General features: G+C 42.0%; 2 protein-coding genes across 4 annotated transcripts in view; both read right to left on the bottom strand.

Annotated features, from left to right (window-relative positions):
* Window positions 1-564, bottom strand: part of sdcbp2 (syndecan binding protein (syntenin) 2) — a 20,684-nt gene extending 20,120 nt beyond the window's left edge. For all 3 annotated transcript variants that reach the window (XM_061736870.1, XM_061736872.1, XM_061736871.1), the window contains exon 1: window positions 414-564. The gene's annotated coding sequence lies outside the window, so the exon portion shown is untranslated. The remainder of the gene's footprint in view (window positions 1-413) is intronic.
* A 5,580-nt stretch (window positions 565-6,144) lies between these two features.
* On the bottom strand, window positions 6,145-29,916 carry nsfl1c (NSFL1 (p97) cofactor (p47)). The gene is made up of 9 exons (XM_061735098.1): window positions 29,786-29,916; window positions 28,524-28,624; window positions 27,168-27,245; window positions 16,493-16,658; window positions 16,328-16,423; window positions 14,052-14,161; window positions 12,614-12,751; window positions 8,979-9,146; window positions 6,145-6,803 (listed from the first exon to the last, which is right to left on the bottom strand). The coding sequence occupies exons 1-9, from the start codon at window positions 29,885-29,887 to the stop codon at window positions 6,641-6,643; spliced, it is 1,122 nt and encodes a 373-aa protein (XP_061591082.1). The 5' UTR covers window positions 29,888-29,916; the 3' UTR covers window positions 6,145-6,640.
* Window positions 29,917-62,717: the final 32,801 nt, after the last annotated feature.

Here is a 62,717-nt window from a genome sequence, read left to right as displayed (position 1 = left end):
AAGAATCTGAAAGAATCTGACCCACATCCTCCCTGTATCCTCCCCGCTGCGCAGCTGGCCCGGCCTACAGGGACTCCTTCACCAAACACCCTGAACCAGCCCCGGGTTCCGGTCGGGACGGGTTTATTATTAAATAATGGTGTAAATGAGGAAGTAAAGCTCTGATGTTGATAATGGTGCCGATGCGGAAACACCCGGTCCAGTTACGGCTCCTCACGACCAACACGACCCTCGGCTTTTACACAAACCCGACCTTTAAGAGCAGATAACGGGGTTTTGATTCTAAAGACGGACCGAGGCGTGAGAACCGAGCCGCTCTTTGTTTCTCCTTTATCCGCTCCCCGGGTCCGGACCGAGCCCAGGGGCTGGTCCTGGTCCTGGTCCCGGGTCTGGCAGGGGAACCACGGCCTCACCTGAACGGTTGATGGGGTTTTATCCTGGAAAAGCCTGTTTTTCTGCCTGGAAAAGCCCGTTTTTCTCTGTTTTTCTGCGCGGATTCAGCTGGATCTCCGTCTCAACCCGGAGGGACTTCTGGACGCTGACGTCACCGCGGCTTCCTGGCCACGCCCCCCGCGTCTTCGGCGCTGACGCAACAAGCCACGCCCCCCGGCGGTCACGAGGGCTGTTGAGTAATAACATTCAGTTAATATATTATATATTTATATTAAAAATGCACACATATATGCCTTAGGTTCTTACCAACATGGTATTAACCATTAATATATATGCAGACAAAAAAAATAAATTAAATTAAAAAAAAGAGTAACATTAAGTCAAACTTCAGTTTAGTTAAGTTAAAAAAAAATAAATAAAAAAAAAGATATATATATATATATATATATATATATATATATATATATATATATATATATATATATATATATATATATATATATATATAAATAAAATAAATAAATATGATATATTGAAATATATATGATATATATTAAAAATGCATATATGCCTTAGGTTCTTACCAACATGGACAAAAAAAATAAAAAATAAATTAAATTAAAAAAAAGAGTAACATTAAGTTAAACTTTAGTTTAGTTAAGTTAAAAAAAAAAAAATATATATATATATATATATATATATATATATATATAAATAATATATATATATATATATATATATATATATATATATATATATATATATATATATATATATATATATATATATATATATATATATATATATATAAATACAATAAATAAATATGATATATTAAAATATATATGATATATATTACAAATGCATATATGCCTTAAGTTTTTACCAACTTGGTATTAACAATTAATATATGCAGACAAAAAATAAATTAAATTAAATCAAATAAGAAAAGAGTAACATTAAGTTAACGTTTAGTTTAGTTCAGTGAAAAAAAAATATATATATTAATAAAATAAATATATATGATATATTAAAATATATATGATATATAAGATATATTATATAATAAAAATGCATGTATGCCTTAAGTTTTTACCAACTTGGTATTAACCATTACTATATATGCAGACAAAAAAAAAGTTTAGTTAAGTTAAGTTTGTTTGTTTTCATACATTTGTGTCACAGTTACGTTTTTTTGGGGTTTTTTGTTATTACATTTTTTAGTTGCAAATAGACAGACAGCTAATACCATACCTGTCAAGTTTTGGATTTAAAAATATAGGACATTTTCTCAGCCCAACCGAGGTCAAGTATCTTACATTTTAAAACCGATTTACAACAAATCTAAAATATCTAATTATGTGCTGATAGTTCTACCTTTGTGTACACTGAAATGCTGTGGACATTTCTGTGTATGTAATTCCTATAATAGAGCCTAAATGAAAACACAAAATGGGATTAAAGCACATTTATTTATTTTAAATATTTTCAGTTTTGAAGATTGTCTTCAAGTGAAACATTTACATCTTCTTTTAATTAGTCATGTTCCCTCATGAGTCTCTCTGGCATTCATGAGGGATGACACAGACGCATGTTTCTGTAGATGTTTCTGTGTCTCCAGCTGTTACATCTTTAGAACGGGTAAACGCCCAACCCTGCTCCTCTTTAGGGAAGTCACTTCAGGAAAGAGGGATAAAAATACAGTACTTTCCCGACCAAAACGGGAGACTTGACAGGTACGTCTTCTACATGTTGCTCTGTCTGCAATTTGTAAACATGTCTCATCATCTACGCATAGAAGAAAGAAAAGGGAAAAAAATTAAAAAGACAGAAAAAGCAAAAGAAAAGGGAAAGAAGGGAGAAGGAAAAAATAAATAAATAAAAGTAACCTAGAATTTAAATAACAGGGCATCCTTGCAAAAGCACTTACATCATCCCGGCACCCCCATACAGGTATATATATATATATATATATATATATATATATATATATATATATATATATATATATATATATATATAATATTAAATTTTTTTTTGTCTGCATATATATTAATGGTTAATACCATGTTGGTAAAAACTTAAGGCATATATGCATTTTTAATATATATCATATATATTTTAATATATCATGTTTATTTATTTTAATTATATATATATATATATATATATATATATATATATATATATATATATATATTCCCAGAATATTCTAATTTTTTTAGATAGGATAGCTTAAGCTGTAAACCATGATCAGCAATATTAAAATAATAAAAGGCTTGCAATATTTCAGTTGATTTGTAATGAATCCAGAATGTTTTTGTACCTAAAATATTCCCTCAAGTCCCTCAAGTGATAATATTAGTAAACTCAATAAATATATTTTGCTGCATACATGTAAAGCACTAACTTATAATTGTGTAGTTATTAAAACAAGAACAGAAAACTGAACCAGTTGAGTCCAGACCTCAGGGGGGGATTCATCGCTTTAACGCTTTAGAAGTTGCCAGAAAGTTTGACCAAATTTCCCAATAACTTTTGAACTTTTCTTGATCTGACTTAAGAATAAATGTTTCTCTGTGATGTAAATATCCTTCCTAATTTTAATCCACCCCTCAACTGTAGGAGAGTCTTTAACCGACCGTTTCAGTTACGATTTTTTAAACAGTTAAGTCACGTCCATCGTGACTCTGAGGAAGATTTTTTACGCTAAACTGTTTTTCTGGGTCAGATGAAGTTTCTGCCCTCAGGACGGATCGCTGACGTCACTGGATTTATGACACACACTTCACTTCTTCTTTTTTTCTCTCTTTCATAAACCACATTTTTATTGTTGTGTTATGGTGTAAAGTCCTGAGTAATGAGACTTCAACCCTCGGGCGGTTCTTACGTTTTAGGAAGAAAAACAGATTTGTAATCTGAGTGAAATGTGTGGCAAGCCTGAGGGGAAAAAACAAAAACAAACATAGAAATAAAAAAGCACTAAGATACACACGTCAACTCATACACACGCATGAAAATGTTTTTAAAAACTTGCAAATATATTAAAAAATGTTTCTGAATTTGACTTCTTGAATTTTCTCAAGATTAAAAAACACAAATGTGAAAAACTTCAAATTTGTTAGGGAGAAAAATCTTTTTTTTTTTTTTCAATTTCTGAGTTTTGGAGTTGCAAAAGTGCAAGTGTAAAAAACTCAGAAATTCTGACTTTGTAATCTTAGAAATTTGTTTTTAACCCTCCAGAAAATTCTGTATAAATTTACACATTTTCGAGACAAAAGTCTGATTCTCTGAACTCTCGAAGTTGTTATAAACATTTCAGATATTCTGAGAATACAAACTTTCTGAAATCCAGACTTCAGAAACTTGCAAATGTACTTTTATAAACTCTCAGTCAGTTGTGGAAGCAAATCTCAGAATTTCTGACTTTTTAACTCATAAATCTGAGTAAAAAAGGAATTCTGACTATAAACTTGCAAAGTGGTGAAAAAAAAAAGTTGAATTATCTCTTTATTTGTAAAATTAAAATCCTGAAAGTTCTGATTTGGACTCGGCGGGCGCGCATCAACGTCACGTGATTACAGCAAGACTTCCGCTTCAGACCTTCAAAATAAAAGCAGAACCGGACTTCCGCTTCAGACCTTCAAAATAAAAGCAAAACCGTTTCTGGGCTCCGGGTCGACTTTCGTATTTCAGCTGTGTTTCTGAATAAAGTTTGTTAGAACCAATCAAGTAATTATTTATTTTTCAAATTAATATTCTTAATTTATTTATTTACTTTAATTCTATTATACACACACACACACACACACACACACACACACAGACACACACACACACACACACACACCTAGATACATACCATTGTGACTCGATGTCGTCTTTTGTTGTTGTTTGTACTGTATGTTAATAAAAATAAAAGTCCTCCATCACCTGGTTGCCATGGCTACGGTTGATTGACAGGTGGGCGTGTCCCCGCCGGTCTGACGTCACCAGCAGGTTCTGAGCGGGTCGAATCCGATTTTAGGAATAAATCACTATTTCTGAAACATCGGATTGACAAAGGAATAATCTACTTTAAGATTTAGAAAATTATGGCAGTGAAATTTTTAGTTATGAAGAAATTCTTACATCTAAAATCTGCCGTTACATTTACAGAACTGTCTCAGAAAATTAGAATATTGTGATAAAGTCCTTTATTTTCTGTAATGCAAAAATGTCATCCATTCTGGATTCATTACAAATCAACTGAAATATTTCAAGCCTTTTATTATTTTAATATTGCTGATCATGGTTTATAGTTTAAGAAAACTCAAATATCCTATGTCAAAAAATTCGAATATTCTGGGAATCTTAATCTTAAACTGTAAGCCATAATCAGCAATATTAAAATAATAAAAGGCTTGCAATATTTCAGTTGATTTGTAATGAATCCAGAATGTATGACATTTTAGTTTTTGTAATTGCATTACAGAAAATCACAATATTCTAATTTTCTGAGACAGTCCTGTAAGTGTTCCTAGATTCTTTGGAAACATCATACTCCAACACACCAATAAATTATAGATATATTGTCATACTATAATAATAAAGATGGTAAAATGCAACACTAAATTAACTGATTATTGTAATTGATTTCAAGAATTACTTTGAATGTATTAAAACAATTCAGAACAAAAAATGTAAACACACTGCTAACACGATTGAAGGAATATTAGGATAAATGTAATGTTTTACTTAGTTTTATTTAATTTCCTTTAACTTACTGTCATATTTATGTTACTATGCAACATCTACAGACTTAATTCAATGTGTTGTAAAAGTATCAGACTTTGTTTTGTTCAGTTTATGTTCTGACTGGGTTTAAAACAACGTAATAAAAGCCCAACGCTGTTCGACCATAAAATGAATTTATTTCAGCAGAATCCAAACGGGTCACGGTTGGTACCGGAACTCCCACTACAGCCAGCCGGGTCCAACCGGGTCCAACTGGTACCGCCCCCCCAAGTCCCGCCCCCCGGCTGGGAGGGGGCGGGGCCTCAATCTGGAGGGGCGGGGCTTCCAAAGGGGGCGTGTCTTCACTCTGTAACCAAAACCAAAACAAAAGGGCAAAAATACTTCTGTGGGCCGGGTCGGTTCTGGGTCGGCTCTGGAGGTGGACGGGGGGCGAGGTTCTGATCCAAACGGGTCGATGTTCAAATTCTGATGTTTAGATTCTGATGTTCAGATTCTGATGTTCAGATTCAGAATTTAATGTTCAGATTCTGATGTTTAGATTCTGATTTTCAGATTCTGATTTTCAGATTCAGATTTTAATGTTCAGATTCTGATGTTTAGATTTTAATGTTCAGATTCTAATGTTTAGATTCTAATGTTTAGATTCTAATGTTTAGATTATGATGTTTAGAATCTGATGTTCAGATTCTAATGTTCAGATTCAGATTTTAATGTTTAGATTCTAATGTTTAGATTCTAATGTTTAGATTTTAATGTTTAGATTTTAATGTTCAGATTCAGATTTTAATGTTCAGATTCTAATGTTTAGATTCTAATGTTTAGAATCTGATGTTCAGATTCTAATGTTCAGATACTGAATTTAATGTTTAGATTCTAATGTTTAGATTTTAATGTTCAGATTCAGATTCTAATGTTTAGATTCTAATGTTTAGATTTTAATGTTTAGATTTTAATGTTCAGATTCAGATTTTAATGTTCAGATTCAGATTTTAATGTTCAGATTTTAATGTTTAGATTCTGATGTTCAGATTCTAATGTTCAGATTCTAATGTTCAGAGTCTGATGTTCAGATTTTAATGTTTAGATTTTAATGTTCAGATTCTGATTCTGATGTTCAGATTCTGATGTTCAGATTTTAATGTTTAGATTTTAATGTTCAGATTCAGATTCTGATGTTCAGATTTTAATGTTTAGATTCTAATGTTCAGATTCTGGATTCTAAGAACCGGGGGCGGGGCTTATGGTCGGGAGGGGCGGGGCTTTTGGTCATGGAGGGCGGTGCTTATGTTCGGGAGGGGCGGGGCTTGTCAGGGGGCGGGGCTTATGGTCAGGCATTTCATTTTAGAAAACAAACAGAAACAAAAGATGAGAAATCAGAAGTCCGTGTGCAAGTCTGTGGTTCTCCCTCGGGGGCCGGCGGGTTTCCCGGGTTTCCGGGGCGACGGGCCGCGGTCGGGGAGGGAGGGAGGAGCCGGGCGGCGCCGGGCGCGTAGCCGCGGCGGCGCTAGCCTCACTTTAGCCGCTGCACGATGACGGCGTTCAGCAGGTTAGCTTGCGCCAGCGTCTGGCTCTCGTCCTCCAGCTCGCGGTTGGGGAACGTGGTCATCAGAACAAACTCCCGGGCCGCCATGGCGGGCCGGGCCGCCGCCAAGAAACTCCGCAGGTCCGACACCCTGGGGGCGAGAGAGACACGGGGGAGAGAGAGGTTAGCTACATGTTTATACCGCTAACATTTCAGAACAGGGAACCTCCGGGTCCGACCAGAACCTGCTAATCTTATTATTATTTTAGACAGTATTTTATTTAGTTAGCATGTTTGTAATGTGGGTTTTATTTATATATTAATTCATATTAAAGTTACATGTTCTGAATTTTTTAGATTGAATTGATTTATGGATTATGAATATTCTTATGGAATTCAGTTTGTATGAATGTGTCTGTATCTGTGTGTGTATATATATATATATATATATATATAGACACACACACACACACACACACACACACACACACACACACACACACACACACACACACACACACACACACACACACACACACACACACACACACACACACACACACACACACACACACACACACACACACACACACACACACACACACACACACACACACAAAATTTGAATTGACAAAAACAAAATTGTCATACATTCTGGATTCATTACAAATCAACTGGTTGCAAGCCTTTTATTATTTTAATATTGCTGATCATGGCTTACAGCTTAGGAAAACTCAAATATCCTATCTCAAAAAATTAGAATATTCTGGGAATCTTAATCTTAAACTGTAAACCATAATCAGCAATATTAAAATAATAAAAGGCTTGTAATATTTCAGTTGATTTGTAATGAATCCAGGATGTATGACATTTTTGTTTTTTTAATTGCATTACAGAAAATAAAGAACTTTATCACAATATTCTAATTTTCTGAGACAGTCCTGTAATATATATATATATATATATATATATATATATATATATTAGAGGTGGGTGCAATTCATCGATGTGTCGATGCATCGCGATGCGTCACGTGACGATTAAGAATCGATTATTAAATTTTTTTTTTTTTTTATAAAATAATAATAATAATTTTAAGTGATCCTATCCAGTTCCTATCCAGATTCCAGACTGAATAAGCTGCTGAATCATTTCATTTTCAAGAATGCACATTTCTTATTGTTCACTGTAAATCTGGCAGATATGTTTACACTAAGTTCATATCTAGTTTACTTGAATTAATGAACTCATTAAATCCAGGGCTTGACCGTTTTCAGTGTTTTCCACCAATAGAGGGCGCTCTCATGCAAGTGCAGCTTTCCCTGGTCAAAGTTAAGGAAGTCAAAGAGCAAATGTTTACATAGTCAGAAAATACATTATTTTGTGTCTTTGAAAAATACAAATGTTCAAAAAACCTTGTTATTTACTTAATGGTAAATGATAAATGGTAAATGGCTTACACTTATATAGCGCTTTCCAGCTGTACTCCTACAGCCCCAAAGCGCTTTACACTGCAAACATTCACCCACACACGCACACATTCACACACCGGTTGTCGGAGGACACACAACGCCACACAACGGCGCTGGCCTGACAACCGGGAGCAACCGGGGGATTCAGTGTCTTGCCCAAGGACACTTTGGTGGACACAGGCGGAACTAGGGTTCGAACCACTGACCTTCAGGTTCATGGGCGAACGCTCTACCAACTGAGCCACCTTCCCACCTTTAATGAGTGTTGTTAGAGGAACTGAGTTCATTGATTGGCTATTTATTTACAAATGTAGCCACATATGAAGACAAAATCAATCTTGTATGGAAAAAAGCATAAAAAAATCACAATAATCCAAGAATCGTGGCACCAATAATCGAATCGATAATCGTTATAATCGAAGAATCGAAGCTCCAATAATCGAAATCTAATCGAATCGTGAGGTACCCTTGTTTGCACACCCCTAATATATATATATATATATATATATATATATATATATATATAAAAATTGTATTATATATTATATGACAATATAAGGGGGGCTGAACTTGATAAGCTTTGCTTCCTTCAGCTCCTTTTTGAACTTGCACTTCATCGTAATGTGCTATTTAAAAAACAAATATTATTATGTTCACATGTTTGTGACAAATAAAAATAAAATAAAATCAAAGACTTAAGGTTTTAGAGGAAAACTGCTGCAGCGAAGGATTCAGTGTGTTATCATTCCCACATGGACGGGGGCGGAGCCTCCTCTCACCTGTGGGGGCGGAGCCTCCTCTCACCTGTGGGGGCGGAGCCTCCTCTCACCTGTGGGGGCGGAGCTACAGCTCACCTGTGGGTGTGGTTGAACTTATGCACCAGTCTCCCCCCGTCTGCCAGTCTGATCTGGATGTTGGTGGTGGGCTGGTTGGGGTCAAGGCTCACGGCGGCGCTGGCCTGGGCCTCGTTCACCTGCTGGTCCTGCTGGGAGGAGGAGGGGGGGACCAGCTCCGGGGTGGCGCTGGGGGGGAGATGATGATGATGATGATGATAATGACTTGGATTTATATAGCTCCTTCAAGGCACCCAGAGCTTTACAGAGATCATTATTCATTCATACATCCTCACCGTTGGTGGTAGCTACGTTTGTAGCCACAGCTGCTACGTTTGTAGCCACAGCTGCTACGTTTGTAGCCACAGCTGCCCTGCAGACTGACGGAAGCGTGGCTGCCATATTGACCAAACATTCATTCACATTCAAACACATCCACACGGGGCAGGTGGGTAAGGTGTAGGGCTGAAACGATTCCTCTAATAATTTGAGTAATTCAATTACAAAAAATGATGGAGGAATTTTCTCTGCCTCGAGGAATCGTTTAATTTTGCAGCTCAAAGCATCGTATTTCGCCCGGACTACATTTAATGCGGCACAACGCGCTGACGCCGCGCACGTAAAAGGTAGAAGAAAGAGGAGGATATGTTTGGTTTTTGTAACATGCCATGCTCAGACGGGAGACACATGTAGCTCAGTGCTTAACTTTTATTTTTAATCCACGCTATATTCGTCCGTTCTCCTATATGTCCCCCCTCTAAAGGCTGATTTATGGTTACGCGTTACAACAACGCAGAGCCCACGCCGTAGGCTACGCCGTAGACTCTGCGTTGTTGTAACGCAGAACCATAAATCAGCCTTCACCCGGTACATACATACGTTCCTCTAAACATCTGTTCCCGCTACAGTTTTAACTAAAAGAAAATGTACAGCAGGTCTCATCATTTTATTTTGAACACTGCAAAAACTTAACTAGAACTTCAAATTTGCTTGACACAAATGAAAGTTAAAGTTTAACACGTGGGAAAAACAGCTAACCTTTTAAGTGATGTGTGTTATCAGGTGTAACGGCATTTTTAGGTTGGAAATAAGAACATTTCTTGGTAAGATCCTTAGTTTTTTGAGTGAATCAGTGAATTTGGTCGACTGGTGTAAGTTCAGGGTTTTTAAATGCACAGCCTTGAACCTGCTGGATTATATAATTCAGTCTTAGTGATGTCAATTAACATCTAACATCTTATGTATATTTATAATAACTCTTTAACTAAACAAAAATATGTTTTATCCGATTAATCGATGGAATTTTCAGTAAAATACTGGATTACTAAAATATTCGATAGCTGCAGCCCTAGTTAGGCGTCTTGCCCAAGGACACTACGACAGTAAACTGGGACAGAGCGGGTTTCAAACCGCCGACCTTCCCATCATTGGAAGACCCGCTCTACCACCTGAGCTACTGCCACCCGACGGGTGGGGGGGGACTACATCGTAAGGTAATGGAGTCATAAGCTTTGATCATCAGCCACTTTCTGTTGTAGAAGACGTCGGGTTTAACCGCGTCGTTAGCTGCTTGGATCCCGGTACGCGCTGCAGAGTTGTTAATGTTTCACTGATAAATGTCTGCCGGAGTTTTACCAGAATATTTACAGTCACATCCAACACTAACCCTCACGCAGGACGATAATCGTCAGTCCCTTCACGAGTGAAATTTGGATTCTAGTGTGAAGAGTTTCCTCAGAGATCCTACCGCTAAAGCTTTAGCAAACCTTAATAATTCATAATTCATTTTTTATTTTAAGATTTATTCCCTTTTCCTCAGGAAAACTAAGGTTTATAGTTTACAACTTGTATCAACTTTTAGAGAGTGACATGTCTGCTGTTATCTGTGTTGGTTCATGTTGGACATAATTATTACCACAGGAAGCTGAAACTAATAAGCTACACGAGTCTGAGTCGTCTCTAAGAGTCTCTACAGGGTGAAATATTGCACATCAGCCTGAAATAAAACAGTCAATCATGATACTTTCTCATCTCCTATTTTTTTTTCCTAATAATACGATGTCAGTGTCGTACATGAGACAATAATACTGAAGAATTTATGGATTTCACGCTGTGATCGGTGATCGGCAGATACTGATTTTGGTGATCGGACCTCAAAATCCTGATCGGGGCATCTCTACCTTTTAGCTATTTAGTAGTGATGCACCGATTGTTCGGTAACCGAAATTGTTCGGCCGAAAATGGCAAAAAAAACACTTCCGGTGTTCGGTGGAGTAAGTGGGAAAAAACCGAACAATTAATAACTGCGTTGTAAAATAAGGAAATAGACTGGCCGCTCCGTCCCGTAACGTTGCACCACAAACATAAATCGTTGGCCAACCAAAAACTAGTGATGCACTGATTGTTCGGTAACCGAAATTGTTCGGCCGAAAATGGCAAAAAAAACACTTCGGTGGAATAAGTGGGAAAATATTGTAATATAAATAGACTGGCCGCTCCGTAACTGTTGCACCACAAACATAAAGTGTTGGCCAACCAAAAACTAACCCCATAAGAATTTTACCAACATTCACCAGCAAGTGGAACCAAAACAACATAAATCAATCTATTACAGGTGCGTTTAGAACTCAAACGTGGAAGAGCGTGGAGTGAAGTGGTGCAAACATGTCAGCAGTGTGGAAGTATTTTAGAGTGGCAAAGAATAAAACAAGAATGGCTGTTTGACATGAATGTTCTGCTCAAATATCTAGAGGGGAAACATCTGCAAAGTCTTTCAGCTACAAGTTTGATTTATCATTTGAAATGATAAAAAACCCTGAGCGCTTTAATGCATTTTTATTGTTTTAAGGCCTATGTTACAATGTTCAGTAAGTTAAGCCTAACGTAAGCTCAAAGATGGCCAAAAAATTTATTTTACTAATTTATTTATTTTAAGTTATTGTTCTTTGCTGGTATAATGTCTGCTGGAATATTTAAGGAATGCTGGGAAATTAAAAAATGTTCAGTTTTTTATGTTCAACAAATGTTTTCTACCTTGTAATTTTGTAAAAGATACTTTTCTTTTAAAAGCAAGTGTTTATTATTATTTTCGGTTTCGGCCACAAATTTTCATTTCGGTGCATCACTACCAAAAACTAACCCCATAAGAATTGTACCTAATAGACTGGCCGCTCCCGTAATAAATCATTGGCCAACCAAAAAGTAACCACATAAGAATTTTACCAACATTCACCAGGAGGTGGAACCAAAACAACATAATGCTGGAAATTAAAACATGTTCAGTTTTTTATGTTCAATAAATATTTTTTCTACCTTGTAATTTTGTAAAAGATTTTTTTCTTTAAAAAGCATGTCTAAATCAAATGTATTTGATTTATGCAATGGTGAAAAAATTGGCAAAATAAATGAAAAACTACTGAAGAACCATGTTCAGTATTGTTCGGTATTCGGCCAAGTGTTTATTATTTTTTTCGGTTTCGGCCACAAATTTTCATTTCGGTGCATCACTACAATTTATTGAGTTAGTTTGGACTTGTAACATCCAGATTATTATAGATTGGCTTATCTGGGTTGTTTTGATGCCTAGCAAATAAAGATACTCCATAAAACTGCAGTGTAGCATGCAGACATGTCCGTGGGTCATGAAGGTTAATCACCTGCCCAGCTTCTGGCCCTCCCCCCCGAAGGCCTTGAAGGCCACCTTGGGTTTGCTGTAGTCCTCGTCCCGGTGGTCCTCCATGTCCAGGTTGACCTGGCCGCCCCGGGTCCGCTGCCTCAGCTCCAGGGGGATCTCCCTGGGAGAGGGGAGAGGTCAGGGGTCAGGGGTCAGAGGTCAGGGTTCAGAGGTTAGCACTAAAGTCCTGCGTGGGACTGTTTTCTTCATCCCGCTCCCGCTGAATTTCTGACCATCACCGTCCGCAACGTGTGACGCTCCCACAGTGTTTATATCCACTCCTGCAAAACTCACCCTTCACTCACGCATCAGTTATTGTGATTGAGGTTATAGCAACGAGAGTAGGTTGTGAGTGGCTCAAATAACACTCATAAATAACATCAAATAAACTATGTTAATGAATGAAACAAATTACTGTAATTTAACAAATGAATCACTTGTCCATTACATATCTGTGGAGGAAGAGAATGACTACGTTTCCATCAGTCAAAATTCTGGTTATTGCTAATATTCCGATTACTGAAAAATTCAGAATATTCCGTTTACATGGTAATTAATCATTCAGGATATCTGGATCAAACCAGCGACGCACGGAGAACATCATGACGCAATTACCGTCATTTCTGCTTCTTCTTCCTGTATCCAAATTCAAAACAAATGCTGCTTCAACTTTTCTCTCTCCTTCTTGTAAATCTTCTATCCCGGTACTTTCTACCGTCTACAAATGCAGAAATGTTCATATCCTTCATTACATTTATGAAGTGATTAGTCTCCTCCTGGTCTTGGTTTCTCCGTGTTTAGAAGAACTTCCTGGACTCAAAAGACCAGGATTCCTTGTGAACAGAGCATGTGCAGAAAACAGATTCCTGTTCCATCTGATGGGGATATTCTGTTTGGCGTTTACATGACCCAATATTCAGGTTTTAAAGGAGTAACCCAGGGGTCATATTGGGGTTTTTAAAAACCTGAATATGAGCAAATTCGGGTTATTCAAAGGGGTTATTGGTGTTTACATGGCCGTGCAAAACCGGCTTATTGCTGATATTCAGGTTTTTAAAGGGGTTATTGATGCTGGAAACGCAGTCAATGCTGCTGACCGACTGCTGGTTCCAATCCCTCGTCTCTTCAAGATTCTCCACAGACACTAAACAGTTTCTCCAAATATCTGACTTGCTTTGTCTTTGTTTAGTAAAGACCTTGTTTGAGGTTTATTTTCCACCTCATTGATTTCCATCTTGTCGCTAGGCTACATCCTGATCCTGCAGTGGTTTTTTTAGCCGCCCGCAGCAAAATTCAAACCACCCGCTCCCGCAAGATTTGCGTCCCAATTCAGCCCTCTTGTCAGCAGGTTAGAGGTCAGGGGTCAAGGTCAGCAGGTCAGGGGTCAGCAGGTCAGCGCCAGGCGGCGGTGGAACCCTCACCCTCTCCGGATTGCCTCCAGGAAGTTGGCGTTCCCCGGGTCGCTGTAGTTCCTCAGCTCTCCGTTGTCCAGACTGAAGCCCGTCTTCCACAGCTTCAGCACCACGTGGACCTGCAGCTCAAACACCAGCATTATTAGTTACTTTGATTAGTGGGCGACCGATAATGGGCCGTGGCCGATTATCGAATTCGATATTCATAATTTTATTAATAATCGATATCGGCCCCCCAAAAATTAAAAAAAAAAAAAATAATAATTTCGATTTTTTATTTTTTTTTTAAAGAAAATCGGCTGCATAAAGTGCATATCTTATATTTACATTTTTGATGATTTAGCAGTGGCGGCCCGCCACTGCTAAATCATAGCCGCCAAGCCTGAATTTTTTTTTTTATTATACTTTTTTTTTCCATTAAATTACAGGCTTTTCTTGCTCTCTCCTCTCGTCTCTCCTTCTCTGAGACATAAAACAAGCGCACCCTCCCTGTTACACATGTCAGTCACGTGCTGTCGTGTGTGCATTATCATTGGCCCCCGACCAGCTGCTGGTGTCGGCGCTGCTGTCCGGCACCGCCGCTCGCTTTAACTTTTCCAAACTCGGCCTGTTTTCGCCATGAGCTCATCCGCGCGGTTGTTACGCGACTCTTTTCAAAGCAAACCGGTTTAGTAAAGACGGGAGGGGATGTTTTCTCCTCGCACGGCTCCGGAGAGCGGAGGAGCCGCTCAGCGCGACACGCGCAGCCCAGCATTTAGGCTGACTTATGGTTCCGCGTTACACCAACGCAGAGCTACGGCGTAAGCGCGTGTCGCCGCGTACCCTACGCCGTAGGCTACGCCGTAGGCTACGCCGTATGGTACTGCGTAGGTTCTGCGTCGATTTAACGAGGAACCATAATTCAGGCTTTTCTCTTCCAGAGCTGAGAAACGTCACCTAGTGTTGCTTAAATGTGGCCATGAAATCAATCACTGTCATCAAAACAAAGTCAAACAAGACGACATGGCGTCATATTTCTAACAATAAATGAAAGTGATGCAAAGTAAAGGAGGAGAGCATGAAACATTGCAGTCCATGCACCTAAAATTTAATATAAAGGTGCTCTAAGGGGCCCCTGCTGCTGCTCAGAGCAGCTCATCCCGGTAAAACCTGGTAAAACCAGGACCAGAACATGCATTTTTGGACATTTACTCCACAATAAATAAATAAAGAATAATATTATGAACCTGAGGGTTTGACTTGTGTTCTTTGATTTATTGTTTACACTTTACACAGTTTGAGTTACAGTATGAAGATTCCTCTTATTTAAGTTCTCCCATGCAGCTTTGTTTTTATTTATCATTATTGAGGAATGCTGGTGTAAAGAAGAGGGATGGGGGGGGTTGCATCTAATGTGATCATTTACTGAAATACTGCATTTTCTTTTTGTATTAAGAATGTTCTACTTAAAGCAATACATTGCTCACCATTCATTTAAATGAATTCTTGTATTGAAATTGGTTTTCTCCCAAAAAGGTAAAAAAGGGTAATAATCGTATCGGCTGATATCGGCTATCGGCCTTTTTGATTTCCCCCTAATCGGTGATCGAAATAATCGAAAAAAAGGCTTATCGGTCGGACACTAATTATGATGATGTGTCTTTATGTGGGGGAAATGGGGGGTCTGGGCCCTGTTTGAACCTTTTAAATTGTACAATTTTTAAACATGTAAAGCACTTCGTTCTATACAGTAATCCCTCTATAACACGGCTCTCCTTCCACGTCTCGCTGCTTCACGGATTTACATTGTGCATCGTGTTCTGCATTCTGATTGGCTAAACAGTCTCCCCGCGTCTTCACTTCCTGTGTCAATAACGTTGGTTGCTTAGCAACAAGCTGAGAACGATCAGTGAGCTTCAGCAGCAGCTCAAGAACCTTTTAATGAATCGTTCATTACAGTCTCAGATATGATCCATGGTGTCGGTTTAGAAGAAGAGAAAGAGCAACGACTACCCATAACTATGTTCTTCTCTGGAAAACACACACTTTAGAAGAAAAAGATGCTTCAGAGCGAGTCACAACCTGTCCTACTGTACTTATTGTATTTTTTTTTTCATAATTTTTCATTTTCTCCCGTTCAAATCCAGTTACTCGGGTCGCGGTGGGGTGGAGCTGATCTCCGCAATTTGAAGCCTTGTATAATAATTGTATAAAAAAAAAGGTTGCTACTTCGCGGGTTTCAGGAAGCAGCAGACTGAAAGGCAGGAAGTAGGAAGGAAGTAGGAAGGAAGTAGGACTGTACTCACATCCTGTTGGCTGTTGGAGGCGCGGCTCTCTCCTGCTACATACGGAGACTCCTCCTCCGGAGCGGCTCCTAGCCGGTAGCCTCCTCCGATGAAGGCCTGAGACGGTGGGAGATGTTTAAACACCGATCATCACAGAGATGGAGAATCAGGGGGTTAGGACGTTACCTTGGCTCTGCTGGACTCCCCCGGGCCCTTCCCTCCCCGGTCCAGGGGGACGGCCCCGTGTTCCTTGGCTCCCTTGAACAAATCCTCCACCACCTCGTTGGAGCTCTTCTTCTTGGGGGGTCCCACGATCTGCTGCCCGCTGCGCTCCGACCCGCCCGCGAAAAACCTGAGGGGCAACGGAGACGGGTCAGACATGTGGACCGGCCCGTCGGTCTTTAACGTAAAGTAATATTAATCAGCCCCCTAGTGGCTACAGGGAGAACTACAGTCTGGATGTCTGGACAGCTCCGGCCCTCGTTTGTCACGTTACCACCCCTCTCTCACCACTTTTCCACCAAACTGGTTCCAGGGCTGGTTCTGGTTCTGGTTCTGGTTCTGGTTCTGGGCCAGTGCTGAGTTTGGAACCGGGTTTTCTGTTTCCACTGATAAAGAAAACTGGCTCTGGACCAGGATTTCAGGCCAGGATGGGGGGTTTAAATCATGGGCAGACAAGGGTGTTGCTAAAATCTCTGACATGTATGAGAATGATGTATTGATGTCTTTTGAAGGACTTCGCAGGAAATATGATATTCCATCAAGTTTTATTTTAAGTTCCCAGGATAACTCAACCCAGCTGCCGTCTCTATCAGTCTTAGAAAATATGATTGTAAACTATTCAGAAGGTCGTGGCCAAGTATCTCTAGTTTATAATATGTATGTGAAGTTGTCTGAGGAATCTTCAGAGTGCAGAAGATTGGCCTGGTGTAACAATCTGAATATAGACATAAGTGCTGAAGTTTGGGAGAGGGCTTGCTACAAAGCCCAAACGCAGACGATCAATACCAGGTACAAATTATTACAGTACAAGTGGCTTATGCGAACATATATTACTCCCTCTCTACTTAATCGTTTTGATCCTAATATACCGGACCAATGTGTAAAGTGTAACGTGGAGACGGGTACATTATATCACTGCTTATGGCAATGCCCAGAGATCGCAAAGTTTTGGAAAGAAGTCATTTGTAACTTATCCCAGATTATCTCAGAAGATATTCCTATTTGTCCACAATTGTGTATTTTAGGTGTATTTCCTGATAACTTTAAAATAAACAGTAGAAAGAAGAGTATGATAACGTATTCTCTTCTCCAGGCGAAACATACAATAGCATTGTTTTGGAAGAACCAGACAAACCAGACATAAAGCAACGGCACAAAGAACTCTCAAACTGTCTTGCATTAGAGAAACTGACATATGTCATGAAAGGGAAATCTGATGACTTTTGGGAAATCTGGGGACAGTTCATGCGCCTTAAGAGGAGTAATCCATCGGGACCTGTACTGGATGATTCTGTTGAATGATGATGTAGGGGGGATTCTGTTTTTGTTTTGAGTTTTGTGCGTAATGTTTTTTTATGTTGTTGTTTTGTCTCTGCATCTTTGTCTGCTATGCTTGTGTTTTTTTTTTCTTTCATTGTTTTTTTATTTTTATTGTACATTTTATTTACAGATAACTGTATTGTTGTAATAATTGGAAAAAATGTCAATAAATATAGTGTTCAAAAAAACAAAACTGGCTCTGGGCCAGAAGAACTAGTTCCAGGGCTGGTTCTGGTTCACAATTTGTTCAACTTGGGAACCAGCCCTGGAACCGGTTAGGTGGAAAAGGGGTGTCTGGACCAGGGCTGCAAATAACGACTATTTTAATAGTCGACTAGTCACCGACTATTGAAACTAGGGAGGCCCCGATACCGATATCAGGGCCGATACTGCTCTCATAAACTCGTACTCGCAAAAATTCTCCGATACTTCATTGTTGTTGTAGTTACTGGTTAGCGCCGCTAGGGGGAGATGTTGAGCCGCCCCGTGGCTCCCCGGGTCAGTGAGCAGCCACAGAGCTGCTGCTGCTCAGTAGCTTTTGGTAAATTCTATCTTCCTTAAAGGGAAAGTTCGGTTTTTTACAACCTGGACCTTATTTATGACCTTTTTTATGGTTGTATACTCACCCAGAAAAGTTTGGTGTTATTTGGAGTCCTTCGGAAGATATTAGGAGGTTTTTTGCGAGCCGCTTCTCCGTGTAATGGAGCGCATGAGGGCATAGACGGACGCAGACGATGCAGCGTCTAAATAACACATGATTGCCACGAAACTCGTTCATTTCTTTTATGAATCACTAGATCTGCTTCCAGGACCTGTTGTAACATTGTGGCGCTGTCTGTGTAATAAATAAAATAAATAAATCCGTTTGTAAACAAGACCTCTGAACTCATGACGTCATCTCTGTGCGCGCATCGCAGACGCAGCTCCGTGTACAGCTGGAGTTCACTACTGTTAGTTTACTGATAGTTATTTGAAACATGTCTGAATATTTGTCAAATTCTGAGGTTGTGGACGACGACTTTGAATATGATGGACGTCCTTACCGTTTTGAGCCAGAGTTTACGGCTGAAGAGCTCACTGAACGGAGGACAGAGTGCGCGCACAGAGATGACGTCATGAGTTCAGAGGTCTTGTTTACAAACTGATTTATTTAATACACAGACCGCCACAATGTTACAACAGGTCCTGGAAGCAGATCTAGTGATTCATAAAAGAAATGAAGAGTTTCGTGGCAATCATGTGTTATTTAGACGCTGCATCGTCTGCGTCCGTCTATGCCCTCATGCGCTCCATTACACGGAGAAGCGGCTCGCAAAAAACCTCCTAATATCTTCCGAAGGACTCCAAATCACACCAAACTTTTCTGGGTGAGTATACAACCATAAAAAATGTCATAAATAAGGTCCAGGTTGTAAAAAACCGAACTTTCCCTTTAATTATATTACCCTTACTTTATTAAACACTCCACGTAACTCAGTACAACGTAAACAATCCCATTGTTACATTCCGGTTAGCCTGGTAGTCTGGTTTTTAGGGCAGCACGGTGGCTTAGTGGTTAGCACTGTTGCCTCACAGCAAGAAGGTCCCCGGTTGGACTCCCAGGCCTTTCTGTGTGGAGTTTGCATGTTCTCCCCGTGCTTGCGTGGGTTTTCTCCGGGTACTCCACAGTCCAAAAACATGCATATTAGGTTAATTGGTGATTCTAAATTGCCCGTAGGCGTGAGTGTTGTTGTGAGCATGGTTTGTGTGTTTTATATGTGGCCCTGTGATGGACTGGTGACCTGTCCAGGGTGTAACCCCTGCCTCTCACCTAAAATGAGCTGGGATAGGCTCCAGCAGACCCCCGTGACCCTGAAGGATAAAGCGGGTATAGATAATGGATGGATATTTAGCCGTTAGCCGCGCCGACAGCCCACAGTCTGTCTTGCTTCTCCCTTCTCCCGTCGTCCCTTATTTTAAAATATGTCCACCCTGCTGACATCCTGCTGCATTGTCACTATCTTGCCTGAAACGGCACTGCCAGTCTCACCCACGGGTATCACTCTCCTCCCACCACCGGGCTAAGCTTAGCCGCCTAGCGGCTAACCGGACTGTAAGAATGGGATTGTTTATGTTCTTCTTCTTCTCTGTTTTATTGGCGGATCACAACCAACTTTAAGGAGCATACCGCCACCTACTGTACAAGAGTGTGTAACATCATTTCATTTAGCCTGTTTTTTAGGGGGGGACCGGAAGTTAAACTACCGGAAGAAAACTGTTTATGTTGTTTCACACGGACGGCTTCAGGTGAAGCACCGCACATGCTCAGTTGATGTTCCTGCAATGAGACTAAAGCGCGGAGGAAAGACCGGCCAGCTGAGTTTTGTTTAAAATTGAATTTCTGTTGCAAATAAAACCTGTCTTCCAATTCATTGCATTTTTAGCCTAGTTATTTTTGTGGTAGAAGTATCGGATCAGTACTCGGTATCGGCGAGTACACAAATTAAAATACTCGTACTCGGTGTGAAAAAAATGGTATCGGGACATCCCTAAATTAAACAATTAATCGACTAATTGGATAATTAGTAATTTTTTATAAATTTAGTATGAGGTTGCTTTAATTATGTGGCAAATAATAAACACCAGAAAGATGCACTAGAACCCTGCTATAGCGGGACTGTTTTCTTCATCCTGCTCCCGCCGCATCCGCAAAACTCTGAGAATTCATGCTGCACAATAATAGAGATGCATTGATTTAGTGTCTTCTCCCGTCCCGCAAAAGAAATGTCCAGACAAATCTATCTGATTTAATGTTAATAGTGATGCACCGATTGTTCGGTAACAGAAATTGTTCGGCCGAAAATGGCAAAAAAACACTTTGGGTGTTCGGTGGAATAAGTGGGAAAAAACCGAACAATTAATAACGGCGTTGTAATATAAATAGACTGGCCGCTCTGTAACTGTTGCGCACCACATAAATAGTTGGCCAACCAAAAACTAACCACATAAGAATTTTACCAACATTCACCAGCAGGTGGAACCAAAACAACATAAATCAATCTATTCCAGGTTTAGATGACGAAATCAAACGTGGAAGAGCGTGGAGTGAAGTGGTGCAAACATGTCAGCAGTGTGGAAGTATTTTAGAGTGGCAAAGAATAATACAAGAATGGCTGTTTGCAATGAATGTTCTGCTCAAATAATTAGAGGGGAAACATCTGCAAAGTCTTTCAGCTACAAGTTTGATTTATCATTTGAAATGATAAAAAACCCTGAGCGCTTTAATGCATTTTTATTGTTTTAAGGCCTATGTTACAATGTTCAGTCAGTTAAGCCTAACGTAAGCTCAAAGATGGCCAAAAAATGTATTTAGCTAATTAATTTATTTTAAGTTATTGTTCTTTGCTGGTATAATGTCTGCTGGAATATTTAAGAAATGCTGGGAAATTAAAAAATGTTCAGTTTTTTATGTTCAACAAATGTTTTCTACCTTGTAATTTTGTAAAAGATTTTTTTCTTTTAAAAGCATGCCTAAATCAAATTTATTTGATTTATGCAATGGTGAAAAAATTGTCAAAATAAATGAAAAACTGCGAAGAACCATGTTCGGTATTGTTCGGTATTCGGCCAAGTGTTTATTATTATTTTCGGTTTCGGCCACAAATTTTCATTTCGGTGCATCACTAAATGTTAACATGATCATTGTGGAGCTTGATGGATAATTGACAGTTCATAGGTCAGGGCTCCAGACTAACTTTTTTCACTAGGAGCACAGTAGCCCCTAACTGAAAACTTTTAGGGGCACAATCAGAAATTTTAGGAGCGCACATCGTTTATCGACACGCTAACCAAATTTTTACATTTCTACTACATTTCAGTGTATTAGTAATACGTATTTCATAATAGATTAATGAATTCAGGGATTAAAGCAAAAAAATATATTTTTGACTGAAAACAATGTTTCAGGCCAGTTCATATTCCCCCTCCATCTATGCGCTGCACCAAGTTAAATGCTGTATTAGCCCTTCTGTTTTCTGTTTTTTATCACCATTTGATCCGATCCGATCCGATATTAATGTGGGTTAGTGTTATTAAAAATGTTTTTTGAGCTGTTGCCTGAATTATACGACTGTAAAATAACTAGTGAAATAATAATTTCACAATAATTATTGTGAAAAAACTAAAAAATAAATAACTCAAATGGGTCTTTCAATATCCATTTAAAGTGCAAAAAAGAAGGAAATATCAACAGCTCATGCAGTAAACAAATAATTTTAGCTTGTCTAATTTATTCTGTCACCACACACAGCTTGCCATGAAGCATCAGGGATTTTTCAGGTATGTCATGACAAACTGTGTGTCCAATAACAGAAGAAACCAAACAAGCTATGAACTTCATTGAACTTATATAACTTTTTGAAATTTAAGCTGAAATATCCAAAACACTGAACACTGGTTGTGCACGGGTGGGGGTGTGTATGAGTGTGTATGAGTGTGTGTGTCCTTGTCTGTGTGTAACGTGCCTGGTGATTCAATGATCTGCAAGTTTTGCCCGCACACAGTTGACTGGACACGAAAAGATACATGCGAAAAAAGATCATGTACTTTAACGGCGACGTCTGTAATAATCATAATTTTGTATTACAGTACGACGCGCTCTCCTCACGTGGAGCGCGAGAGCGCGGTCTGTTTCTTAACACAGCTGGTTGTCTGTGTGAGCGGACATTAACGCACATGTCAGCATAAACACAGGCTCAAACAGTAATTTCCAGCATTAACAGTGCTGCTCAGCCCGCTGTCTGTACGGAGTAAACTGTGGTTCTGCATTTTCTGCGCTGGTTTCTCAGGCGGCCGCTTCCACATGTTTGTTTTCTTCACGAGGGCAGCGGGGGCGGGCGGGGGAAAGAAGCGCAGTGTCCCCGGCTCTTAGTGACCCTTTTTTCAGCATTTTTTCAAAAGAAAACTTAATTTAGTTTGAGTTTTAAAAACCAGCGCTTTGTTAACGCTACCGCTGCTCTTTGACGCCGTGTTCATTGTTTGATAGTTTCACACCACGCACATATGTGAATTAAATGACGTGACTGCTGGTCCCCCAGTCTCTGACAAGTCGTCTTCCCTGAGGGACGGGGGCGAACCCGCCCTCCTCTGGTTCTGATTGGCTAATAGCAAGGCTCCGGCTAGCTTTATTGGTTTACAACAGCGTCAGTTTAATGTCCAACATGATTTAATTGGATAGTCTAACGGCTGATTTATGGTTCCGCGTTACACCAACGCAGAGCCTACGGCGTTGGTGTAACACTGGCAAATTTACTGGTCGCACGTGTGCGAGTGGACATGAAATTCAGTCGCACATACTCAAATTTTGGTCGCAAAATGCGAGCATTTGGTCGCAGTCTGGAGCCCTGTAGGTCACCTGACTGAAAGTTAGATGTAAATCCATCAGTGTCATCACACAAGCTTTTTCACCTTTCGCGCAGCATCAATTATGATTGAGGTTAAAGCAACGAGAGTAACTGTGAGTGGCTCAAATAACACTAATGAATAACATGAAATAAACAAAGTTAACGAATTAAACTAATTAATTTAACAAATTAATCGCTTGGCCATTACATTGCTGTGAAGGGAGAGAACGTTGCTGACGCTATCGTGCATGCGCGACTCGACAGAGATTGTATTGAAGTGAGACGCCTCACTCCGTTGGAAAAACACGTCTGGCGACAATTGTCCACAATGGAATTCATTGGCGACAATTTTTGATTATGGATTTTTGTTGACGAATGGTTGCAGCCCTGGTCAGGAGACACAACGACCCCCCACTGAGGCTGAAGGACCGATCTGACAGCAGCTCGTGTCCCCCCTGGTGTTTCTACCTGAAACCCTCTGCGTATGAGCATCCAGGTCCCGGTCTCAGGTTCCTGCTAACTGGGCTAAACTAAAAGGCTCTGAACGGCCGTTAAAACCCTCTTCAGCCGCGGATCTGCTGCTCTGCAGAGATCCAGGCTGCTGGATCAGCAGAACGGCCACCGGCTCCCAGTGAATGAAACCAAAAATAGTTTGGTGCATTCTGGAACCAGTCGACCCCCCCCAGGCTTTAAACACAGACCAGCAGCTCCAGAGCAACAGAAAGTGAGTGCGCTGGGAAGTTTAATTCCTCTTTAATTCAGAATTAAAATCTGATTTAAAATGAGTAAAAATGACCATGTAAACACCTAATTCTGAATGAAAATGGCCATTCCGAATTAAACTTATTTCCAAAGTAAGTGGCTGGTTTATTCTGATTTTAAATCCAAATAGAATAATTCCAGATCATGTAAACACTCATTCCTCTTTAAATTAATTCCGGTCTTTCTTTCTGCTCGTTCCCTCCCCGTCTGTCTCCATGATCTTATATTCCACTGGGCTGGTTTTCTAACAAAGTTTAAAGATGCAGCAGCAGTAAACGCTGGTCAAGAGCAGAGACCATTTATTTAATAAATATACATCATTAAAAGAACAGATGGAAACAGGAAACATTAAAATGGTGATCTTTTCAAAGTTGTAGCGGCTGAGTTAGTTTTTCTCCCGGTAGTTTAACTTCCGGTCCCCCCCCTATCCAATCAGAACCTTCCCAACCCCCAGACCTGGAGAGGAATTGGAGAAAGACCATCAAATGTGTTTCCATGGAAACCTCAATTCAGAATTACTATTTCCATGTAAACTCCAAGGAAAATACTTTAATTCGGAATAACCGTATTTTCCTCACTATAAGGTGCGCCTTTAATTTTCTCAAAAACAGACAGTGCGCCTTATATTCATGGATTTCATGTGACGTCACACAGTACTCGCAGCGCCATCTTTAGGACCGACTTTCAGCATGCCGTCTATCTGTTGTGCCGTGGGATGCGACAATAATAAGTCTAAAAAAACGGGATTGACCTTTTATCAGTGCTTTAAGTGGGCCGTGGGATATTGTGATGTTTAAATGTTCTTTTATTTTCTTCCTTTCACTCGTGTTGAAAGCCGGTTGAAAGCGCTGTAGGAAACAGTCATGATGAGGAACGGCTGATCCAGTTAGTTGAAATGAGAAGTTATCTATGATTCCTCCTCATTTCACCACAAAAACCACAATAAAGTGGCAGAAATAAATAATATCCTATTATTATATAGGTCCCAGAACATCGGACGGGAGGGAGAGAAAAGGTCCTGTAAGTGGGGGGGGTGGGGGGGAAACAATTAATAACTGCGTGTGGTGACGCAATCAAATGCCGCTTTTGCACTAGGACTTACTTGGCCCGACTCGGCTCGGCGCGGCTTTACACGGTTCCACTGTGTGTTTTCGCACTGCCAGGGGAGAAGTGTGCAGGTTTGGGTGAAGCTGCTGTGACGTACTCGATTGCGCAACACCTTTGTTCACGTCAGCGCTGATCAGAAATCAGCTGGAGCCGGAGCGGCTGAGAGTAAAACAGCCCGTCTACATCGCTTTTTTAATTTTTTCTCGACAGCCACCAGGTTTATGAACATCTGCACCTCAGAGTTGGATCACAAACAGACGTTTTGTGCTTTATAATAAAATCGCCGCGAGCCGCGGGTCGCCTCGCTCTGACTCCCGCTTCCTGATTCAAACGTCTGCCGGCCCCGCCCCCCGACCAATCAGAGGCGCGGAGGGTGGTGACGTCCCCGCCCCCCGACCAATCGGTGGCGAGGAGGGTGGTGACGTCAGAAATAGTCCCTTCTCAGCCCGCTAAGAACCTGGCTGAAATGGTTACAGAAAAAAGTACCGACTTGGAGCTGCTTTACCCGTCTCAGCCCTAGTGCGAAAGCGCAAAACGGGGCCATAGCGGGTAGAACCGGGGAGAAGTGAGACTAATGCAAAAGCGCCAAAACAGCGAACAGCGTGGAATGAGCGGCGTGTTCGTGGTGTTAAATGCAGCCAGCATGTCAGCATGTCAGATCATTACTGAGATGTGGGAAAAAAGCAGAGGACACGAGATCCAGGCTGAGTTGGATTTGGGAGAGCCGCTTGGTGATGGAGACGTCACGGGACGCACCGCGCAGGAGATCGGGAGCGCAAGATGAACATTTGCATTAATAATATAATAAATCATATTTTATGTTTTAATAAAGTTTTATGGTGACATGATGATATGCTTTTACTTTCTAGAGTAGTAACGTTACTGAAAAAGTGAACTGCCTTCTTACTTTTCATTACATAAACGTATCCTGTGCAGGCAATTCAATGCTGATGCTATTCATCACCAGACTGTCACTTACCTTTCCTGTTACCACCAACATTTTTTTGGCCTCCACATGATGAAGTTTGGCATCTTTAACCCATCATGATGTGAAGTAGCAGTAAGCTTTGGTACTTTAAAAGCTTTGAGAGCTTTGCCGGTGTATGGAGAAGGATTGTGGACCAGGTAGATAGATATATATGTCCGCAAACGACAAATCTGGCAGGTTTTTGGCAGACTGGAGTGGAGTCAGTAATTGATTAGATATTAGATACGGATCGAAACCTAAAGTGTCAATTTTCTGTAGATACCGTTGCTGTTCTTCGGGAGTTAAGTGAGTTATTAGGTGAGACGTCATATTGGCTGCGCGACGGAAAGGTCCTCGGTCGGTCCTCAAGATGGCGCTGACAACAAAAAATGTCACGTGACTGAAACCCATGAATATGATCATTACGGTAATGTCTGTTACTGTAGTCAGGGGGATTGTGGGTAATGTAGTCAGGGGGATTGTGGGTAATGTAGTCAGGGGGATTGTGGGTAATGTAGCCAGGGGGATTGTGGGTAATGTAGTCAGGGGGATTGTGGGTAATGTAGTCAGGGGGATTGTGGGTAATGTAGTCGGGGGATTGTGGGTAATGTATTCAGGGGGATTGTGGGTAATGTAGTCAGGGGGATTGTGGGTAATGTAGTCAGGGGGATTGTGGGTAATGTAGTCAGGGGGATTGTGGGTAATGTATTTGGTGTTGCTGAAGTAACGGCTCTAAAAATGTCAGGAATCATCACAGACGTTCAAGATAACAGCAGCGACGCTGACTCTCATCATGGAGACTTTGACGAGACGGAGCAAAGCTGGTTTTTATTTTGTTAATAAAGTTTGACATACGGTACTTTTCTTCTTGTTTTTTTTTGCATTTGCTGTAGCAGCTCCATCAGGTAGATACGTAACTCAACCCCAGACACTATAGTACGGTATTTTACCAGATATTTAGTGCACCTTATAATACGATGCGCCTTATGGTGCAGAAAATACAGTATTTAATTTGGAATAATGAATTCCAAATTAAAAAACATCATGTAACCGTGGCCGTTGAAGAAAAGCCCTGGTGTCTGATTGTGGGAGTCAGTCTCACCTCTGACCTTCCTCCTCATCGCTCTCCTCCTCGGCCTCGTGCATCAGGTCTCTGAAGGACGTGACTCTGGGCTGAGAGCTGCAGGTGGACAGGAAGTTTCAGCCGTTACAGACGTGACAACGTTCATCAGAGCACCCGTTTCAAATGCTATCAGTCCACTGAATAGGAATGTATCACGTGTAATCAGAGGCTTGAGTGCGAGTAAATGGAAAACTGTCGACCCGCTAGATTTCTGTCATTATTCTTTGGGTTGATAATGGCTTTCTCTATGTGGTTAGAATTTGGAGTTTAGGGTGAGGGTTAGGAGTTCGGTGCCCACACCCTAGTTCCCCCATGACTTCAGTGCTCGTGTTTTTGTCTTCCCTCACTAAAAACACAGTCCTGGGCTATAATTTGGGGTTTAGGTTAGGTTTAGGGTGAGGTAGGGCTGGGCGATATATAGAGATTTTAATATATATATCGATATATTTTCAAACACGATATGGTACGAGACAATATCGTTTATACCGATTTAAAAAAAAAAAAAAAACATTTTTTTTTTTTTTACATTTTTTTTTTAATGATTTTGATATAGCTTATTTTGTGACAAATTGACTTGAATGTTTTATTTGAGATTTGCACAAATTTTTTGTTATTTGCACAACTGTCAACCTCAGTGGAAAAGTCTGCCTGTTCCTGTCTACATTGTATTAATTACAGTGTATTTTAATTTAATTATTATGCAGGAAAGGGATATTTGTTTTTTTTTATTCAAGAAGCATTTTTATTCTATATATGCAGGCAGTTTATTTTTATTTCATTTGTTTTATACATGTTGATATTGTGCAGACCTCTGTTAATAAAGGAACCTGTGTGACATTTGGCACGAGGCTTTGTATTAAAACTGACTGTTTTTTTAAGGGTTTGCCTCAGAAAAAAATGAAGCTAACAGAGATGCTATCAGAGATGCTAACAGAGATGCTAACAGAGATGCTATGCTATAATGCTTTGGGGGAAACCCCAATTAAGGCACAGAAAAAATATCGAGATATATATCAAGTATCGCCATTTAGCTAGAAAAATATCGAGATATGACTTTTGGTCCATATCGCCCAGACCTAGGGTGAGGATTAGGTTTTAGTGACAAAACATCTACTGAGCCTAAGTTTCGTTTTCAATAGCAGTAGCTGGTTAAAATACATAGAGAAAGCCATTATCAACCCAAAGAATAATGACAAAAAGCTAGCGGGTAGACAGTTTTCCATCTACTCACACCATTCAAGGCTCTGATTACACGTGATACATTCCTGTTCAGTGATAGCATTTGAAGCCGCTGCTCAGAGCGGCGCCGGTCCGGAGGTCTGGAGAGACACCCACCTGGGCCCGGCGGGGCGGGACACCGAGGAGCCGCCCTCCGGCTGAGGAAGAGTGACGATGTCGTCGTCGGCTCCATCCTCGAAGAAGCTGGCCAGTGCAAGCTGAGGACGGAGAGGACGCATTTTAGTTAGTTTCAGTCAAAGATTGCACTTTTTTATTTCACGTATTCTGCAAGACAACACCAACTGAATCTGTTAATAATGATGTTTTGATTGCTGCGTCAGCTTTATAATCTTGATTCGGTGATTGAATAGCCTTACTAGTGTATGGAATACTAGTTTCTACTCTTTTGAGCCATGTGAAAAAAATCTTAAAATCGTTAATAACCAGTTGAGAACATATATGAGTTTTGACGTAAACATGAACCTAGAAAAACGGCTTTAACTCTTTAAACTGGTTATTTTAGGCAACAAATGTGACAAAAATTTCATTAAACCTCCTGAAACTGCGGCAAGAGTTTAAAACCGGACTAAAATGTTGTTTAAAGCCGGACTTTTTTTAAACCTTAGTGTAAATATCGGAGGGTGACTTGCACAAATCCTGTTAGCCGGCATGTGACCGGATCTCCGGAACCGTCTATCCATCCATCCAAACATTCATCATCCATCATCCATCCATCCATCATCCATCCATCTATACATCCATCCATCATCCATCCATCTATACATCCATCCATCCAAACATTCATCATCCATCCATCCATCCATCCATCGGTCCAAACATTCATCCATTCATCATCCATCCATCCATCCATCCATCATCCATCCATCTGATCTAAACGGGTTTGTTGGTATCAGTTGATGTGACGTCACTGCCCCCTGGTGGAGGTGTTGCTTAGCAACCGCGGGGCCGTAAATGGTGCGGTTTTGACGTAAACACGAACCTAGAAAAACAGCTTTAACTCTTGAAACTGGATATTTTAGGCAACAAATGTGACAGAAACGACATTAAACGTCCTGAAACTTAACATTTCAGTTAAAAAAACGGATGTAAAAGTCTCTTTTAATGCGATTTTGAGCGGAAATGGATCCAAACATACGTTATATTTCCATAAAGACGCCGAACAGAATTAAATTAGAGCTAAAACTGGACTAAATGTTGTTTAAAGCGGGACTTTTTAAACTTTAGAGTAAATATCGGAGGGTGACTTGCACAAATGGCGTTAGCCGGCTAGCCGTTAGCCGCTGGCCGGTTGCGTGTGCCCCCCCGGAACCTTCCCCGACCCCCCGGACCCGCCCGGACCCGGACCCGGGGACACTCGCCTGCAGGTCCCAGCCCGCAGACTCCAGGAAGAACCGAGCCCGCTCCTCGTCCACGTCGGTGACGGCCACGAACTCCCGCACGGACTCCTCCTGGCTCGCCATGTTCAGTGCTGCTGCTGCGACGGTCCGCCTGCGGGGGAAACAAGGGCGGCGCACGAAGGTTCCGCCCCCGGTCAGAACCAGGACCGGAACGAAAAACACTCAGGGAACAAAGGCGGTATTTTTAAACCGGTCTGTATTTTAAAAGTTATTTTGTGAATAAATTTTGTATTTATGACTATTAACGCAGTTTTTTTAAACACACATATTGTATTAGTGCTGTAATTGTTTGTACCACCAGGGGGCGGTGCAGGTTCACAGTAGAGAGACGGGGAGGCTGTTAGAGCAGTGACGCAGGAGTTTTCATCCATCCATCCATTCAATTCAATTCAATTCAATTTTATTTATGTAGCGTCTAATACAACAAATGTTGTCTCTAGACGCTTTCCAGAGATCCAGAACATGAACATGAACATAAACATAGGCCGCGTTCAGACTGCAGGCCAATCTGATTCATATCTGATTCCTTCTCATATCTGATTTTCAGGGCTGACTGTCCACACTGTTTTTAGCAAGTGTCCATATCGGATCTGTCTCTGTTCAGACTGGGCCACATCATTGACTGATCTGACGGGTTGCCGTAGCAACGACGTCGGAGCGGAGGCGTCACCCAGCGCGTGTATTGTGTGTGAAGTCATGTATTTTTTTTATATATAAAAAAATCCCAAAATATCTGTACCGTTTCTGATTGGGTCGGCACTGCGCATCATTTTTAGACACAACAATGAACGCATACCGCAAAAGTTGTGTCTCGGCGGAGGGACCCGGCGTCCCAGCAAAATGAGAAACAGAGAAAAGTGTTCAGAACAAAACCACCAGCAAACTAACAAACCAACCAACAAAGCTCAGAGTTAACAAAACGAACCAGCAATGAATAACTGGCAGCCCCGCTCTTTATCCTCTCCTCCTGATGAGCTGACGGGCTGCAGGTTCAGGCTCACAGCGCGACTGAAGGCTGATTTATGGTTCTGCGTTACACCAACGCAGAGCCTACGGCGTAGGGTACGCGGCGACCCGCACCCTACGTGGAAATGCGGTCTTTTTTTCTGCTATTAAAACATGATTTGTAATGTGAATTTGCAACACTTAAACTACAAATAATAGTTTTTGACGTGACATCAGAGATTGTACATGCTCTCTGTGAAAGGATGAGTAGCTCCACAACTGGAAATGGGCGGGTGGTTTGGAGCGTCTGGGACAGTCATATCCGATCTGAGTGTTTGGAGCTGTTCAGACTGAGACGCATCTGCCCAAATGCGATATGAAACTACCTCCCGGAGGTGGTTTCCATCTGGTTTGCAAAAATCGGATCTCATGCGGTTTGGGACTGTTCAGACTTCAAAAGAGTCATCCAGTTTCAATCTGGATGGGCTAAAAATCGGATATTGGCTGGCAGTCTGAACGCGGCCATAAACCCCCGAGCAATTATTACATAAACAATGGCAGGTAAAAACTCCCCTAGTGGGAGAAAAACCTTAAGCCAAACAGTGGCAAGAAAAACTCCCCTTTAGAAGGAAGAAACCTGGACCTGGATCATAAGGGGGGACCCTCCTGATGAAGGCCAGACTAGGGGGTCGGGGACGTCAGCAGCACACAGCAGACATCCACGTAGGCAGGTGGAAGCAGCAGCGGGATGACCAGAGGTGGGGGGGGGGGGGGCGTCAGCAGCACACAACAGTCATGTGGAAGCAGCAGCAGGATGACCAGAGGGGGGGGGGGGTGCAGGCAGGCGGAAGCAGCAACAGCAGACATCCATGTAGGCAGGTGGAAGCAGCAACGGGATGACCGGGGATGGGGGGGGGCTGGGAACACAGGCCAGAACGCAGCTCCCGAGGCTCCAGCCTGCAAACATGCACAAAAGAGAAAAAAGGGGGGCCGGCACAAGAAAACTACAGGAACGATGGACAAAAATGATAGCTATGAGATATTTATAATAAATAAAAATGGAAATGGAGAAGAGACGCAGGGAAAAGGAGAGGAGAAGAAGGGTGAGAGGCACCGCCCAGCGGATCATGTCGGTGCCCCCTGCAGCATAGGCCTATAGCAGCATATCTACCACCAAGCTATATTTGAGACTAACTATTATAGTCTTGTTCTATAGCTGCAACTATGACTACTGACTCTAACACACTAGAGTTTACACTACCTAGAGATTTACCAACACCAGCTAGAGGTTTACTAAACACTAACTATAGGCTTTACTAAACAGAAATGTTTTAAGTTTAGTTTTAAAGGTGGAGATGGTGTCAGCCTCCTTAACCCAGATTGGAAGTTGGTTCCAAAGTAATGGTGCCTGATAGCAAAACGCCCGCCCTCCAAATCTACATTTAGATACTCTAGGAACTACGAGTAAACCTGCACCCTGAGAGCGGAGAGCTCTGCCAGGAACATAAGGCTCTATCAGGTCTTGTAAATACTGCGGAGCTAAGCCGTCCATCCATCCATCCATCCATCTATGCATCCATCCATCCATCCATCCATCCATCCATCCATCCATCCATCCATCCATCCATCCATCCATCCATCCATCATCCATCCATCCATCCATCCATCCATCATCCATCCATCCATCTATGAAAATATTTGTTTCTTTTTGAAGCAACTTCTTTTTTGATTAAATGATAAAGATACAAATGTCCATCCCATAATAATTTGGCCCAAACACAAAACAACACGACTTCAATCAAAAAAGTTGCTTCAAACAAAAAAACTTCACTTCTATCAAAGAAAACATTTCCAATAAAAGAAAAACAGTTTTCAAATGCATCTCAAATATTCTTTTGCATTCAAACACTTTTTTTTTTTGATTGAAATTTTTTTTTTTTATGAAAATATATTTTTTGATTGAATAATTAAGACACAAATCTACCTCCATAATTGTGACATTCACTAATTTTGGAGAACATTTAGAATTTTTGAGTTCATGAACCCAGAACTTTGCAACAACATCTAAGAAAATATTTCCATCAGAGGAAGTTGTGGTTCATGATTTCACGGTGAAAATAATCATGTCACACTGAGGTTGTATTTCCTTATTTCCTTAATGATAAGAGCAACAATGAAGTTAAAAATAACGCAGGATCAAAACAGCTCACTTGTTCAGTTCAGTTTATTTGTGTTTCAGAGTTTCATCTCTTACATGAGACTTTAACAGACCGGGAGCTTCTTTGTAGCTCCGGGGGTTCGAGGACTCGGCCGTCTGTTCCTGTTGGAGGAGACTCTGGTTACATAACGAGGGAACGAGAGAATGAGAGAACGAGGGAATGAGAGAACGAGGAAACGGGGGAATGAGGGAACGAGAGAACAAGGGAACCAGAGAACGAGAGAACCAGCAGCAGGGATGAAGCCACAACATTACAGTCAGGAGCTTTACGGTTTAAGCAGCATTATAAGTGTACGATGTTTTCCTCTTTAGAGGATTTTCTGTTGCTTTTAGTGGAAGATATTTCTGGAGCAAAGAGCCAAGAAATACTTTCACAGACAGAAACAGAAACAGAAACACACACAAACATCTCAAGACTTAATCCCCCGTCATTAAACTACATGCAACTGTTAGTGATCCAAGTTAAACATTATATGAAAATCCTCTGATGGTGTTGGGTTTATATCAGACAGGTTTCATCTCAGATGAACATTAACTTCTCTTCACGGTGAGTTAGTTGTTTAAAAATGAGGTCAGAAGGGAAGAAATCATGAGAAATGCTAAGTTTCAACTCTACTAGTCCTGGTTTCAGTTACTAGTCCTGGTTACAGTTACTAGTCCTGGTTTCAGTTACTAGTCCTGGTTTCAGTTACTAGTCCTGGTTTCAGTTCTACTAGTCCTGGTTTCAGTTACTAGTCCTGGTTACAGTTCTACTAGTCCTGGTTTCAGTTACTAGTCCTGGTTTCAGTTCTACTAGTCCTGGTTTCAGTTACTAGTCCTGGTTTCAGTTACTAGTCCTAGTTTCAGTTCTACTAGTCCTGGTTTCAGTTACTAGTCCTGGTTTCAGTTACTAGTCCTGGTTTCAGTTACTAGTCCTAGTTTCAGTTCTACTAGTCCTGGTTTCAGTTACTAGTCCTGGTTTCAGTTACTAGTCCTGGTTTCAGTTACTAGTCCTAGTTTCAGTTCTACTAGTCCTGGTTTTAGTTACTAGTCCTGGTTACAGTTACTAGTCCTGGTTTTAGTTACTAGTCCTGGTTTCAGTTACTAGTCCTGGTTTCAGTTCTACTAGTCCTGGTTTCAGTTACTAGTCCTGGTTTCAGTTCTACTAGTCCTGGTTTCAGTTACTAGTCCTAGTTTCAGTTCTACTAGTCCTGGTTTTAGTTACTAGTCCTGGTTACAGTTCTACTAGTCCTGGTTACAGTTACTAGTCCTGGTTTCAGTTACTAGTCCTGGTTTCAGTTACCAGTCCTGGTTTCAGTTCTACTAGTCCTGGTTTCAGTTCTACTAGTCCTGGTTTCAGTTACTAGTCCTGGTTTCAGTTACTAGTCCTGGTTACAGTTCTACTAGTCCTGGTTTCAGTTACTAGTCCTGGTTTCAGTTACTAGTCCTGGTTTCAGTTCTACTAGTCCTGGTTACAGTTCTACTAGTCCTGGTTTCAGTTACTAGTCCTGGTTACAGTTCTACTAGTCCTGGTTTCAGTTACTAGTCCTGGTTTCAGTTACTAGTCCTGGTTCCAGTTACTAGTCCTGGTTTCAGTTACTAGTCCTGGTTTCAGTTACTAGTCCTGGTTCCAGTTACTAGTCCTGGTTTCAGTTACTAGTCCTGGTTTCAGTTACTAGTCCTGGTTTCAGTTACTAGTCCTGGTTACAGTTCTACTAGTCCTGGTTTCAGTTCTACTAGTCCTGGTTTCAGTTACTAGTCCTGGTTCCAGTTACTAGTCCTGGTTTCAGTTACTAGTCCTGGTTTCAGTTACTAGTCCTGGTTCCAGTTACTAGTCCTGGTTTCAGTTACTAGTCCTGGTTTCAGTTACTAGTCCTGGTTTCAGTTACTAGTCCTGGTTTCAGTTACTAGTCCTGGTTTCAGTTACTAGTCCTGGTTACAGTTCTACTAGTCCTGGTTTCAGTTACTAGTCCTGGTTCCAGTTACTAGTCCTGGTTTCAGTTACTAGTCCTGGTTTCAGTTCTACTAGTCCTGGTTCCAGTTACTAGTCCTGGTTTCAGTTACTAGTCCTGGTTTCAGTTCTACTAGTCCTGGTTTCAGTTACTAGTCCTGGTTTCAGTTACCCCCAGTGCTAGGGCCAGTCTTGTTCAGTTTATACATGCAGCCGTTGGGAAGTATAATCCAGAATCACGGCATACACTTTCATTGTTATGCTGATGATACGCAGCTCTATTTGTCTATGAAGCCGGATGAGACAGAACAGTTAGTTAAACTTCAGGCATGTCTTAGGGACATCAAAGACTGGATGTCCAGAAATTTCTTGCTTCTAAATTCAGATAAAACAGAGGTTATCATTCTTGGTCCAGAGCATCTTAGGAAGGGATTAGATGGTGTTGCGATGGCTTCCAGTGCAACTGTGAGAAACCTTGGTGTTGTTTTCGATCAGGATTTGTCGTTTAAACCATATGTTAATCAGGTTTGTAAAATAGCGTTTTTCCATCTCCGTAATATTGCAAAAATTAGGAAAATCCTCTCGCAGAGGGATGCAGAGAAACTAGTTCATGCGTTTGTATCTTCTAGACTGGATTACTGTAATGTGTTGTTAGCAGGATGTCCAAGTAATTTGCTGAATAGGCTCCAGCTGATCCAAAATGCAGCAGCACGAGTACTGACAGGAATTAGCAGGAGAGACCACGTCTCTCCAGTGTTAGCGTCGCTCCATTGGCTACCTGTAAAATTCAGAATTCAATTTAAAATTTTATTACTTGCATATAAAGCCCAAAACGGCTTAGCTCCGCAGTATTTACAAGACCTGATAGTGCCTTATGTTCCTGGCCGAGCTCTCCGCTCCCAGGGTGCAGGTTTACTCGTAGTTCCTAGAGTATCTAAATGTAGATTTGGAGGGCGGGCGTTCTGCTATCAGGCACCACTACTATGGAACCAACTTCCAATCTGGGTTAAGGAGGCTGACACCACCTCCACCTTTAAAACTAAACTTAAAACCTTTCTGTTTAGTAAAGCTTATAGTTAGTGTTAAGTAAACCTCTAGCTGGTGTTGGTAAATCTCTAGGTAGTGTAAACTTTAGTGTGTTAGAGTCAGTAGTCATTGTCGCAGCTATAGAACAAAACTATAATAGTTAGTCTCAAATATAGCTTCGCGGTAGATATGCTGCTATAGGCTTATGCTGCAGGGGGGACATGATCCGCTGGACGGTGCCTCTCACCCTTCTTCTCCTCTCCTTTTCCCTGCCTCTCTTCTCCATTACCATTTTTATTTATTATAAATATCTCATAGCTATCATTTTTGTCCATTGTTCCTGTAGTTTCTTGTGCCGGCCCCCCTTTTTTCTCTTTTGTGTATGTTTGCAGGCCGGAGCCTCAGGAGCTGCGTTCTGGCCTGTGTTCCCGGCCCTCCCCCCCCTCTGGTCATCCCATTGCTTCTTCCACCTGCCTACGTTGATGTCTGCTGTTGCTGCTTCCGCCTGCCTGCACCCCCCCCCCCCCCTCTGGTCATCCCGCTGCTGCTTCCACATGACTGTTGTGTGCTGCTGACGCCCCCCCCCCCCCTCTGGTCATCCCGCTGCTGCTTCCACATGACTGTTGTGTGCTGCTGACGCCCCCCCCCCCCCTCTGGTCATCCCGCTGCTGCTTCCACATGACTGTTGTGTGCTGCTGACGCCCCCCCCCCCCACCTCTGGTCATCCCGCTGCTGCTTCCACCACCTGCCTGCTGTGCTGTCGACGTCCCTGACTCCCCCAGTCTGGCCTTCGGCAGGAGGGTCCCCCCTTATGATCCAGGTCCTGCTCAAGGTTTCTTCCCTCCTAAAGGGGAGTTTTTCCTTGCCACTGTTTGGCTTAAGGCTTTTCTCCCACTAAGGGAGTTTTTACCTGCCATTGTTTATATAATAATTGCTCGGGGGTTTATGTTTATGTTTATGTTTATGTTTATGTTTATGTTTATGTTCATGTTCTGGATCTCTGGAAAGCGTCTAGAGACAACATCTGTTGTATTAGACGCTATATAAATAAAATTGAATTGAATTGAATTGAAATAGTCCTGGTTTCAGTTACTAGTCCTGGTTTCAGTTACTAGTCCTGGTTCCAGTTACTAGTCCTGGTTTCAGTTACTAGTCCTGGTTTCAGTTCTACTAGTCCTGGTTCCAGTTACTAGTCCTGGTTTCAGTTACTAGTCCTGGTTCCAGTTACTAGTCCTGGTTTCAGTTACTAGTCCTGGTTTCAGTTCTACTAGTCCTGGTTCCAGTTACTAGTCCTGGTTTCAGTTACTAGTCCTGGTTTCAGTTCTACTAGTCCTGGTTTCAGTTACTAGTCCTGGTTTCAGTTACTAGTCCTGGTTTCAGTTCTACTAGTCCTGGTTACAGTTACTAGTCCTGGTTTCAGTTACTAGTCCTGGTTTCAGTTACTAGTCCTGGTTTCAGCTTTACTAGTCCTGGTTTCAGTTACTAGTCCTGGTTACAGTTCTACTAGTCCTAGTTTCAGCTTTACTAGTCCTGGTTTCAGTTACTAGTCCTGGTTACAGTTCTCCTAGTCCTGGTTTCAGTTACTAGTCCTGGTTTCAGTTACTAGTCCTGGTTTCAGTTACTAGTCCTGGTTTCAGTTACTAGTCCTGGTTCCAGTTACTAGTCCTGGTTTCAGTTACTAGTCCTGGTTCCAGTTACTAGTCCTGGTTTCAGTTACTAGTCCTGGTTTCAGTTACTAGTCCTGGTTTCAGCTTTACTAGTCCTGGTTTCAGTTACTAGTCCTGGTTACAGTTCTACTAGTCCTGGTTTCAGCTTTACTAGTCCTGGTTTCAGTTACTAGTCCTGGTTACAGTTCTACTAGTCCTGGTTTCAGTTACTAGTCCTGGTTTCAGTTACTAGTCCTGGTTTCAGTTACTAGTCCTGGTTTCAGTTACTAGTCCTGGTTCCAGTTACTAGTCCTGGTTTCAGTTACTAGTCCTGGTTTCAGTTACTAGTCCTGGTTTCAGCTTTACTAGTCCTGGTTTCAGTTACTAGTCCTGGTTTCAGCTTTACTAGTCCTGGTTTCAGTTACTAGTCCTGGTTACAGTTCTACTAGTCCTGGTTTCAGTTACTAGTCCTGGTTTCAGTTACTAGTCCTGGTTTCAGTTACTAGTCCTGGTTCCAGTTACTAGTCCTGGTTTCAGTTACTAGTCCTGGTTCCAGTTACTAGTCCTGGTTTCAGTTACTAGTCCTGGTTTCAGTTACTAGTCCTGGTTTCAGCTTTACTAGTCCTGGTTTCAGTTACTAGTCCTGGTTACAGTTCTACTAGTCCTGGTTTCAGCTTTACTAGTCCTGGTTTCAGTTACTAGTCCTGGTTACAGTTCTACTAGTCCTGGTTTCAGTTACTAGTCCTGGTTACAGTTCTACTAGTCCTGGTTTCAGTTACTAGTCCTGGTTTCAGTTACTAGTCCTGGTTTCAGTTCTACTAGTCCTGGTTTCAGTTACTAGTCCTGGTTTCAGTTACTAGTCCTGGTTTCAGTTCTACTAGTCCTGGTTTCAGTTACTAGTCCTGGTTTCAGTTACTAGTCCTGGTTACAGTTCTACTAGTCCTGGTTTCAGTTACTAGTCCTGGTTTCAGTTACTAGTCCTGGTTTCAGTTCTACTAGTCCTGGTTTCAGTTACTAGTCCTGGTTTCAGTTACTAGTCCTGGTTTCAGTTACTAGTCCTGGTTACAGTTCTACTAGTCCTGGTTTCAGTTACTAGTCCTGGTTACAGTTACTAGTCCTGGTTACAGTTCTACTAGTCCTGGTTTCAGTTACTAGTCCTGGTTTCAGTTCTACTAGTCCTGGTTACAGTTACTAGTCCTGGTTTCAGTTACTAGTCCTGGTTTCAGTTACTAGTCCTGGTTTCAGTTACTAGTCCTGGTTACAGTTCTACTAGTCCTGGTTTCAGTTACTAGTCCTGGTTACAGTTACTAGTCCTGGTTACAGTTCTACTAGTCCTGGTTTCAGTTACTAGTCCTGGTTTCAGTTCTACTAGTCCTGGTTACAGTTACTAGTCCTGGTTTCAGTTCTACTAGTCCTGGTTACAGTTCTACTAGTCATGGTTACAGTTCTACTAGTCCTGGTTTCAGTTACTAGTCCTGGTTTCAGTTCTACTAGTCCTGGTTACAGTTACTAGTCCTGGTTTCAGTTACTAGTCCTGGTTTCAGTTACTAGTCCTGGTTTCAGTTACTAGTCCTGGTTTCAGTTCTACTAGTCCTGGTTACAGTTACTAGTCCTGGTTTCAGTTCTACTAGTCCTGGTTACAGTTACTAGTCCTGGTTTCAGTTCTACTAGTCCTGGTTACAGTTCTACTAGTCCTGGTTACAGTTCTACTAGTCCTGGTTTCAGTTACTAGTCCTGGTTTCAGTTCTACTAGTCCTGGTTACAGTTACTAGTCCTGGTTTCAGTTACTAGTCCTGGTTTCAGTTACTAGTCCTGGTTTCAGTTACTAGTCCTGGTTACAGTTCTACTAGTCCTGGTTTCAGTTACTAGTCCTGGTTACAGTTACTAGTCCTGGTTACAGTTCTACTAGTCCTGGTTTCAGTTACTAGTCCTGGTTTCAGTTCTACTAGTCCTGGTTACAGTTACTAGTCCTGGTTTCAGTTCTACTAGTCCTGGTTACAGTTCTACTAGTCATGGTTACAGTTCTACTAGTCCTGGTTACAGTTACTAGTCCTGGTTACAGTTCTACTAGTCCTGGTTTCAGTTACTAGTCCTGGTTTCAGTTACTAGTCCTGGTTTCAGTTACTAGTCCTGGTTTCAGTTCTACTAGTCATGGTTACAGTTCTACTAGTCCTGGTTTCAGTTACTAGTCCTGGTTTCAGTTACTATTCCTGGTTTCAGTTCTACTAGTCCTGGTTTCAGTTCTACTAGTCCTGGTTTCAGTTACTAGTCCTGGTTTCAGTTCTACTAGTCCTGGTTTCAGTTACTAGTCCTGGTTTCAGTTACTAGTCCTGGTTTCAGTTACTAGTCCTGGTTACAGTTACTAGTCCTGGTTTCAGTTACTAGTCCTGGTTTCAGTTCTACTAGTCCTGGTTTCAGTTACTAGTCCTGGTTTCAGTTACTAGTCCTGGTTACAGTTCTACTAGTCCTGGTTTCAGTTACTAGTCCTGGTTTCAGTTCTACTAGTCCTGGTTACAGTTACTAGTCCTGGTTTCAGTTACTAGTCCTGGTTTCAGTTCTACTAGTCCTGGTTTCAGTTACTAGTCCTGGTTTCAGTTACTAGTCCTGGTTTCAGTTACTAGTCCTGGTTACAGTTCTACTAGTCCTGGTTTCAGTTACTAGTCCTGGTTACAGTTACTAGTCCTGGTTACAGTTCTACTAGTCCTGGTTTCAGTTACTAGTCCTGGTTTCAGTTCTACTAGTCCTGGTTACAGTTACTAGTCCTGGTTTCAGTTACTAGTCCTGGTTTCAGTTACTAGTCCTGGTTTCAGTTACTAGTCCTGGTTACAGTTCTACTAGTCCTGGTTTCAGTTACTAGTCCTGGTTACAGTTACTAGTCCTGGTTACAGTTCTACTAGTCCTGGTTTCAGTTACTAGTCCTGGTTTCAGTTCTACTAGTCCTGGTTACAGTTACTAGTCCTGGTTTCAGTTCTACTAGTCCTGGTTACAGTTACTAGTCCTGGTTTCAGTTCTACTAGTCATGGTTACAGTTCTACTAGTCCTGGTTTCAGTTACTAGTCCTGGTTTCAGTTACTATTCCTGGTTTCAGTTCTACTAGTCCTGGTTTCAGTTCTACTAGTCCTGGTTTCAGTTACTAGTCCTGGTTTCAGTTCTACTAGTCCTGGTTTCAGTTACTAGTCCTGGTTTCAGTTACTAGTCCTGGTTTCAGTTACTAGTCCTGGTTACAGTTACTAGTCCTGGTTTCAGTTACTAGTCCTGGTTTCAGTTCTACTAGTCCTGGTTTCAGTTACTAGTCCTGGTTTCAGTTACTAGTCCTGGTTACAGTTCTACTAGTCCTGGTTTCAGTTACTAGTCCTGGTTTCAGTTCTACTAGTCCTGGTTACAGTTACTAGTCCTGGTTTCAGTTACTAGTCCTGGTTTCAGTTCTACTAGTCCTGGTTTCAGTTACTAGTCCTGGTTACAGTTACTAGTCCTGGTTACAGTTCTACTAGTCCTGGTTTCAGTTACTAGTCCTGGTTTCAGTTAGTCCTGGTTACAGTTACTAGTCCTGGTTTCAGTTACTAGTCCTGGTTTCAGTTCTACTAGTCCTGGTTACAGTTACTAGTCCTGGTTACAGTTCTACTAGTCCTGGTTTCAGTTACTAGTCCTGGTTACAGTTCTACTAGCCCTGGTTTCAGTTACTAGTCCTGGTTTCAGTTACTAGTCCTGGTTTCAGTTCTACTAGTCCTGGTTTCAGTTACTAGTCCTGGTTTCAGTTACTAGTCCTGGTTTCAGTTACTAGTCCTGGTTTCAGTTACTAGTCCTGGTTACAGTTACTAGTCCTGGTTTCAGTTACTAGTCCTGGTTTCAGTTCTACTAGTCCTGGTTTCAGTTACTAGTCCTGGTTTCAGTTACTAGTCCTGGTTACAGTTACTAGTCCTGGTTTCAGTTACTAGTCCTGGTTACAGTTCGACTAGTCCTGGTTTCAGTTACTAGTCCTGGTTACAGTTTTACTAGTCCTGGTTTCAGTTCTACTAGTCCTGGTTTCAGTTACTAGTCCTGGTTACAGTTCTACTAGTCCTGGTTCCAGTTACTAGTCCTGGTTACAGTTCTACTAGTCCTGGTTTCAGTTACTAGTCCTGGTTTCAGTTACTAGTCCTGGTTTCAGTGACTAGTCCTGGTTACAGTTCTACTAGTCCTGGTTTCAGTTACTAGTCTTGGTTTCAGTTACTAGTCCTGGTTTCAGTTACTAGTCCTGGTTACAGTTCTACTAGTCCTGGTTTCAGTTACTAGTCCTGGTTTCAGTTACTAGTCCTGGTTTCAGTTACTAGTCCTGGTTACAGTTCTACTAGTCCTGGTTACAGTTACTAGTCCTGGTTACAGTTACTAGTCCTGGTTTCAGTTACTAGTCCTGGTTTCAGTTACTAGTCCTGGTTACAGTTACTAGTCCTGGTTTCAGTTACTAGTCCTGGTTACAGTTCTACTAGTCCTGGTTACAGTTCTACTAGTCCTGGTTTCAATTCCACTAGTCCTGGTTTCAGTTCTACTAGTCCTGGTTACAGTTACTAGTCCTGGTTACAGTTACTAGTCCTGGTTTCAGTTACTAGTCCTGGTTTCAGTTACTAGTCCTGGTTTCAGTTACTAGTCCTGGTTACAGTTACTAGTCCTGGTTACAGTTCTACTAGTCCTGGTTACAGTTCTACTAGTCCTGGTTTCAATTCCACTAGTCCTGGTTTCAGATCTACTAGTCCTGGTTACAGTTACTAGTCCTGGTTTCAGCTACTAGTCCTGGTTTCAGCTCTACTAGTCCTGGTTTCAGTTACTAGTCCTGGTTTCAGTTCTACTAGTCCTGGTTACAGTTCTACTAGTCCTGGTTTCAGTTCTACTAGTCCTGGTTACAGTTACTAGTCCTGGTTACAGTTCTACTAGTCCTGGTTTCAGTTCTACTAGTCCTGGTTTCAGTTACTAGTCCTGGTTTCAGTTCTACTAGTCCTGGTTTCAGTTACTAGTCCTGGTTTCAGTTACTAGTCCTGGTTACAGTTCTACTAGTCCTGGTTTCAGTTACTAGTCCTGGTTACAGTTACTAGTCCTGGTTTCAGTTACTAGTCCTGGTTACAGATCTACTAGTCCTGGTTTCAGTTACTAGTCCTGGTTACAGTTCTACTAGTCCTGGTTTCAGTTACTAGTCCTGGTTTCAGTTACTAGTCCTGGTTACAGTTCTACTAGTCCTGGTTTCAGTTACTAGTCCTGGTTACAGTTACTAGTACTGGTTTCAGTTACTAGTCCTGGTTACAGATCTACTAGTCCTGGTTTCAGTTACTAGTCCTGGTTACAGTTCTACTAGTCCTGGTTTCAGTTACTAGTCCTGGTTTCAGTTCTACTAGTCCTGGTTTCAGTTCTACTAGTCCTGGTTTCAGTTCTACTAGTCCTGGTTACAGTTCTACTAGTCCTGGTTTCAGTTACTAGTCCTGGTTACAGTTACTAGTCCTGGTTTCAGTTACTAGTCCTGGTTACAGTTACTAGTCCTGGTTTCAGTTCTACTAGTCCTGGTTTCAGTTCTACTAGTCCTGGTTTCAGTTACTAGTCCTGGTTACAGTTACTAGTCCTGGTTTCAGTTACTAGTCCTGGTTCCAGTTACTAGTCCTGGTTTCAGTTACTAGTCCTGGTTTCAGTTACTAGTCCTGGTTTCAGTTCTACTAGTCCTGGTTCCAGTTACTAGTCCTGGTTTCAGTTACTAGTCCTGGTTTCAGTTCTACTAGTCCTGGTTTCAGTTACTAGTCCTGGTTTCAGTTACTAGTCCTGGTTTCAGTTACTAGTCCTGGTTTCAGTTACTAGTCCTGGTTACAGTTCTACTAGTCCTGGTTTCAGTTACTAGTCCTGGTTTCAGTTACTAGTCCTGGTTTCAGTTACTAGTCCTGGTTCCAGTTACTAGTCCTGGTTTCAGTTACTAGTCCTGGTTTCAGTTACTAGTCCTGGTTACAGTTCTACTAGTCCTGGTTTCAGTTACTAGTCCTGGTTTCAGTTACTAGTCCTGGTTTCAGTTACTAGTCCTGGTCTCAGTTACTAGTCCTGGTTTCAGTTACTAGTCCTGGTTTCAGTTACTAGTCCTGGTTTCAGATCTACTAGTCCTGGTTTCAGTTACTAGTCCTGGTTTCAGATCTACTAGTCCTGGTTTCAGTTACTAGTCCTGGTTACAGTTCTACTAGTCCTGGTTTCAGTTACTAGTCCTGGTTTCAGTGATTAGTCCTGGTTACAGTTCTACTAGTCCTGGTTTCAGTTACTAGTCCTGGTTTCAGTTACTAGTCCTGGTTACAGTTCTACTAGTCCTGGTTACAGTTCTACTAGTCCTGGTTTCAGTTACTAGTCCTGGTTCCAGTTACTAGTCCTGGTTTCAGTTACTAGTCCTGGTTTCAGTTACTAGTCCTGGTTACAGTTACTAGTCCTGGTTCCAGTTCTGCTAGTCCTGGTTTCAGTTACTAGTCCTGGTTACAGTTCTACTAGTCCTGGTTACAGTTCTACTAGTCCTGGTTTCAGTTACTAGTCCTGGTTTCAGTTACTAGTCCTGGTTACAGTTACTAGTCCTGGTTCCAGTTACTAGTCCTGGTTTTAGTTACTAGTCCTGGTTTCAGTTCTACTAGTCCTGGTTACAGTTCTACTAGTCCTGGTTTCAGTTACTAGTCCTGGTTTCAGTTCTACTAGTCCTGGTTTCAGTTACTAGTCCTGGTTTCAGTTACCAGTCCTGGTTCCAGTTACTAGTCCTGGTTCCAGTTACTAGTCCTGGTTTTAGTTACTAGTCCTGGTTTCATTTCTACTAGTCCTGGTTACAGTTCTACTAGTCCTGGTTTCAGTTCTACTAGTCCTGGTTTCAGTTACTAGTCCTGGTTACAGTTCTACTAGTCCTGGTTTCAGTTACTAGTCCTGGTTTCAGTTACTAGTCCTGGTTTCAGTTACTAGTCCTGGTTACAGTTCTACTAGTCCTGGTTTCAGTTAGTAGTCCTGGTTTCATTTCTACTAGTCCTGGTTACAGTTACTAGTCCTGGTTTCAGTTACTAGTCCTGGTTTCAGTTCTACTAGTCCTGGTTTCAGTTATTAGTCCTGGTTTCAGTTACTAGTCCTGGTTACAGTTCTACTAGTCCTGGTTTCAGTTACTAGTCCTGGTTACAGTTACTAGTCCTGGTTTCAGTTACTAGTCCTGGTTTCAGTTCTACTAGTCCTGGTTTCAGTTACTAGTCCTGGTTTCAGTTACTAGTCCTGGTTACAGTTACTAGTCCTGGTTACAGTTACTAGTCCTGGTTTCAGTTACTAGTCCTGGTTTCAGTTACTAGTCCTGGTTTCAGTTCTACTAGTCCTGGTTTCAGTTACTAGTCCTGGTTTCAGTTACTAGTCCTGGCTTCAGTTACTAGTCCTGGTTTCAGTGACTAGTCCTGGTTACAGTTCTACTAGTCCTGGTTACAGTTACTAGTCCTGGTTACAGTTACTAGTCCTGGTTTCAGTTACTAGTCCTGGTTTCAGTTACTAGTCCTGGTTACAGTTACTAGTCCTGGTTTCAGTTACTAGTCCTGGTTACAGTTACTAGTCCTGGTTTCAGTTACTAGTCCTGGTTTCAGTTTTACTAGTCCTGGTTTCAGTTCTACTAGTCCTGGTTACAGTTCTACTAGTCCTGGTTTCAGTTCTACTAGTCCTGGTTTCAGTTACTAGTCCTGGTTTCAGTTACTAGTCCTGGTTACAGATCTACTAGTCCTGGTTTCAGTTACTAGTCCTGGTTACAGTTCTACTAGTCCTGGTTTCAGTTACTAGTCCTGGTTTCAGATCTACTAGTCCTGGTTTCAGTTACTAGTCCTGGTTTCAGTTCTACTAGTCCTGGTTACAGTTCTACTAGTCCTGGTTTCCGTTACTAGTCCTGGTTACAGTTACTAGTCCTGGTTTCAGTTACTAGTCCTGGTTACAGTTACTAGTCCTGGTTTCAGTTCTACTAGTCCTGGTTTCAGTTCTACTAGTCCTGGTTTCAGTTACTAGTCCTGGTTCCAGTTACTAGTCCTGGTTCCAGTTACTAGTCCTGGTTTTAGTTACTAGTCCTGGTTTCAGTTCTACTAGTCCTGGTTACAGTTCTACTAGTCCTGGTTACAGTTCTACTAGTCCTGGTTTCAGTTACTAGTCCTGGTTTCAGTTCTACTAGTCCTGGTTTCAGTTACTAGTCCTGGTTTCAGTTACTAGTCCTGGTTTCAGTTACTAGTCCTGGTTCCAGTTACTAGTCCTGGTTTCAGTTACTAGTCCTGGTTTCAGTTACTAGTCCTGGTTACAGTTCTACTAGTCCTGGTTTCAGTTACTAGTCCTGGTTTCAGTTACTAGTCCTGGTTTCAGTTACTAGTCCTGGTCTCAGTTACTAGTCCTGGTTTCAGTTACTAGTCCTGGTTTCAGTTACTAGTCCTGGTTTCAGTTACTAGTCCTGGTCTCAGTTACTAGTCCTGGTTTCAGATCTACTAGTCCTGGTTTCAGTTACTAGTCCTGGTTTCAGATCTACTAGTCCTGGTTTCAGTTACTAGTCCTGGTCTCAGTTACTAGTCCTGGTTTCAGTTACTAGTCCTGGTTTCAGTTACTAGTCCTGGTTTCAGTTACTAGTCCTGGTTTCAGATCTACTAGTCCTGGTTTCAGTTACTAGTCCTGGTTTCAGATCTACTAGTCCTGGTTTCAGTTACTAGTCCTGGTTACAGTTCTACTAGTCCTGGTTTCAGTTACTAGTCCTGGTTTCAGTGACTAGTCCTGGTTACAGTTCTACTAGTCCTGGTTTCAGTTACTAGTCCTGGTTTCAGTTACTAGTCCTGGTTACAGTTCTACTAGTCCTGGTTACAGTTCTACTAGTCCTGGTTTCAGTTACTAGTCCTGGTTTCAGTTACTAGTCCTGGTTTCAGTTACTAGTCCTGGTTTCAGTTACTAGTCCTGGTTACAGTTACTAGTCCTGGTTACAGTTACTAGTCCTGGTTCCAGTTCTGCTAGTCCTGGTTTCAGTTACTAGTCCTGGTTACAGTTCTACTAGTCCTGGTTTCAGTTACTAGTCCTGGTTACAGTTCTACTAGTCCTGGTTTCAGTTACTAGTCCTGGTTTCAGTTACTAGTCCTGGTTACAGTTACTAGTCCTGGTTACAGTTACTAGTCCTGGTTTCAGTTACTAGTCCTGGTTCCAGTTACTAGTCCTGGTTCCAGTTACTAGTCCTGGTTTCAGTTCTACTAGTCCTGGTTACAGTTCTACTAGTCCTGGTTTCAGTTCTACTAGTCCTGGTTTCAGTTACTAGTCCTGGTTACAGTTCTACTAGTCCTGGTTTCAGTTACTAGTCCTGGTTTCAGTTACTAGTCCTGGTTTCAGTTACTAGTCCTGGTTACAGTTCTACTAGTCCTGGTTTCAGTTACTAGTCCTGGTTTCAGTTCTACTAGTCCTGGTTTCAGTTACTAGTCCTGGTTTCAGTTACTAGTCCTGGTTTCAGTTACTAGTCCTGGTTTCAGTTACTAGTCCTGGTTTCAGTTACTAGTCCTGGTTTCAGTTACTAGTCCTGGTTACAGTTACTAATCCTGGTTACAGTTACTAGTCCTGGTTTCAGTTACTAGTCCTGGTTACAGTTACTAGTCCTGGTTTCAGTTACTAGTCCTGGTTTCAGTTACTAGTCCTGGTTTCAGTTCTACTAGTCCTGGTTTCAGGTCTACTAGTCCTGGTTTCAGTTACTAGTCCTGGTTACAGTTCTACTAGTCCTGGTTTCAGTTACTAGTCCTGGTTTCAGTTACTAGTCCTGGTTTCAGTTACTAGTCCTGGTTACAGTTACTAATCCTGGTTACAGTTACTAGTCCTGGTTTCAGTTACTAGTCCTGGTTACAGTTACTAGTCCTGGTTACAGTTACTAGTCCTGGTTACAGTTACTAGTCCTGGTTTCAGTTACTAGTCCTGGTTACAGTTCTACTAGTCCTGGTTTCAGTTCTACTAGTCCTGGTTTCAGTTACTAGTCCTGGTTACAGTTACTAGTCCTGGTTTCAGTTCTACTAGTCCTGGTTTCAGCTACTAGTCCTGGTTACAGTTACTAGTCCTGGTTACAGTTACTAGTCCTGGTTACAGTTACTAGTCCTGGTTTCAGCTACTAGTCCTGGTTTCAGCTACTAGTCCTGGTTTCAGTTACTAGTCCTGGTTACAGTTACTAGTCCTGGTTACAGTTACTAGTCCTGGTTTCAGTTACTAGTCCTGGTTTCAGCTACTAGTCCTGGTTTCAGCTACTAGTCCTGGTTTCAGTTACTAGTCCTGGTTTCAGTTACTAGTCCTGGTTTCAGTTACTAGTCCTGGTTTCAGTTACTAGTCCTGGTTTCAGATCTACTAGTCCTGGTTACAGTTCTACTAGTCCTGGTTTCAGCTACTAGTCCTGGTTTCAGCTACTAGTCCTGGTTTCAGTTACTAGTCCTGGTTTCAGTTACTAGTCCTGGTTACAGTTACTACTCCTGGTTACAGTTACTAGTCCTGGTTACAGTTACTAGTCCTGGTTTCAGCTACTAGTCCTGGTTACAGTTACTAGTCCTGGTTACAGTTACTAGTCCTGGTTACAGTTACTAGTCCTGGTTTCAGCTACTAGTCCTGGTTTCAGTTACTAGTCCTGGTTTCAGTTACTAGTCCTGGTTTCAGTTACTAGTCCTGGTTACAGTTCTACTAGTCCTGGTTTCAGTTACTAGTCCTGGTTTCAGTTACTAGTCCTGGTTTCAGTTACTAGTCCTGGTTACAGTTCTACTAGTCCTGGTTTCAGTTACTAGTCCTGGTTTCAGTTACTAGTCCTGGTTACAGTTACTAGTCCTGGTTACAGTTACTAGTCCTGGTTTCAGCTACTAGTCCTGGTTTCAGCTACTAGTCCTGGTTTCAGTTACTAGTCCTGGTTTCAGTTACTAGTCCTGGTTTCAGTTACTAGTCCTGGTTACAGTTACTAATCCTGGTTACAGTTACTAGTCCTGGTTTCAGTTACTAGTCCTGGTTACAGTTACTAGTCCTGGTTACAGTTACTAGTCCTGGTTTCAGTTACTAGTCCTGGTTACAGTTCTACTAGTCCTGGTTTCAGTTCTACTAGTCCTGGTTTCAGTTACTAGTCCTGGTTACAGTTACTAGTCCTGGTTTCAGTTCTACTAGTCCTGGTTTCAGCTACTAGTCCTGGTTACAGTTACTAGTCCTGGTTACAGTTACTAGTCCTGGTTACAGTTACTAGTCCTGGTTTCAGCTACTAGTCCTGGTTTCAGCTACTAGTCCTGGTTTCAGTTACTAGTCCTGGTTACAGTTACTAGTCCTGGTTACAGTTACTAGTCCTGGTTTCAGTTACTAGTCCTGGTTTCAGCTACTAGTCCTGGTTTCAGCTACTAGTCCTGGTTTCAGTTACTAGTCCTGGTTTCAGTTACTAGTCCTGGTTTCAGTTACTAGTCCTGGTTTCAGTTACTAGTCCTGGTTTCAGATCTACTAGTCCTGGTTACAGTTCTACTAGTCCTGGTTTCAGCTACTAGTCCTGGTTTCAGCTACTAGTCCTGGTTTCAGTTACTAGTCCTGGTTTCAGTTACTAGTCCTGGTTACAGTTACTACTCCTGGTTACAGTTACTAGTCCTGGTTACAGTTACTAGTCCTGGTTTCAGCTACTAGTCCTGGTTACAGTTACTAGTCCTGGTTACAGTTACTAGTCCTGGTTACAGTTACTAGTCCTGGTTTCAGCTACTAGTCCTGGTTTCAGTTACTAGTCCTGGTTTCAGTTACTAGTCCTGGTTTCAGTTACTAGTCCTGGTTACAGTTCTACTAGTCCTGGTTTCAGTTACTAGTCCTGGTTTCAGTTACTAGTCCTGGTTTCAGTTACTAGTCCTGGTTACAGTTACTAGTCCTGGTTACAGTTACTAGTCCTGGTTTCAGCTACTAGTCCTGGTTTCAGCTACTAGTCCTGGTTTCAGTTACTAGTCCTGGTTTCAGTTACTAGTCCTGGTTTCAGTTACTAGTCCTGGTTTCAGATCTACTAGTCCTGGTTTCATTTTCCGTTGTTCATTTTCCCTCTGGATTCTCCTAAAGTGGCGTTGATGGATGTTAATGTGTGTTTACGTTCCCACGAGGCCTGAACTGGTCCAGGTCCAGATCCAGATCCAGACCCAGATCCAGATCCAGATCCAGGTCCAGATCCAGGTCCAGATCCAGATCCAGGTCCAGGTCCAGATCCAGATCCAGGTCCAGATCCAGATCCAGATCCAGATCCAGATCCAGACCCAGACCCAGACCCAGATCCAGGTCCAGATCCAGATCCAGGTCCAGACCCAGACCCAGACCCAGATCCAGATCCAGATCCAGATCCAGGTCCAGATCCAGATCCAGATCCAGACCCAGATCCAGACCCAGACCCAGATCCAGACCCAGACCCAGATCCAGGTCCAGATCCAGATCCAGGTCCAGACCCAGATCCAGGTCCAGATCCAGATCCAGATCCAGACCCAGATCCAGATCCAGATCCAGGTCCAGATCCAGGTCCAGATCCAGATCCAGATCCAGACCCAGATCCAGACCCAGATCCAGGTCCAGACCCAGACCCAGATCCAGATCCAGATCCAGCAGGATCAGCCGGGGTCTGAGGAACAAACACTCCGCCAGGAACCATCAATCTGAGCAGCAGAACCAAAGTGGAAGATATTTCTGGAGCAAAGAGCCAAGAAATACTTGCCCAGACAGAGAAACAAAGAAACGCCACAAACATCTTAATCCACCGTCATTAAGTCACGTGCAAAAGTTAGGGATCCATCTTTTTTGTTTTTTTAAATGAAGTTAAACATTAAATAAAAATCCTCTGATGGTGTTGGGTTCAGTATCAGACAGGTTTCATCTCAGATGAACATTAACTTCTCTTCACGGTGAGTTAGTTGTTTAAAAATGAGGTCAGAAGGGAAAGAAATCATGGGAAATACTAAGTACCCCCCTTAACCGTCAACTAACATGACTAAGCATAAATTACATAGCAGAAATATTTAAAAAAAAATGAAATAAATAAGGATTTAATCCAGATTTAAAGTAATTAAACCTTCATGTTGTTCAGTTTTCATACGTTTTAAGGATTTAAAGTAATTAAACCTTCACATTGTTTAGTTTTTATATATTTAGTTTTTAAATAGTTTCATTTATTTTTTTTTAATTGTAGTTTTCAATTTGTTAATACGTGAATTATTCACGTTTAATCCACGTTTTTTGTGCATTTTTTCATTTAATCAGAATTTAAATTATATATTTGGTTCAACGTGTAACAAACATAACTCAGCATATATTACATAGAAACACAAGCAACAAGATTAAAACAAAAAATTAAAATAAAAAAGGATTTAATCTGGATTTAAAGTAATTAAACCTTCATATTGTTTAGTTTTTACCTATTTTAAGGATTTGATTTTTTTGTTTTTTGAATGCTCTTTTTCTCCTCAGTTATTTTTCTCTTTTTCCCGTTGGAAACATTAATCCCTTTGGCCTGTTTGTTTTACAACAGCTCCTGCCTGGCGCCCCCTGCTGTTGGAAACGTGCGTCTATGACGCAAAACTTCGTTAACAGAAATGTTGAAATGTAATATTTATTCTACACATTTTTACAGCTTTGGAAAACGTTCAGAATGTTTGTGTCATGTTTGTCCTCCTACAGAAACCACATTAAAACCTAAAATATATTTCCCTCCCCATCAATTTCCATTTTCAAACATTTTTGAAAAAGCTCCAGGAGCCACCAGGGCGGCGCTAGAGAGCCGCGGGTTTAGAACCCTGCACTAGTCAATAACCACAAGAGCGTCGTAAACGTAGAAGCGTGTAAAAGGTAAGCCGTTAGACGACGGCCATCAGGGGAACAGAACCCCCCCTGCAACGGTTAATGGTTAAGAAGCAGCTGCTGCTGCACATCTGTACGGACGGGGATGTAAAAGCTGTTAGAAACTCTCTGGAGATTCAGCTGCTGCTGCACATCTGTACGGACAGGGAAATAAAAGCTTTTAGAAACTCTCTGGAGATTCAGCTGTTGCTGCACATCTGTACGGACGGGGAAATAAAAGCTTTTAGAAACTCTCTGGAGATTCAGCTGCTGCAGTGAGACAGGAGATGGACAGATGGAGAACATGGAGGACGCCGTCAGGGTGATGCAGCTAGCCCGGTCGGACCCTTCGTCTCGTTCTCCGTCGGTGCTGGATCAGTGATAGATCAGTTCTAGATCAGTACTGGATCAGTACTAGATCAGTTCTAGATCAGTTCTAGATCAGTACTGGATCAGTACTAGATCAGTTCTAGATCAGTACTGGATCAGTACTAGATCAGTACTGGATCAGTACTAGATCAGTACTGGATCAGTACTAGATCAGTACTGGATCAGTACTAGATCAGTACTGGATCAGTACTAGATCAGTACTAGATCAGTGATAGATCAGTACTAGATCAGTACTAGATCAGTACTAGATCAGTACTAGATCAGTGATAGATCAGTTCTAGATCAGTACTAGATCGGAGATTCCAAACAGGTTCCACAAAGAACTGGTTTGTACGGTGGGCGAGACCCGCCATTGCTGAAAATTAAAGAAACGCTGCAAATAAAAAGAAATGCCGCTGCAAATAAAATAAACGCTTTGCAAATAAAATAAACGCTGCAAATAAAAACAAACGCTTAGCAAATAAAAGAAACTCTGCAAATGAAAAAACAAACGCAGCTGAAAATAAAAGAAACGCTGCAAATATAAATAAAACCCCGCTGCAAATAAAATAAACGCCGCTGCAAATAAAAAAAAAACGACGCAAATAAAAAAGCCACAACAGAATTGAATTACCGGGGACTATTTTTGCTGATTGCAAATATTACCTGATTGCTCGTACATACTGGCACCAAAAGAGTAAAGTGATTCGTTACAAACCTTTAATTGAAAAAATGAACATTAATTCTGTTTTTTTGATACATTTCTCTTTGGTTTACATTGTACTTTGTTTTTTTCTCACCTTCCTTTTGTGTCACCAATGTATAAAATACGCACAAAAAATAATTGAAAGGACATAAAAATATTTCTGAAAAATGTCTCTTTTAATATGAGAGCAACATTTTTTTAATATTTTTCATTTAACAACCTGTCGGAGTAGTAGTATGATTAAATGTTGAATAATGATATAATAATACGTTTTTAAGTTTTTATCCTGATAAATAACTTAAAATGACCAAAATATATTTCTAAGTGGGTTTATACAGACTTGGATTACTGTATTCCATTAGGTGTGTTATTATGATTTTTTATTAATTTAACATGTATAATATAATTTTTACAATTGCATATCCTCAAAGCAGACAACGTTTCCCCCCCCCCCCAGAGATCTCTGGCGCCCCCCCAGGGGGGACCGGACCCAAGGTTGGGAACCACTGGACTAATGGACCAAAATAAAACTAACAAACTAACAAACAAAACTAATTTGTGTAATTTTTAACTGTGCAAATAAATAAATCTATTGGTGTAACGTTGAGGTCTTGTGAGGATCAGTTAAGACCTTGGGAATAAAACGACGTGTAACTTCTCTGTGGTCCGATATCTTCCACGTTAGCAGACTCATTACTTTCTCCTTCAAAGCCTTTGCAGAGACACAAACACTGCTGTAGGTTAACGAGTTAACGACATCTCCATTCCCCATCATCACAACATTTTCCCATGAGGCCCTGGGGCAGGGCCCACATCAGACCCTATCACCCCTGCAGCCAATCAGGAGACGGGAGACAAACATCTGGGATCAACAGGAAGTAGGTGGAGGAAGCAGCCGTTATCTCTGCGATGCTTCTGCACGTGCGGCCGGTCTGAAAACTAAAACCAGCTCCGTCTCCGTCTCCATGGCAGCAGACGATCAGCTGATGCAGCTGGCAGAACCGGGTCCGCGGGGAGAGACTCTGACCCACATGTGACGAGTCCGGAACCGTCCGGGTCACATTCCATCACGAGCTCGGCAGATTAAACCCCCGACCGTCTCACACTCTCACTGGAACTGAAATCAGAGCCGCGAAGAAACGAAGCAGATGATCTGATGGTAGAGATAAACCGCTGCACTGGGCTGCTAACGGAGCTAACAGAGCTAACAGACCGCTAACAGGCCGCTAACAGACCGCTAACAGGCCTTCAGGAGGAAGTCAGGTGGAAGTACGATGGAAATCAGGTGGAAGTGTGGTGGAACTCTGGTGGAAGTTGTCAAGCCTTTGTCAGGCTGGTGTGGTGAGGACCCAGATGCAGGAGAGAGAGGGAGGCCGGAGGCAGGAGTTCTCAAAAAACAAGGATTTATTCCACAAAAGGAGGGCAAAAATTAAAAAAACAAAAGCGCTGCTTGGCAGGATAGAAACTAATAGAAACAGGGATCAAAACCTGGAGCAACAACAGGAACCATGGAGGGAAGCACAGTACGGACCGACAGGGAACAAGGGAATGACAAGACCAGATATACTGAGGGGATAACGAGACACAACGAGACACAGGTGCAGACAATCAGGGCAGATGGGACACAGGTGGGACAAAACAGAAACTGAAAGACTGGGGGAGGGAAGTGTCAAACCCTGACAGAAGTTTGGAGCAAGTGTGCTAACTCCGGTGGAAGTCTGGTGGAACTCCGGTGAAAGTCCGGTGGAAGTCTGGTGGAAGTCTGGTGGAAGTCTGGTGGAAGTCTGGAGGAAGTCTGGTGGAACTCCGGTGAAAGTCCGGTGGAAGTCTGGTGGAAGTCTGGTGGAAGTCTGGTGGAAGTCTGGAGGAAGTCTGGTGGAACTCCGGTGGAAGTCTGGTGGAACTCCGGTGAAAGTCCGGTGGAAGTCTGGTGGAAGTCTGGTGGAAGTCTGGTGAAAGTCCGGTGAAAGTCCGGTGGAAGTCTGGTGGAAGTCTGGTGGAAGTCTGGTGGAAGTCTGGAGGAGATCTGGTGGAAGTCTGGTGGAAGTCTGGTGGATGTTTGGTGGAAGTTTGGTGGACGTTTGGTGGAAGTCTGGTGGAAGTATGGAGGAAGTCTGGTGGAAGTCTGGTGGAAGTCTGGAGGAGATCTGGTGGAAGTCTGGTGGAAGTCTGGTGGATGTTTGGTGGAAGTTTGGTGGACGTTTGGTGGAAGTCTGGTGGAAGTATGGAGGAAGTTTGGTGGAAGTCTGGTAGAAGTATGGAGGAAGTCTGGTGGAAGTCTGGTGGAAGTCTGGTGGAAGTCTGGTGGAAGTCTGGAGGAACTCCGGTGGAAGTCTGGTGGAAGTATGGAGGAAGTCTGGTGGAAGTCTGGAGGAAGTCTGGTGGAAGTCTGGAGGAAGTCTGATGGAAGTATGGAGGAAGTCTGGTGGAAGTCTGGTGGAAGTCTGGTGGAAGTCTGGTGGAAGTATGGAGGAAGTCTGATGGAAGTCTGGGGGAAGTCTGGAGGAAGTCTGGAGGAAGTCTGATGGAAGTATGGTGGAAGTCTGGAGGAAGTATGGAGGAAGTCTGGTGGAAGTCTGCAGGAAGTATGGAGGAAGTCTGGAGGAAGTCTGGAGGAAGTCTGGTGGAAGTATGGAGGAAGTCTGGTGGAAGTATGGAGGAAGTCTGGAGGAAGTATGGAGGAAGTCTGGTGGAAGTATGGAGGAAGTCTGGTGGAAGTCTGGAGGAAGTCTGGAGGAAGTCTGGTGGACGTCTGGTGGAAGTCTGGAGGAAGTCTGGAGGAAGTCTGGTGGACGTCTGGTGGAAGTATGGAGGAAGTCTGATGGAAGTATGGAGGAAGTCTGGTGGAAGTCTGGTGGAAGTCTGGTGGAAGTATGGAGGAAGTCTGATGGAAGTCTGGGGGAAGTCTGGAGGAAGTCTGGAGGAAGTCTGATGGAAGTCTGGTGGAAGTCTGGTGGAAGTCTGGAGGAAGTCTGATGGAAGTCTGGTGGAAGTCTGTAGGAAGTCTGGTGGAAGTCTGGTGGAAGTTTGGAGGAAGTCTGATGGAAGTCTGGAGGAAGTATGGAGGAAGTCTGGTGGAAGTTTGGAGGAAGTCTGATGGAAGTCTGGAGGAAGTATGGAGGAAGTCTGGTGGAAATATGGAGGAAGTCTGGAGGAAGTCTGGTGGAAGTCTGGTGGAAGTATGGAGGAAGTATGGAGGAAGTCTGGTGGAAGTATGGAGGAAGTCTGGTGGAAGTATGGAGGAAGTCTGGAGGAAGTCTGGTGGACGTCTGGTGGAAGTCTGGTGGAAGTTTGGAGGAAGTCTGGTGGAAGTCTGGTGGAAGTATGGAGGAAGTCTGATGGAAGTATGGAGGAAGTCTGGTGGAAGTATGGAGGAAGTCTGGAGGAAGTCTGGTGGAAGTCTGGAGGAAGTCTGGTGGAAGTCTGGTGGAAGTTTGGAGGAAGTCTGGTGGAAGTCTGGTGGAAGTCTGGTGGAAGTCTGGTAACTTTGGTGAAAGTATGGTAGAAGTGTGGTGGAAATTTGTTGAAACGTTAACCCTCCGTTAGCCAGGAGGTTAAATTCATGTTCATCTTCAAATGGTTCCCATGTCCAGGTGAACCAGGACCGGGGGAAGCCCGGTTTTCAGAGACTAGCGGGGGGCGTCACCGTGCGTCGGCCCAGCTCCGGTTCATTCTCTTATTGCGCCATAAATCTGACCCGTCCTCCCTCCTGGTGGCTTCTGGGAGATTTACAGCCGCTGCCCCCCGCCCCCCGCCCTCCGCCCTCCCCCCACCACATCTCCTCTTCCTCTCTCCACACTCTTGTCTAGTCTGATCTCATCTGGCTCTTTCTGCCCTCCGAGCCCCCCAGGGTCCAGGACCCCCTCCCTCACCGCCGCCCCCCTCCCTCACCGTCCCCCTCCCAGGGTCCAGGACCCCCTCCCTCACCGCCGCCCCCCCTCCCTTCACCGCCCCCCCCCCCAGGGTCCAGGACCCCCCTCCCTTCACCGCCGCCCCCCTCCCTTCACCACCGTCCCCCCAACGCGGCGATAAAGACGCGTTTTAATGAAACCACTCAGTGATTTACAGACCGGCTGCAGATGCAGATGCAGAAAAATCAATCTGTTCATCATGAAACATCATCTCCATTTGTGCATTTAGGGGGACTAGTTCAGTCTGAGCTTCACTACCGTAGACTTGTAGTCCAGACCGCCTAAACCCAGACCAGGACCAGAGAGAATCAAGACCCAGACTTATTGATTATTGCTTATTGTCGGCTTTATCTCGAACAACAACAAATCAGCATCAAATTAAAAGCGTCAAAATATCAAAAAAAGCAAAACTATTTAACAGTCTCATCCAGAAGTAAAGAACAACAGCAAAATAATGTGTTGGAGAGAAAACAGGAGGAAGCAGAACGCTGATTTAGTCCTGTCCCTTCCTCACAATATCAGATCATATATGCCATAGGAAAATATAAAAAATCAAATCAAATCAAATCAAATCAAATTAAATAAGAAAAGAAAATCGCGGGACTCGCGACCCGGTTCCGGATAAGCGGAAGAAAATGGACGGATGGATGGAAGGAAAGAAAATACAAATACAAATACAAAATACAAATAGTTTACAGAACTGTACATTAACCAGATTCTGTCACTTTGGTGAGAAACGGACTCTCAGTTATCAGAGTCCGAGAGCTGGAGAGACCCACACTGCAAAAACTCAAAATCTTACCAAGAATATTTGTCTTATTTCTAAAATGTCTCATTTTTAGTCAAACAAATCTCATTACACTTAAAACAATAGTCATCACTGGAAAAAACAACAATTTTCACCTGTTTCAAGTAGATTTTCACTTAAAATAAGTAGAAAAATCTGCCAGTGGAACAAAATTTTTTTGCTTGTAATAAGAAGATAAATCTTGTTCCACTGGCAGATTTTTCTACTTATTTCAAGTGAAAATCTACTTGAAACAGGTGAAAATTGAAGTTATTTTTCGGGTAATGACTCTTGTTTTAAGTGTAATTAGATTTTTTGACTAAAAATAAGACATTTTAACTAGAAATAAGACAAATATTCCTGGTAAGATTTCTAGTTTTTGCAGTGTAGTGACCCAAGACGAGACCAGGACCACAGAAAAGTGGTCTGGAGACCTACAAGTCTAGACTACCGCACTGGCCTCGTTAGGATTAGTATTTAGGATTCAGAGGGAGTCCCTGTGTAATAGTTTATAAGGTCCTCAGGTTTTAAAGATAAGATGATAAATGACCCTCAGGTGTTTGTAGTACAACATCACGCCGCCTCCGTCGACCTTTCAGCTCAAACCGACGCCCGAGTCCCAACAAGGTTCTGTTCGGGGGGAAACACAACATGACATCTCTAAATGCCCCCGGAGTCAAACCCCCATCTCTCTGCAGCTTCTCAGCGTTTCTATTGGGCGGCCACGGCCATGGTCCCCGTCGCCGTGGCAACCACATGGTGCTGGATGCTGAGGCTCATCTGGCTCAGGACCGTGGCCCAGATCCCTGATGACGCCTGGCAGCCTTCGGGGTCTCCCTCCCTCCCTCCATCCATCCCTCCATCCTCCATCCCTCCATCCATCCATCCCTCCATCCTCCATCCCTCCCTCCATCCTCCTTCCATCCTCCATCCTCCCTCCATCCTCCTTCCATCCATCCATCCATCCCTCCATCCTCCTTCCATCCATCCATCCATCCCTCCATCCTCCTTCCATCCTCCATCCTCCTTCCATCCTCCATCCATCCCTCCATCCTCCATCCATCCATCCCTCCATCCTCCATCCTCCATCCCTCCATCCATCCCTCCATCCTCCTTCCATCCTCCATCCTCCTTCCATCCTCCATCCATCCCTCCATCCTCCATCCATCCATCCCTCCATCCTCCATCCTCCTTCCATCCTCCATCCATCCCTCCATCCTCCATCCATCCATCCCTCCATCCTCCATCCTCCATCCCTCCATCCATCCTCCTTACATCCCTCCATCCCTCCCTTTTTCTTTTATTCTTTTATTTGCAGCTGGGTTTATTTTATTTGCAGCAGCGTTTCTTTATATTTGCAGCATTTCTTTTATTTGCAGCGGGTTTTATTTTATTTGCAGGGGGGTTTCTTTTTGTTAAAGCGTTTCTTTTATTTGCAGCGGCGTTTCTTTTAATTGCAGCGGCGTTTCTTATTATTTGCAGCGTTTATTTTATTTGCTAAGCATTTCTTTTATTTGCAAAGTGTTTATTTTATTTGCAGCAGGGTTTCTTTATATTTGGAGCGTTTCTTGAATTGTCTCGGCCACCGTTCTTCACCACTTCAAAAACAGCGAGATCAACGCTGACCGATAAAAAATATTAACCAGAAATGGTCAACAAATAGAGTTGCTATCTACTTTTAAATATTTAGAATTTTTAATTGATGACCACTTCTCTTTTAAGGAGCACATTCAGTATGTTGTAAAACATTCTATTACAAATCTATTATAGAAACGAGTCTTGCTTTTCTTGTGATGTGAAACAGAAACTAGTGAAAGCGACTTTTTTACCTGTAATTGACGACGGAGATTGTGCTGGATATGAATCTGTTCATCATCTTTGCGTGTTGGATAGTGAGATTTATAACAAATTGTGTTTCTCTCCCCATCACTAAAGTAAACTGGTCATCGTTAGCTGCTCGTCGCCTCAGTTGCTGGTTTATGCAGAGCTGGTAGAGTAGCCAAAAACTGTACTCAAGTAAAAGTACTGTTCCTTCAGAATAATATGACTCAAGTAGAAGTAAAAAGTAGTCATCCAAATAATTACTTGAGTAAAAGTAAAAAAGTACTTGGTGAAAAAACTACTCAAGTACTGAGTAACTGTTGAGTAACGTCTGATTTATTTTTTTAACACAACCATTCAAAGAGACAAAAGTACAAAATAATCATCTTCAGGCAAATTAAATCAATAAAATAATAAAATTAATTAAAATTAATAAAAAATAGCTTAAATTAAAATAATCTTAAGTAAATTCAAGTACTTTAATAAATAATAAAATAAATAAAATAATAACAGAATAGAAAAATAAATTAAGCACAAGTAGCACAACATTTCCAGCCTTTGTACTTTTTTTTTTTAACCAGGCAGAACTAGAACAAACATGAACTCATAGAAACTCTGTGTGTGTTTGAGTCTGTGTAAATGAGACAAAACATGCAAAAACAAACATTTTTCCCAAAGAATCACCCAGTGATGTCATGAGATTGACGCGTACGTGGATAAAAGGGATAAAAGAAAAGTAACAGCTCAACGTAGCCTAATGTAGCGGAGTAAGAGGAACAGTTTCTTCTTCACAAATCTACTCAAGTAAAAGTAAAAAGTATAGTGATTCAAAACTACTCCTAAAAGTACAACATTTCCCAAAACTTACTCAAGTAAATGTAACGGAGTAAATGGAACTCGTTTCTACCACCTCTGGGTATATGTTCATTTATAAAGCCATTCTGGGTCAAATTCCTTCTTATTTATCTTCTCTTTTAACATGGAAACAAGGAGGTTACAATCTCTGCTCCATGGACATTTGGCTTAGGTTGTTCCCAAAAATAAGAATTTGTGAAGAAAAGCTTTAGGTTTTCAGCAGCAGATGCTTGGAATAAACTTCAATAAACCTCAAATCTGTGTCTGAATTTAAAGCTCTGATGAAAACAGTGCAGTTCAGACTGTCTGTATGCAAGTGTTTGAATTAATTATGTCTTTATGTAATTCATTTATTTGTTTTTTATCTGTTAATTCTGTAACTGTGTTGCTGCTTCTTGTCCGGGTCTCGCTTGTAAAAGAGGGAATAACCTGTAAAATAAAGGCTAAATAAATAAATAAAGACACGGCTCCAGTTCCTGGTGTTTCCCCCGGATCCCCTGAAGGATCTGGTTCTGGTTCTGGTTTCTGGTTCTGGTTTCTGGTTCTCGTTCTGGTTCTGGTTCTGGTTCTGGTTTCTGGTTCTGGTTCTGGTTTCTGGTTCTGGTTTCTGGTTCTGGTTTCTGGTTCTGGTTCTGGTTCTGGTTTCTGGTTCTGGTTTCTGGTTCTGGTTCTGGTTCTGGTTCTGGTTCTGGTTCTGGTTCTGGTTCTGGTTTCTGGTTCTGGTTTTCAGCCTGAGTCCTGACTCGCTGGTTCTGGTTTTCAGAGACTCCCTGAGTCGCTGGTTCTGGTTTTCAGCCTGAGTCCTGAGTCTCTGGTTTCAGCCGCGGAGGATCAGAGACCCAGTTTCTCTCGTCTGCAGGATCTTTACGTAAGAACCAGAGCAGAGAAGAAAAGCAGCCGCAGAGCGTTTAACGGGATTATCTGGATCCGTGACTGTTGTAAAGCTGCACCGCCGAGCATCGGACCCTCAACATCCCAGTCAAGTACTGGTGCTGGTACTGGTGCTGCTGCAGGCTGGAATGATGGGGGGGTTACTGGTACTGCTGCAGGCTGGAATGATGGGGGGGTTACTGGTACTGGTACTGCTGCAGGCTGACGGGGTGGGGGGGTTACTGGTACTGCTGCAGGCTGACGGGGTGGGGGGGTTACTGGTACTGGTACTGCTGCAGGCTGACGGGTGGGGGGGGTTACTGGTACTGGTACTGCTGCAGGCTGGAATGATGGGGGGGTTACTGGTGCTGCTGCAGGCTGACGGGGTGGGGGGGTTACTGGTACTGCTGCAGGCTGACGGGGTGGGGGGGTTACTGGTACTGCTGCAGGCTGACGGGGTGGGGGGGTCGAGGGATGGGGGTCTGGAAGGAGGGGGGGGTCGGCTGGGACGTCTGACCTCATGTTTGGATCCAGAACGATCATGTGAGCATCACTGGTCAGCATGAACCCAAGACCAGCAGGCTGAAAACTCAGTCCTGCAAACTGCAGTTACACTGTATTTAGAGGACTGTCTCAGAAAATTAGAATATTGTGATAAAGTCCTTTAGTCCCTTATAAAGTCCATTCTGGATTCATTACAAATCAACTGAAATATTGCAAGCCTTTTATTATTTTAATATTGCTGATCATGGCTTACAGCTTAAGAAAACTCAAATATCCTATCTCAAAAAATTAGAATATTCTGGGAATCTTAATCTTAAACTGTAAACCATAATCAGCAATATTAAAATAATAAAAGGCTTAAATATTTCAGTTGATTTGTAATTAATCCAGAATGTACTGTATGACATTTTTCTTTTTTTAATTGCATTACAGAAAATAAAGAACTTTATCACAATATTCAAATTTCCTGTATAAATATATATGAGCTTAACAATTGTTTCTTTAACTGCCGTTTAAATATGGAGATGGACTGTGACTTTTTAAGGCTGATCATTCAACTCGTTCCAAATCTGTGTTTCCCCGACACACAACACTCATTCTTGTTCCCACAAGTTTACGTTTGTTCCCTATAATAAGGTGTTTGTGTCTAGTTTTGTGGGTGTGCAGGGGACCAACGGAGATTGGGATGAGTTGAGTTAATCTGGGATTCAAACCTGATATTTTGTACATGCATTATGGAAGTAGTTATATTCTTTAAGGCGAAGAATACCATAGTGGGCAAACAGATGGGAGTAGGGGAATTAAATTCAGTCCAGGAGATGCACGGATAATTTTTTTCTGTAAAACCTCTAATTCTTTTTAGATGACTGGGGTAAGTATTACACGAAATAATATTACAGTAATTTAAATGAGGTTCAAACAAAGTTTTATAAAGGATGAGAAGGGCAGAGCGTGGAAGCAGGTGTCTCAGTTTGAAAAACAGACCGACATATTTAGATAATTTTTGCACAAGATTTCACTGCTAGCTGAGTGGAATCAAATCAAATCAAGAATGATGTCATCAGGGGGCGTGTCCCAGGTCGTTGGCTCCGCCCACTTGTGAGGAAAGACTTCAAAAGTTTCTTTACACTGCAAAAACTCAAAATCTTACCAGGAATATTTGTCTTATTTCCGGTTAAAATGTCAAATTTTTAGTCGAAAAATCTCATTACACTTAAAACAAGACTCATTACCAGAAAAATAAAATGTATCAAGTAAATTTTCACTTGAAATAAGTAGAAAAATCTGCCAGTCTACTTATTTTAAGTGAAAATCTACTGTCTTGAAACAGGTTTGAAAATTGTTGTTTTTTCCAGGAATGATTCTTGTTTTAAGTGTAATGATTATTCTTGTTAAGATTTTGGATTTTTGCAGTGTAGTGACTTATTGATGACATCAGAGTTCTGTTTAGTAATTACAGTCCGTGTGTTAAACCACACCCTGAAACCCCCAAACTCCAGACCAGATTCATC

The sequence above is a fragment of the Cololabis saira genome, chromosome 12 (assembly GCF_033807715.1).
Source record: "Cololabis saira isolate AMF1-May2022 chromosome 12, fColSai1.1, whole genome shotgun sequence".
Taxonomy (NCBI): domain Eukaryota; kingdom Metazoa; phylum Chordata; class Actinopteri; order Beloniformes; family Belonidae; genus Cololabis; species Cololabis saira.
Note: the sequence above shows the minus strand (reverse complement) of the source record. Positions and strands in the feature narration are given on the sequence as shown.

What these genes read in the sequence shown, in the direction of transcription:
- nsfl1c (XM_061735098.1), bottom strand. Translation starts at nt 29,887, where the DNA reads ATGGCGAGCCAGGAGGAGTCCGTGCGGGAGTTCGTGGCCGTCACCGAC. An exon ending in GGGAGTCCAGCAGAGCCAAG is followed by an intron (nt 16,424 to 16,492) that starts GTAACGTCCTAA and finishes CCACCGTCTCAG; the next exon opens with GCCTTCATCGGAGGAGGCTA. An exon ending in AAGTTCAACCACACCCACAG is followed by an intron (nt 6,804 to 8,978) that starts GTGAGCTGTAGC and finishes TCTCGCCCCCAG; the next exon opens with GGTGTCGGACCTGCGGAGTT.